This window comes from Cyprinodon tularosa, unplaced genomic scaffold (assembly GCF_016077235.1).
Source record: "Cyprinodon tularosa strain WSP-4 unplaced genomic scaffold, ASM1607723v1 ctg764, whole genome shotgun sequence".
Classification (NCBI taxonomy): domain Eukaryota; kingdom Metazoa; phylum Chordata; class Actinopteri; order Cyprinodontiformes; family Cyprinodontidae; genus Cyprinodon; species Cyprinodon tularosa.
The window spans coordinates 461,493-532,199 of record NW_024039523.1 but is presented as its reverse complement, the minus strand read 5'-3'; the positions used below and the strand labels follow the sequence as shown (position 1 = coordinate 532,199).

The 70,707-nt window shown below is 43.2% G+C and overlaps 4 protein-coding genes across 4 annotated transcripts in view; 1 reads left to right on the top strand and 3 right to left on the bottom strand.

Moving 5' to 3' along the window:
• Positions 1-10,228, bottom strand: part of cfap206 (cilia and flagella associated protein 206) — a 13,007-nt gene extending 2,779 nt beyond the window's left edge. The window contains exons 1-9 of the mRNA XM_038270533.1: positions 10,098-10,228; positions 9,915-9,998; positions 8,633-8,723; positions 7,008-7,196; positions 5,728-5,895; positions 4,330-4,538; positions 1,498-1,617; positions 327-525; positions 43-183 (exon numbers count right to left, since the gene is read on the bottom strand). Of these exons, the coding sequence (XP_038126461.1) occupies positions 43-183; positions 327-525; positions 1,498-1,617; positions 4,330-4,538; positions 5,728-5,895; positions 7,008-7,196; positions 8,633-8,723; positions 9,915-9,998; positions 10,098-10,205 (1,309 nt within the window). The 5' untranslated portion in view covers positions 10,206-10,228. The remainder of the gene's footprint in view (positions 1-42; positions 184-326; positions 526-1,497; positions 1,618-4,329; positions 4,539-5,727; positions 5,896-7,007; positions 7,197-8,632; positions 8,724-9,914; positions 9,999-10,097) is intronic.
• Positions 10,229-16,396: 6,168 nt separating this feature from the next.
• Positions 16,397-51,523, bottom strand: LOC119773530. Its single transcript, XM_038270515.1, has 23 exons — positions 51,347-51,523; positions 51,063-51,149; positions 50,841-50,961; positions 50,664-50,766; positions 44,932-45,045; positions 44,746-44,862; positions 42,037-42,197; positions 39,105-39,251; positions 38,902-39,004; positions 36,175-36,300; positions 35,916-36,098; positions 35,542-35,795; positions 31,750-32,631; positions 26,830-26,926; positions 26,648-26,755; positions 25,429-26,484; positions 24,788-24,910; positions 22,345-22,473; positions 20,583-20,775; positions 20,380-20,504; positions 19,002-19,192; positions 17,558-17,691; positions 16,397-17,477 (listed from the first exon to the last, which is right to left on the bottom strand). Exons 1-23 carry the CDS (start codon positions 51,363-51,365, stop codon positions 17,245-17,247), a joined length of 4,806 nt encoding a protein of 1,601 aa, XP_038126443.1. The 5' UTR covers positions 51,366-51,523; the 3' UTR covers positions 16,397-17,244.
• A 913-nt stretch (positions 51,524-52,436) lies between these two features.
• On the top strand, positions 52,437-61,877 carry rmdn3 (regulator of microtubule dynamics 3). The gene is made up of 12 exons (XM_038270516.1): positions 52,437-52,962; positions 54,370-54,559; positions 54,725-54,865; positions 56,944-57,250; positions 57,431-57,533; positions 58,371-58,431; positions 58,504-58,579; positions 59,020-59,097; positions 59,183-59,281; positions 60,625-60,678; positions 60,758-60,832; positions 61,698-61,877. The coding sequence occupies exons 1-12, from the start codon at positions 52,761-52,763 to the stop codon at positions 61,761-61,763; spliced, it is 1,452 nt and encodes a 483-aa protein (XP_038126444.1). The 5' UTR covers positions 52,437-52,760; the 3' UTR covers positions 61,764-61,877.
• Positions 61,878-62,131: 254 nt separating this feature from the next.
• On the bottom strand, positions 62,132-70,437 carry rad51 (RAD51 recombinase). Its single transcript, XM_038270517.1, has 10 exons — positions 70,294-70,437; positions 69,972-70,078; positions 68,720-68,857; positions 66,683-66,800; positions 66,515-66,606; positions 66,260-66,354; positions 66,070-66,183; positions 62,839-62,968; positions 62,557-62,678; positions 62,132-62,477 (listed from the first exon to the last, which is right to left on the bottom strand). Exons 2-10 carry the CDS (start codon positions 70,059-70,061, stop codon positions 62,354-62,356), a joined length of 1,023 nt encoding a protein of 340 aa, XP_038126445.1. The 5' UTR covers positions 70,062-70,078; positions 70,294-70,437; the 3' UTR covers positions 62,132-62,353.
• Positions 70,438-70,707: the final 270 nt, after the last annotated feature.

The following is a 70,707-nucleotide window of genomic DNA, read 5'->3' as shown; positions in this document are numbered from 1 at the left end:
TTAAAGGGATAAATATCTCAGGTGTTTCAGGGGAGCCACTACCTGGGAGTAGGAGACCATCTCTCTTCACAAGCATGTAAGCACAGAATCCATTATACTGGAGCGGCAGCCCAGTGAAGCTGTCAGCTGTGTGAGGGAGGAGCCATTCCTGTGACTTCAGTAGGTCCGGATCAATCTGTTCATCTGGAGGGGAAATCAAACAACAGAATCCTGAACCATCAAATCATCTCAGTCCAGGTTCCTTTTCATAGCCTGTAGAGGACGCTTGATGAGTAAGCTTCATCAGGAACCTGCAGAGCTGTGTGTGTGGGTGACATCAGCCATACCCGAGGATGCTGCTATCCTCTGGTTATCTGTCTTCACTTCTGCTGCTTCCAGCAGGCTCTCCAGACATGCTTCTGAAAACATCTTAGCCTGAGAGACCAGGAAGGGCTTCAGACTGACTGCGATCTTATTCAGATTGTTCAGCAGTTGGGCCTCATCCTGAAGCTCCAACCACAGTTTTGATACAGATTTGAACAAAGGCTGAAAGAAAATAAAGTTGAAAATGAAATAGAAAAATTAACTTTAGAAACAGTTTCAACAGTAGAATGGAAGGTATATAATTTATAATAAGAGAAAGGAAAGATCCCTTATGGCCCATTCCATAGGGATGTTTGTCCTCTGCCTTTAAGCCTTTAGAGCACTGATCCAGTATCATTTGGTACTGGGCTGCACAAAAAGAATAAATAACTTCTATTTTATCTATTTTCCGAGTCCAAATGGTGTTTCATTTTGATTGTTACGTCTATCTTTACGTGATGTGATACCTTTCGCTGTAACTCCATCATCTCGTTGCAGCTAGAGCTGCACTGCTATTGTTAGTAGTTAGCAGGCTGTCTCCATGCACTTTGTATTAGTGGTCTTATTTTTAAGGCATGTTTAACATTTCCATAGAAACCAGAGAAAACTACAGCTACAGACCGGCCTTAAAAATATCTCACATAAAACCGGTCCATTGTGCAAAAAAGGTCAGGGGCCACTGACTGAAAGAGAAGCGTAGTACAGGCCTAAATCCAAAGCATTATCGCGATACGATGTTAAATTGATTTGCTTGGATTAAGATACGATGATATCCAGAATCACAAAGTTCAACTCAAGTCACAAGTCTGTGATCCATATATTATCAGCCCATCCAACACAATTATTTATATTCATAGCAACTCAAGAGAAAACTTCTCAAGTATAATTTGACAAGTTTATTTCCGAGCTCTAAAAGACATTTAAAGCAGAAAGATGTATTATAAAAATAACAATAATAATTACAATAATTAACCTGTTATGCGGTGCCAAAATAAAGCCGTATATCAAAGGTGAAGATGCGGATCAGAGTTTCATTTTGTATGAATGTTTTTGGGTTGATAATCATATAATTTATTACAGAGTACAGTGCACTAAACACAGAGAGAAGAGGCTGGCAGAGACATGAACTATACAGCCTGGTCAGCCAGAACTTACAAAAACAGTTGAACATGGCAGCGGCTCATTGTCCTGCACAAGTTCTTTCAGCTGCTTTAACAAAGAAGAAAGCTTTGCCTGATGACTCTCCATATTACTGACACATATGGCCGCATCAGCCTGGCAATAAAAAGAAAACACATTCTTATTTAGAAACAATACATTTTACTGTAGAACAATTAACAGTTTTTAGGTCATGTAGTCAGTATTTATTTCTAGTATAACTAATGGAAATTTCTTCTGTTAAGCAGCATAACAGGCTTAATTTAGAAGGCAATTGTTCAGTTGAAGACGTTTCTGTTGGCTTGTGACAGAACAATCTGTGGTTTGAGGGCTGCTGTAATTAAGGAGCATGGAGGTCTATCCCCCTAAGCATTTTACAAGTTAGATGCAAATCATATAGCCATCCCTCATTTCTCTGGATTGTTGGAATATTTTTTTGTGCATGGGCTATGCCTTTCAATAGGTATGCCATCCAATAGGCTGTGCCTTTATTGGAAGGCATAGCCATTTGGAAGGCACATCCAATATGAAGGCACAGCGCATTGGAAGGGACAGCCCATCGAAAGGGACAGCCCATCAGAAGGGACAGCCCATTGGAAGGGGAAGCCCATCGGAAGGGACAGCGCATCGGAAGGGGAAGCCCATTGGAAGGGACAGCGCATCGGAAGGGGAAGCCCATCGGAAGGGACAGCCCATCGGAAGGGACAGCCCATCGGAAGGAACAGCGCATCGGAAGGGACAGCCCATCGGAAGGAACAGCCCATCGGAAGGGACAGCCCATCGGAAGGAACAGCCCATCGGAAGGGACAGCCCATCGGAAGGAACAGCCCATCGGAAGGGACAGCCCATCGGAAGGAACAGCGCATCGGAAGGGACAGCCCATCGGAAGGGACAGCGCATCGGAAGGGACAGCCCATCGGAAGAACCAGCGCATCGGAAGGGACAGCCCATCGGAAGGAACAGCGCATCGGAAGGGACAGCCCATCGGAAGGGACAGCCCATCGGAAGGGGAAGCCCATCGGAAGGGACAGCGCATCGGAAGGGGAAGCCCATCGGAAGGGACAGCGCATCGGAAGGGACAGCCCATCGGAAGGGACAGCGCATAGGAAGGGACAGCCCATCGGAAGGGACAGCGCATAGGAAGGGACAGCCCATCGGAAGGGACAGCCCATTGGAAGGGGAAGCCCATCGGAAGGGACAGCCCATTGGAAGGGGAAGCCCATTGGAAGGGACAGCGCATCGGAAGGGGAAGCCCATCGGAAGGGACAGCGCATCGGAAGGGGAAGCCCATCGGAAGGGACAGCGCATCGGAAGGGACAGCGCATCGGAAGGGGAAGCCCATTGGAAGGGACAGCCCATCGGAAGGGACAGCGCATCGGAAGGGACAGTCCATCGGAAGGGGAAGCCCATCAGAAGGGACAGCGCATTGGAAGGGACAGCCCATCGAAAGCGACAACCCATCGGAAGGGACAACGTATCGGAAGGGACAGCCCATCGGAAGGGACAGCGCATCGGAAGGGGAAGCCCATTGGAAGGGACAGCGCATTGGAAGGGGAAGCCCATCGGAAGGGACAGCGCATCGGAAGGGGAAGCCCATCGGAAGGGACAGCGCATCGGAAGGGGCAGCGCATCGGAAGGGACAGCCCATCGGAAGGGACAGCGCATCGGAAGGGACAGCGCATTGGAAGGGGAAGCCCATCGGAAGGGACAGCGCATCGGAAGGGACAGCGCATCGGAAGGGACAGCGCATCGGAAGGGGCAGCGCATCGGAAGGGACAGCCCATCGGAAGGGGAAGCCCATCAGAAGGGACAGCGCATTGGAAGGGACAGCCCATCGAAAGCGACAACCCATCGGAAGGGACAACGTATCGGAAGGGACAGCCCATCGGAAGGGGAAGCCCATCAGAAGGGACAGCGCATTGGAAGGGACAGCCCATCGAAAGCGACAACCCATCGGAAGGGACAACGTATCGGAAGGGACAGCCCATCGGAAGGGACAGCCCATCGGAAGGGGAAGCCCATCGGAAGGGACAGCGCATTGGAAGGGACAGCCCATCGAAAGGGACAACCCATCGGAAGGGGCAACGTATCGAAAGGGACAGCCCATCGGAAGGGACAGCTCATCGGAAGGTAAAATGGAATTGAACAATTCAGATTAGCTAGCCGAATATACAGGTAGAGCGTAGCCGACTGGTGTAATGTACATTGGTTAAATAAATTTCTTTTGAAAAAAAATCCTGTCCGGCGTGCGGGTAACGTCATACATGCACTGCTTTGTTTTTAAAAGATATAAATATAAAAAATATAACCTTGGATGTCTGGGGTACAGTGATTGGCCTACATGTTCTGAATGCTGGCGTACCATAAAGAATAAATTATGAACAGTTTAGTTTGTGCCTTCAAGTCGTTGCCCATAGGAAGACGTTACCGTGATCTTCAGAACGGCTCCAAATGACACAAAACTCATATGGGTGAGTAGAACATGATGTAATAACATAAAATCAAGGGCTCAATGTAAAAAAAAAAAAAAAATTCCCCTTTAAGGATATCAAATGTACTTTGGCCTCTATGCCATTGACTAGTCCTGGATGGGCAGAATGGTGACATTTGTTGAGAAGGCAAATCTATCCTCATTCAGCTTAACGGGATAAAACTGAACTTTTTCCTATCCTGTCATTACAAACTCCCTCTAGTTTCTAGGTGGGCTTTCTCTATCGTATAGTTTTGTTTTTTTCACAAATGAGACTATCATTTGTCATTAACATCGTAGTTTTCGTTTTTAAATGTGAGGAAAAACATGTTCAAAAGTTATTGACCGCCTTGTCTCACCAGTAAGATCTTGAGGAAAACTTCATGCTGCCTGACATTGTAGAGAGCCTGTTTGAGTTGGGTGACATCAAGCACCCCCGGGTGGGTGTCAGGATTTGTTAACTTCTCCAGCAGAGCTGTGTACCTCCATACCAAACTCTGTGTGGTGCTCAGTTCATTTCTGATGCTTTCATCACGGATTTGAAGTCCTTCTTTAAGAACTGCTGGCACTGCAAAGACAGTTAAACCTTGAAATAAGATAAAACTACAATAGAAAACAGTTTAACTGCTCTCAGAGGTTCATCTGTGTACCATGACTCTTCTAATCTCAACTATTATGTTGTCAGAAGTAAATGGATCCCATTTATGTAATTCTATTTTCAAAAAATAAATTGGATATCACCATCAGATACGTGGATTATGTTACCCTGCAGTTGGCAAGAAATGTTCTGATCAAACAAAATAGCTAAGCTGGCAATCATGCAGAGATCCTTGCCATCCTGTCTTCGAGATGTTTAACCTTCCACTGCATTAGGAACAAGCATGCTTTGGGACAGTGTCTGTATTTCTCAAGACTGCTGAGTATTCATTAATGGGTATTATTAATGGATAAGGTCAAGAGAAGTCAGATATCTAATTTCTATTCAATTAAATTTATTTCTATAACGCCAATTCACAACACATGTCATCTCAAGGCACTTTACAGTTCACCAGATCATCATCAAGTTTTCTATCTAAGGAAAACCAGTGGATTGCATCGAATCATTGACTCTTCAGCAATCCCTCACACTAAGCATGCTTGTAGCGACAGTGGAGAGGAAAAACTCCCTTTTAACAGGAAGAATCCTCCAGCAGAACCAGGCTCAGTGTGAGCGGCCATCTGCTGAGGCCCACTGGGGTTCAAGGAGACAGAAGCAGACATAGAAAAAGAAGCATAGATACAAAAAGCAGCTGTAAAAGGCAGCCCCGTCCAGGAAACAGCCATGCAGACGAGCTCCGAGCCAGCTCCCATGTTAGAGGATGAAGAGAGCACATCCAGTTAGTCACATTTAGATGGTTAAACATAAATACGGCTCTCCGCATCATGGTCTACCATGGTGGTTGTTTTTCTTGCCACTTCTGCATAGTAAGACGCAGAATAGTGACCTTTGTCAGGAATTCATGTCAATCAGGTTGAATGCAACCTGGACGTAGCATTTAAAAAGATTGAATCTGTGTTGTTCAGACTGTCATGAAAAGATCAGATAAAGGTGGCAGATGGACTTCGGGTGACTTCAGGCTGCAGTGTGAACATAGCAAAAGTGTGGTGAACCTGCCTAACCAATGTAAATGTGCTTATGTGCACTCTGTCCTGCACCAGTTCAGTTTTGTAATCCAATAAGAACCTGATGGGATTTAAAGGGGAGCGTTTACACATACTTAATGTCTGGATGCCTAAAACCTCCTCGTCTTGCTTGCTGGCTTCAATGAAGAGTCGGATTCCCGTTACAATCATAGTGAGTTCTCTCAATTCCTGCTCCTTGTCTTTCTTCACCAGCACCAGGAAAGCTCCCAGCTCAGCCAGGGGTAAGACACTCTCCAGGGCAGCTGAAAGACAACAACAATCAGGCATCTATCATCACTGTTATCATCAGATTCCCTCAGAATAACAGCTTAACTAAAAGGTCTTTACCAAAGGTTTTTACTTTTGCTTGTGGATTTTACTGAAGGAAGCGATTGCTGTTAATCAGCGTCAGCTTTCTCAGGTTTGATTTTGGAAATAAAATATGTTGGCATTAGAGAAAGAAACTGAATAATAATTGAGCTTTATTGATCTCATATTGGAGAAATTCACTATGCATTTAACCCTTCCCTTTGGCGAGCAGTGGGCTGCTATTGAGGGGTAAAGGGTCTTGCTCAGGGACCCAGAGTGCAGGCTGTGGGGATCGGTGTTAGCTCGGTGTTAGCTATGTGTTAGCTCGGTGTTAACTAGGTGTTAGCTAAATGTTGGCTATGTGTTAGCTCTGTGTTAGCTATGTGTTAGCTCGGTGTTAACTAGGTGTTAGCTGGGTGTTGGCTATGTGTTAGCTCGATGTTAGCTATGCGTTAGCTCGGTGTTAACTAGGTGTTAGCTGGGTGTTAGCTATGTGTTAGCTCGATGTTATCTATGTGTTTGCACGATGTTAGCTATGTATTAGCTGGGTATTAGCTATGTGTTAGCTAGGTGTTAGCTATGTGTTAGCTGGGTGTTAGCTATGTGTTAGCTGGGTGTTAGCTCGGTGTTAGTTATGTATTAGCTGGGTGTTAGCTATGTGTTAGCTCGGTGTTAGCTATGTGTTAGCTCGGTGTTAGCTATGTGTTAGCTGTGTGTTAGCTATGTGTTAGCTGGGTGTTAGCTATGTGTTAGCTGGGTGTTAGCTATGTGTTAGCTGGGTGTTAGCTATGTATTAGCTGGGTGTTAGCTATGTGTTAGCTGGGTGTTAGCTCTGTGTTAGCTGGGTATTAGCTATGTGTTAGCTCGGTGTTTGCTGGGTGTTAGCTGGGTGTTAGCTATGTGTTAGCTCAGCAGTAGCTCACACTATGTACTGTAGAAACTACCAAACTGTTATCAAATAAAATCTATTCTACAGACTAACAGTAGAGTCTTGCTTTTTACAAACATGAGCAAGATGGTAGCATAAGGTCAAGCTGTTGCTGCATGTTAAGGGTGACATACTGACCGTTTGTTTCCAGAACACTGCCTAAATCTGTGGGCGAGCCTGTTCCAGATCGCAGCAGGATGTATGTGATGATTTGATGATACAAAGCGTGGAAATCTTCCCTGGATTTTGCTCTGATGTCTGTAATTCCTCTACTCAATCCACTTAGCTTGGAGTCCAGCAGCCGATGGATCTCAGCCAGAAATTCACCTGCAAGACAAGCAATCCTATTCAGGAGGAACTAAAAACATCAACACAGAGCTTCAACAGCCGATGAGCTTGAACATGTTTAATAAACGACTTACATTTACAAAAAGAAAGTCTGTCTTTTCTCTCTGATGTGTGCTAAACTACAAGTATAGATAAGAATATAAATGATAAAGATCCATCCATCCATTTTCCGTCACGCTTGTCCCAATTGGGGTCACGAGGGGTGCTGGTGTCTATCTCCAGCTGTCTATGGGTGAGAGGCGGGGTCCACCTTGGACAGGTTTCCAGTCCATCGCAGGGCAACACAGAGACAAACAGGACAAACAACTATTCACACACACTCACGCCTAAGGAGAATTTAGAGAAGCCAATTAACCTAACAGTCATGTTTTTGGACTGTGGGAGGAAGCTGGAGTACCCTGAGAGAACCCACGCATGCTCAGGGAGAACATACAAACTCCATGCAGGAAGACCCCAGGCACGGAATCAAACCCAGTACCTTCTTGCTCCCATGATAAAGATTGTTAGGATAATTATCACTGATGATGTGTGAGTTTATTACACCTTAACATCAGCTGCCTGTTGCTTGTTAGAACTGATGTTTTCAACAGTAGTTTATCTAATTAGGACAGTTCCTCATCCAGATATATACAGTAATAATCTTCATTCTTTCCGTGGCAAAGATGTGGGAATGGAATGAGAGCGGTGACCTTCAGCTAAGAACAAAGTGTAATATTGTGATAAGGCTGCAGCCATGGAAATCTGCATCTTTGTGTGATGCAGATTATTTGCAAACTTGTACACTGCAAAAAATCTAAATCTAGATTAAGTCATTTTTTTCTTAAAATAAGTGTATTTGTTCTTGAATTGAGGAGGTAAAAGAGACATTCTGCCAATGAAACAAGACAATTTACACTTAAAATAAGAAAACACAATTGCATTGTATTATTTCAAGTACATATTATCTTATTTTAAGAGTAAAATTACTCATTCCATTGGCAAACTTTCTCATTTACCTACTCAAATCAAGCGTGAATACACTTAATTTAAGAAATTTTTCACTTATTTCTAGATCGTTTTTGCAGTGTATGATGTAAAATGTGATGATGCGGCAGACTGAAGTTGTATAAAATGATTTTCTAACTGTGATTCACGTCCACTTCCTGAGATGTGAGCCCGGTTGGTAAGCAGCTGCCTTCTGTAACTCTAAGCAACTTCTCTGATCTGAGTAAGATTATAATTTCTATCAGAATCTGTTGTCATGTCTCCTGTTTATTTAATACATAAACATTATGAATTGTTATTTAAAGAGTTTGTCCTGAGTGATCTCTTCAGGAAAAAAACCTGGAGAGAGAAACCTTCAAGGTGTAGAGACACAGGCTAACTCAAGATCCATCAGGTAAACATTTAAGAAATAAGTCATGTTGATTACTCACATCTAGAGGTGTAGTTCATGTCAAAATAAAGTTGCATTTTGATTGTATCCAGACTTGGGCTGCAGTCCTCTGTAAGCTTATCCAGGCCGAGCTGAATGACAAAATATGGACAGAGAGAAAAGAAATGCTGAGAGATCATCATCAGACATGGCTGCTTTTAAATGATCAATGATCAAAGGGTTTCCAGACCACAAGATCCACTGTGCTCTGAAGTCCTCTGCTCTGCTTTAGACAGCTTTTTAAGTTAGTGAAGCTGTGATTTTTGTGTTATTTTTGTTTTTATGAGGGTCTAAGTATTTCTATAGTGGGCTAGGCCACTGCAAACTAAAACTGTAGTTTCTCAAGATTTTGTAGCTTATTCTGTGTTTTATATACAATAAATAAGGAAAATAGATTGCATTGAGATTTTAAGGAAATATCCAGATGTTTAATTTCTTTAATTAATAAATGACTTTTTATGACTTTAACAACACTTAATTTACACAATTCAGACAATAGAATCAATTATTGATGTAAAACAAGTGTTGGTTAAAAATCATTAAATGAGGAGCTTGTTAAATTGTAGTTGTCATCATCTGACACAGCACATAAAATGTTAAAACCCCACAGCTGAATAAAATCCTCCATGCTGTGTGTCTCTGTGGAAGTGAAACTCCAGCCTTATTCTGCCTTTAAACTTCCACAGAGCCAAGGCATCAAGGTGCTCTCCCTGCTGCAGTCTGTCTCTGCAGGACATTAAACGGCCATCTTTGCTTCACTGATTAAAACATTTTAATGTCGGGCCTTTGGCTTGTTTCTTCCATTCTGGCAAACAGCTCACATAAAAAGAGCGTTTGTAAAAAACATCCCAAAAAAGACTAAAAACACTAAATAAAGGCTAGAAATTGTCTTTAGTCTTGTGCATTCCATAAAAAGGTGAAACACATTTTCAGACAGACCGCAGAAATGACACTTGTTTAAAACAACCCGATTAATAACCGATATTAACCAGTTTGTGGTGATGGCAGCGTGTAAAATCCTCCATTGGAGATCAGTTGGTTTTTTAATTGGCTTATATAAAGTCCCCCATTAAGAGGCTTTTCTCTCTAGTTTTTCTCTCCAGATCCAATTAATAAATTAATAAATGAAAAGAAGAAAAAAGTTAATTTCAATTTGAACTATCAAAAAAAACAAACAGGCAACAGTTTTATATGTGAGAGCATAGTTAGGAATTAGAATCAAAAAGGAAAATTGTTCTGTTTGTTTAGTTAACCACAGATGGAGATGATGATAAATATCTTACCTGTTTGAGTCTCTGGATGTCATGTTGGGTCAGCCTCCTGTCCACATTGAAACAGTTTGTCGGATTCAACACCACAGATTTCACCTAAGCAGAAAAATAAGGAATAGAATCTGAAGTCCAGCTCATTTCTTCTATGAGAGAAACGTTTGGTTCCATTTTATTCTTTAGACTCTGATTACTCACCATGAAAGCCACCAGAGTTTCACTGAACGAATGTCCTCTTTTCAAACACTCCTCCAGTATCTCAGAAATGATGCTTTTAACCTCATTTTCTGCTTCAAACCGAGACATGTTTACTGTGTTTGGACCCGGCTGCTATGGTAACGGTGTGACATCATGCTGGCCACTAGAGGGGGCTATAGTTCTGTTACATTTAACGCTTTATATGGCACTCAGTGAAATAGTTTGAATAGTTTTATTGGAATCCAGGAAAAGACCTTATTACCTGTGTAATATTTAAAAAATATGGATATTTTGATGGCAGATATTAATGTCAGTGTAATAATAAGAAACACCAACTTGGCCGAATATTTTAAGAAACATAACAAAAGTGCTTCTAGAAGAAATTCATGAAAAACACACAGAGTGAAAGAAACACATTGTTTTTGGTCCAACATAACTTTAGAGGCATTAATGCTGATACTGGTACTTACAGTTTTTAGCTTATAAACCTAAATATAATTGTTAACTAAGCTTATTAACCGTTTAACTTTCAATGAGATTTTTACCTTTTTTTCTTGACTTGTTTACTTTTTTATTCTAACTTAATTTCCAGTAGGTAATATATTATTCAAGGGCTCATCAAATGCCAAAATAAGATGTACAGCGATGTATCTTTGCTGAATGACTGGATATAGATCTTGTGTAGACCTCACTGGGGGACGGGGGAGGGGGGGGGGGGGGGACTCCATTTGTTAGGGGGATGCAAGAGATCAAACACAGTAACTTGCTCTATAAAGGGTGGTTTTACAAATCACTCCAAAATGTCACTGCGCAAAAGTTACGGTTCTTTCCAAAGAACAAAAAACATGACCAGTAAAAATGTAGTCACCATGTGAATCCATACCTTTGATTTTTATTTAATCTACCATCCATCTGATAGTGAGTTTGGTGATTTTCTATTCTAATTATTTAACAGCTTAACACTTGTTATTAACAGACACACAATAAAAAAGCTGAGGCCTCTCTTCCTTTGTAGAACATTATAATCATTAAGAGCATTTTAAAACATATTTGGATAGAAACAGAGGCATAGACAGAACATTTTTATCAGGGTGTCCAGGCAATAACCAATGTAGACTGAGGGGTGGCCCAAAGCAGATAGAAACCAGAACCTTAGGGTTAATCTACACTATTGCAAAAGGAAAATTAATGAGCAAAAACATCCACATTTTCTAAATAAAGACAAGCTTTACTTTCCTACAGTCTTTGCTAACTAATAGATGCATGTATTTAAACATCTGTAATTTCTAGATAAAAGGTATGGTGGATAAAACTCAGTTTTGAGTTCCTGGGTGTTGTTAGGTTTATTCTTTATAAATCATGTGCATTCTTACTCTCTTAGCCAGAGTAGAAGGCCTTCCTTCACATGGTGGATGTCACTGTGTGTTCGGAGGTCATCTAATCAGGACAGCCTTTGTGTCTTTAAAAATTCACAGGATATGGGCACATCTTGGAGCCGGACTGATAAAGGAGAGCTATGCGTAATCCTGGGGTAAAGAGGCAAAATGCATGAAGGTCAGGGCATGGATGGCGTTTCAGTTTCTGAAACGGACAGCTGAGCATCCACCTGATGCAAAACATGGATTCATGAGGTATAAGAAGGAGAAGATGACCTTGTTCGAGGCTCAATCTTTGCCGGATGCTTGCTGATGTTCTTTGAGCCCACAGCTGTGCAAGATCCAAGCAATTTCTCTGTCCTGTAACGACCTGACCTGGAATAAATGCTTTTACTTTTTACTCCTGTTTTATAGTAGTTTTTTTAATGGTTTTACCCAGTTTGAGTTAAGAGTAGTAAATAACTTGCTCCCAGGAAAAGAACCGGAAGGGAAGCTCCGAGGCGCAGCCGCCTTCAGGGGGACCTACCTTCCTTATTTAACAGTGTAGATCTTTTCCATTTTCATTACTCACCTACTTGTGTCTAACTTGATATTTACAAGCACTAAAATCTACATAAATTATTTCATGTTTTTATTAAAATTATTTATCTATGATTTTACTGAAGACTCCTATGACTTGCAGAGACATCGTTTTCTCTTTACCCCATATAACACAAAATGTAGTTCTGAAAAGATCATGAATTCTGTATATATATCAGATTTGATAATAGTTTCATGATGTGTATAAATAACCACAAAAAAATGTAAATGTTTTGAATATTACACTTCACAGTATTAGTGCTCCCACCATCTGTATTGGGGGGGGGGGGGGGGGGGGGGGGGGGTAGGGATAGCCACAGGGGTGGCCCCCCATCTAGCTCCGCCCCTGGGTAGAAAGTGTGGTCTGTACCACTGGCTGGACTGAGGAGCATCAATTAGTTGAATTACTAATATTTAGGCTATTTGTGTTTTAACGTCAGATTCCAGTCATTTTAATTCAACACCAAACAATGATCACTATTCTTTAGATATCAAATTCAAACATTAAGGAATTCTTTTTTTATCTGTTCTCAAACAGCCAAATTAAATTTTAAGTCAATAATGACACATCTCAAAGACATTTTTGAGCTGGTGTAATTATGTAGGATTCATTGTATGGTTTGAGGGTCCAAAGCAGCAACTTAGTTTACTTATTAATGGGAATAAACATGTCAGCTTAGACTTGATGAGTAAAAAAGAACAAAACCAAAATAAAAAAAAACAGAAAACTGTGGTTCAACAAAGAAGTTCCATGTTTATTTTTTTATTTTTATTCTTTTTTACTTGTGAATCCCACTCATTTAGAACAAAAGAATTTAGTCGTCTTCTCAGCATCCCCCCTGTACAGGATATTTCAATTTTTTTTTTGCAATATTCTGCAGATGAAAGGATATTCTAGAAACCTCTTTGATATGGGATTTAAATGACAGGTCCTGATCAAAAATAACACCAAGATTTTTTACTTTATTATCTGAAATCAGTTTAATGCCATCCAGATGAAGTGACTGGCTAATCAGCTTCTTTTTCAGAGACTCTGGTCCAAAGACTATAACTTCTGTTTTGTCTGCATTCAGAAGGAGAAAGTTAAGAGTCATCCAGGTTTTTATTTCTTCAAGACATGCCTGTAATCCATGTAATGGGTTAGCTTCATCTGGATTATAGACAGATATACAGGTGCTGGTCATAAAATTAGAATATCATGAAAAAATAGATTGATTTCAGTAATTCCATTTAAAAAGTGAAACTTGTATATTATATTCATACATTACATACAAACTCATATATTTCAGATGTTTATTTTGTTTAATTTTGATGATTACAAATGACAACAAATGAAAATCTCAAATTCATCATATCAGAAAATTAGAATATTACTGAAGACCAATAAAATCAAAGGATTTATAGAAATGTTGGCCAACTGAAAAGTATGAACATGAAAAGTATGAGCATGTACAGCACTCAGTATTTAGTTGGGCCTCCTTTGGCCTGTATTACTGCAGCAATGCGGCGTGGCATGGAGTCGATCAGTCTGTGGCACTGCTCAGGTGTTATGATAGCCCAGGTTGCTCTAATAGTGGCTTTTAGCTCTTCTGAATTGTTGGGTCTGGTGTATTGCATCTTCTTCTTCACAATACCCCATAGATTTTCTATGGGGTTAAGGTCAGGAGAGTTTGCTGGCCAATTAAGAACAGGGATACCATGGTCCTTCAACCAGGTACTGGTAGCTTTGGCACTGTGTGCAGGTGCCAAGTCCTGTTGGAAAATGAAATCTGCATCTCCAAAAAGTTGGTCAGCTGCAGGAAGCATGAAGTGCTCTAAAACTTCCTGGTATGTGGCTGCGTTGACCCTGGACCTCAGAAAACACAATGGACCAACACCAGCAGATGACATGGCACCCCAAACCATCACTGACTGTGGAAACTTTACACTGGACTTCAAGCAACGTGGATGAAGTGCCTCTCTTCTTTTCCTCCAGACTCTGGGACCTTGATTTCCAAAGGAAATGCAAAATTTACTTTCATCAGAGAACATGACTTTGGACCACTCACCAGCAGTCCAGTCCTGTTTCTCTTTAGCCCAGGCAAGACGCTTCTGACGCTGTCTGTGGTTCAAGAGTGGCTTGACACAAGGAATGCGACAGCAGAAACCCATGTCTTTCATACGTCTGTGTGTGGTGGTTCTTGAAGCACTCACTCCAGCTGCAGTCCACTCTTTGTGAATCTCCCCCACATTTTTGAATGGGTTTTGTTTCACAATCCTCTCCAGGGTGCGGTTATCTCTCTTGCTTGTACACTTTTTTCGACCACATCTTTTCCTTCCCTTCGCCTCTCTATTAATGTGCTTGGACACTGAGCTCTGTGAACAGCCAGCCTCTTTAGCGATGACCTTTTGTGTCTTGCCCTCCTTGTGCAAGGTGTCGATGGTCGTCTTTTGGACAACTGTCAAGTCAGCAGTCTTCCCCATGATTGTGTAGCCTATAGAACTAGACTGAAAGACCATTTAAAGGCTTTTGCAGGTGGTTTGAGTTAATTAGCTGATTAGAGTGTGGCACCAGGGGCCATCAATTTTGAACCTTTTCACAATATTCTAATTTTCTGATATGATGAATTTGAGATTTTCATTTGTTGTCATTTGTAATCATCAAAATTAAACAAAATAAACATCTGAAATATATGAGTTTGTATGTAATGTATGAATATAATATACAAGTTTCACTTTTTAAATGGAATTACTGAAATCAATCTATTTTTTCATGATATTCTAATTTTATGACCAGCACCTGTAGCTGGGTATCATCAGCATAACAGTGGAAATTAATCCCATGCTGTCTAATAATTCTACCAATTGGGAGCATGTATAAAGTAAAGAGAATTGGTCCTAGCACTGCTCCCTGTGGTACTCCACAGGTAACCTTTGAGCATGAGGAAGATCTGTTATTAACATAAACAAACTGAATTCGATCAGATTTAAACCAGTCTAGTACTGTACCTTTAATTCCAACAAAATATTCAAGTTTCTCTAAAAGAATATTATGGTCAACTGTATCAAATGCAGCACTAAGATCCAACAGGACGAGCATAGATACAAGTCCATTATCTGAGGCCATGAGAATATCAGTGACTTTCACCAGAGCTGTTTCAGTGCTATGATGAGCTCTAAAGCCAGACTGAAACTCTTCAAAAAGTTCATTATGGTGGAAGTGATCGCAAACTTGTTTGGCAACTACTTTCTCAAGAATTTTAGATAAGAAAGGAAGATTGGATATAGGTCTATAATTAACCAAGTCATCTGGGTCAAGAGACGGTTTCTTAAGCAGAGGTTTAATTACAGCAACCTTAAAAGCTTTAGGTACATATCCCTGTAACAGAGATAGATTAATCACATCTAAAATGGAGGAGGAGATCAAAGGGAATACCTCCTTAAATAACCTGGTTGGAACTGGATCTAACATACAAGTTGAAGGCTTAGATGAAGACAATAATTTTGCCAACTCTGAAAGTTCAACTGGATCAAATCATTCTAAACCTGGTTCAGAGATCCCTCACCTTCCAGAGATAAACCAATCTTAGAGTGCTAGTAATCTTATTTTTAAAGAATCCCATAAAATCAATCCTGCTAAGAGCAGGTGAAAGGAAGGTTTAACAGAGCTATGGCTCTGGGTGAGTTTGGCAACTGTAATATCTCGGATTCTTATTCTCTATTACTGAGGAGAAGTATGCTCCTCTTGCTTTATAAAGGGTCCTCTTATAAAGCAGTAAACTATTTTTCCAGACTAGGTAGGATTCCTGTAGGCCTGTGGAGCGTTCTATAAGGTTGGATCCGTTGACATCAAATGCCTTCATACAATTTAGAAGCCACAATTGTTAGACCTGGACTTGGAAATTCTGGTTCCAGTAGCTTATAGGGTACAAATAGTTAAAGCAGATGCCATTAAAGATAACATAAAAAAATTAAAGAGCAAATAAAGGGTAGTTCTTTTAGAGCAGATATCCTAAGGACATGTCTGTACTGTAAAAGAAACAGTTTATCATTGAAGTATTAGCAGGGATTTTCTTCCATCATCTCCTCAATTTATGCTTTCACCCCATTTTCATATCATTTATTGGCATTTTTCCAATTCTTTTAAATTTCACCGAAAACTTTTGTCAAAGGCTAAATATTTCTTATTTAGATACCCCCCCCGTCCCCGTCACATTTTCCTGAAAATCTAAATGTTTAGCCCAGCTCAAACATTTAACATTTTATGTAATAACACAGATAAACTTGTTTTCATAATATGAAAGTTATGCTTGTTGCTTTAAAAAGTGACAAGAACAGGACAAATATGGAAGCATCAATCAGAAGTATCAATAAAGTATTTATTAAAAAAAAAAAGACAGACATGACAGGGGTGATAAAAGCTCAGCTTGGTTCAGGTTGATGCAGGACTTCTGAGATGGTATGTGCAGCCATGAAACAGTCAACAAGTTTCCCATTTTCCTCTAAAACAGCTCACCCCCCCCTGCAGAAAGGGACTCTGGAGACAAAAGCCAAACTGGAGACAATTCACAAAACGGTAAGCACTTAAACATGCAGCAACTCATGCAACAAAATAAAACACAAACATTTATGGACGTATAAAGAAATGCAACCCTCCATTACAAAGAAAAACTTTAGCATCAAAATAATTTAACTCAAAAGACACACTCTTTGGCTTCGGATGATAAAATGACTGCACTCAGACATCTGAACCAGTAAAAACCAGCAGTAACCGTCTGTTTCTCCAGTTAACAACTGGCCTCCCAGTAGGATCTACCATCTTCATGATGAGCATCAGGAAAGCTGCCAGAAACCGTCACACATTTCAACACATTTTACAGGGAAGCTGTAAAACATCCAGAGGTACAGCTCCCCCACCAAAGTCGGCCATTTTCACCCCGTCTTACACACAAAATAATTCATTCAGCTTAAAAGATAGTTTTAATATACAAACTGTGCTGGGACTGCCTCCCAGTTACCAGACAGACAAAAGACCAGCTTCAGTTCCTCTTCCTCACCCATTTAACTCATATTCTGAACATTTAAGACAGACAACATTCAAAAACCATTCAACTCCCCCTGATGGCCCGAGGCCAACGGACACAGAAACGCTTGGAGGCTCAGAGCAGTTCATCATTTTCCATCAGCACTAAAACGTATTCAGGAAGGGCTGCTTAGAAACACTTCCTGAAGACGATCTGCGGTCCGTGCTCGTCGTACTCGGCCTGGCTGATCCAAGCAGAGCTGAAAGTGGACAGATTGGCCAGAACCGCCCCTCCGCTCCACACCAGGAAGTCTCTGTCTTTGGGGCTGGTGACGTGAACGGCCGCCCTCATGTCCTGTGGCAGCAGGTTCTTCACCTCGGCCTGGAGCCTCTCAGGCAGGCCTGGCAGCAGAGTGTTCCCACCTGCAGTCACATTTATCCCATTAAATGGTGGAGAGAGACTGCAGAGGATACAGGGTTCATTTTGCTGTGACAATGGATACCTGAAAGAACGATGTTTGCCAGGAAGGAGCGGCGCAGGTCGATGTCTGACCTGAGGACGGACTTGAAGACGCTCTCATGCATTCCATAATGATCCCGTCCAATCAGCTCCGGTTTAAACAGGATCTCAGGAGCCCTGCGAGGAAACCAGATCAATCACCAGATTGTTCTTTAGGGAAATCTTTACGCCCTAAAGAGGGGCCGGACAGGTTCAAGTCAGGCAGCCCACCGGGCCTCCGTCAGCGAGGCCGCCGGGGGCTGGGCCTCCGTCAGAGGGGCCGCGGGGCCTGGGTCAGCGAGGCCACCTAACTGTTTCCTTTAAATATTTTAACATTTTAGTAGCATATTCACTCAGTTTAGGTCTGGTTGCCATGGAGTTATAAGGCAATTATGGAGGCTCTCTCTGTATTTTTTTTTTTTATATCAAACCCTGTGAATGTAAATCTACTTTGGCCCCTGAGCAGCAGTGCTCATGGGATAAATGATCAGAAATAAAGCAGAAATGACCAAAGTAGGAAGAAGAATGTTTTGTTCTTTGCTTCTTTGGGGTAATGAAGACTCCAGACCTCCTGCACAAAGCAAAGCCTACAGACCCGTCTTGCTCCTTTTCTGACTCCTCAGAGCTTGAGGAGAGCATGCATGGTATTAATATTATTGTTATATTCATAGGAGCAAAACATGCAGAGATGAAAGCTTAATTTAATATGACATATTAAAAAAAAAAACATCAGCATCCAGCATATTTGCAGTTTCTGCCCAAATATTTTCTTTTTGTTGTGATTTCTCTAACAGGGATAACTAGGATCATATTAATTGGTTTTTATGAACCATGTTTGTTCTCCTCTTCCAAACTCAGCATCTCTTCATCCAGGCCTGAGATCAGAAATCTTTTGATGGTGATGAAGTACCGATTGTTTGCATCCAATCATCAATTAAACGGTCCCAGAGCATAATTCTTCTATATTCCCAATTAATAATTGTAGTTACCCATCTGTCGTTATATTTTTATTTGACAAACCAGATCTTTGATGTTCCTTTTCCTGTTTGTTGTGATTGCAGTTGTGGATCTTGACCTGTCTGGAGCAAAGCTAAAAATAGCTTGCCTCCGTATTTTGACGGCAAAGACGTAGATGGACGGTGACTCCGCATGACATACGTGAGCGGGGCTGAGCGCTGACAGAGGATGTGGAATCTGGGCTCTGAACGGATCCAAACAGAGCTGAGTTTTAACAATGGGCTTCATGCAAGAAGCTTTTGTACAAATAGATTTGTTCTTAAATCTTTTTACGAGTGATTTAGGAGAAAAGGACACTTCATATTTTTCTAGTATCAGATTTGATTAGATTTACCTTTTTAATCCTAGATTTTTTGTGTTTTCTTAGTGAGACCCGCCGAGTTTCTGCGGACATTCTGACTCAGAGGTGTTGATGATGAGGGGATCGTTACCTGAACCTTTCTGTGCCGAGGGTGATGATCTGGCCATCTGGTAAGGTGTAAAGCATTTCTCTGCAGGATGACCTCTCTGGGTTCATGTCGGCTTCATAGTCTAATGCAACACAGCAGCATCTCTCCTTCATCTCCCTTACAATCTCCTCCTCTGCAGTCGTTCGCATGGAGACGCCCTGTTCCTGCAGGAGCTTGAAGAAGAAGCCAGAACGAAGTAAAAAAAAAGAAAATGATAAATTCAAATGATAAATTTAAACAAGCGTCAACTAATGTTTATACTCAGTAAGTTTTTTAGTCAGTAGTTTACATCGCAATCTACTGATGGACCAAAAATCTCTTTTCTTTACCAGACATTTTACACAGTTCTAAGCACTTCTACCAAAGTACCAGAGGATTGTTTTTTTCCAAGACTCTACATGATGACTGAATATTAAATGGTTCTTTGAGCACACAGGGAGTTAAATAAGAGCAACATGAGCTCTCTGCATCCTCTAACATTCCAATGCTTTCAATCACAGAGGAGATCCTAAAGGAGCTGCAGTAATTCATTCTCTACCATCTTGTTTTAGGTTCCTGTCACACCGTCCTGATTTATCCAGCATCTGGCTGACGTCCAAGAATCTCCTAAAACGCTGCCATACGCTGAACTTACTACGAATTTTTTCTATTTTGGGCATATACATAGAGTATTCAATGAAAGAGGCACAAGCCAGTATCCTGAGGGGGGCAGCGATGCTCCCGGAGACGCCCGGCCAGAAGAAAAAGATTTCTATGATTGTGGTATTAACCTAGTTGCTGTTTGCTGACACCAAAAACTTTATTTTTCTTAATTTTTTTTGGCAGGCAGTAGATTCAGCGTCATGTCTGCTAGGAAGTGTGTTGGTGGTGGGCGTGAACGCAGGGAGGATCCATCACCCTCCCCTTCTGGCTCACCCTATGATGGAGATGAAGTCTGGAGGAGAACTGATGGTTTCCTCCTGTGAACCCCCTTTATACCAAAACACTGCCAATACGCCATTATACAGCAGCTGGAAGTTAGAAACACGTTCAAGATAGATATATATATATCTATATCTATATCTATTCTGGATAAGTTACGCAGAAGTTAATCAGAGGTTTAGGATAAGCTGGAGTTTTCAGCGTGTGCCAGCCTGCTTCCGCCAACTCATAAGTTATACAAAACGTATCCATAACTTATCAAACGCATGTCAGGCATATGCTGGTCTAAACCGTCACAGTGTTACAGGGGCTTTACCTGCAGTGGGATGTCAGGTTTACATGTTATCTATCCATCAGCTTTAAACCTAACAATCAAATTTCCTTCAACTGAAAAAGAAAAAATCTGATTATCTGAGGATGAAGACCAGGTGTTGCAAACCTTTTTCAGCTGTGCTGTAACATCGCAGCCAGCCAAAGGGAAGCGCTGGATAGCGTGAGGAAGACCGTAGCCCTCAAAGACAGGCACACTGTGACTCACTCCTTCTCCAGAGTCAAACACCACACCTAGAAAAGGTCAAGTTAGAGGTCACGCTGGAAGGCCGCACAGGCTGACAGCAGAGAGCGGGTAAATGACAGCCGTACCGGTGGTTCTCCCTGCTGCGTACAGGGCCAGCACAGCCTGCATGGCTACGTAGGCAAACGGAACACCAAAGCGCTCAAACATGATCTCCACCATGCGCTGCCGGTTCTCCAGCGGGTTCATGGCTGCCTCCGTCAGCAGAACAGGGTGGTCTTCAGGATCCACACACAGCTGCTGGAAGGTGTAGTGCCAGATCTGAAAGAACAGCAGAGGTCAGCTGCTGGGACTGGGCCCCAAATGACACCAGTGTCAATTCATACAATATTACACTTTCTATCATCAAACATTTAAACTGATCTTTATTTAGCAACAAGACAGAAGGCTGTACCCTGTGAAAAAGCATAACAGGCACAAAAATATCCCACCCACTGGATGGTCCCTATCCTATAGCTCTGCACAGCATTCACAGCAGCAGCACAGAACAATGAAGGTGCAGAAATGATGCCTTGCAGTATTCACTAACATCTCCGACCGTTTGCTACAGAGTCCACCTGCCTGAGAACTGCCACCGTCCTCCCAGTGAACAAGTCTTCAGCTAGTCTGAAAGACACCAGGTCAGTGAGGATGAGTCCAGGGGAGATTCAAGGCCTGCTTTCCTCCACAGTCGACTCCAGCAGCCTAAAGCCCCATTTCCACCACCCTATTAAGCCGTGCTGAGATCGGTCCGAGCAAGGTAACCAAGGTAACTGCTGAGAGTAAATGGCACTAACACCTGAACCACTCTAAACTGGTACTGGTTCATCAGTAGGGTTCAGCGTGGTTCAGTTCTGGCTCGGTTCTCTGATAGCAAAGAGCGCATGAGCAGACTGCATCATCTCCTTACAGTCAGCCTCCATAATCAGGAAACTTCAGACATTCATAACAATCCCAGCTCCTCTACAGTGTCACACGATTTCCAGTGATGATGCTGCTTAGCAATGTGATGAACCTCAACTTCTGTTGTTTCCTGCGTCTGTAAGCCCTGATTAGGCTATTGTTTTTTTCTAATCAGCACTTCCCAAAAACCTACACAAAAGGCTGCCTTCTTCTCTCGACTCTCCACAAACTTCCTGAATGTTACGGCCGCAGCTATGTAGGTTTGCTCGTTTCCCCTTCAGAGATCAGTAGTAGAGTAGATCGCCACTAGGAGGCTAAGAACCGTGCTAGCGTGGTGTGTAAACAATCTGAAGCAACTGAGCTCAGCACGGATCAGTTTTAGGAGGGCTTATGAGGAGGGATCAGCACAACAGGATTGGCCCCTCCAACATCATCCTCAGTACTGGTGTCCCACAGTTCTGGGCCCAGTCTTGTTCACCACACAGAGCACAATGGTACTGCTCTACTAACTAGGTCAACAGTCTCCATCAGTGCCATCAGTGTTCTCTGGCCTTCTGTCCATTTCAAACCAACTGATTAGTTTTCATTGTTTAGGTTCAGTTCCTGATCTCCTGTGAGCATCCAGCTTCTTAGACCAACCATAGTGCTGCTTGGAAAGACCTGGTCTGAGTTAAAATGCAGTAGCATGACCATTAACAGGCTCTTCAACTGGGAAATAAAAATCCTTCCAATGTGGTGGAAAGCAAAGTGGACTAAAGTCCTTTACAGTGATGTGAAAACTGGCTGCAGGCTTTCAGAGCAGCTGTTGCTGCCAAAGGAAGGACAGCTGATCAGTAGGTTCAGGCTCAATAGCATTTTATTTTGTACCTTCAAATAAAATCTTAATTGGAAGACCTTTTAGTAGCAGACAAAGAAAATTTTCCCAGCAGTGTTTCCATGGCACCTTACCTTTTCCATATCATCCCAGTTAGAAATGATCCCATTCCGTATGGGATGCCTCAGAGTCAGAACCCCCCGCATGTGTTGAGCATCATGGCCGATGTAGATCTCCCTCTCCAGGGTCCCATTCATTATTTCCTGGAAATAAAAAAAAAAAAATAAAAATACTAATAGCAAAGCCAGATTTCCTTTAAAGTCTGAGTAGATTTAGTCCATTGTCCAATTCTGCAATGTAACTCCTCCAGCAGGAGGCGCTCCTCCATCAGACAGAACATGCAGCGACAGTGGAGAGGAAAACCTCCAGCAGAACCAGGCTCAGTGTGAACGGCCATCTGCTGAGGCCGACTGGGGTTCAAGGAGACAGAAGCAAACATAGACTGCTCTTTTCCCTATCCATAACTGTTTTTATGTTCCTGTATTTTCATCTTTTTTATTTCTTTTGTATTTTTTTTTAAGTGACCTTGAGTGTCAAGTAAGGCCCTGTTAAATAAAATGTATTATTATTATTATTATTATAGAAAAAAGAACACAGAAGCACTGATCTATAAATAGTTTCTATATTAGAAAAGCTAATGGTAAACTAGCTCCACAGGCAGCAGAGTCTTTGAAACGGTTAAACAGACGAGCTCAATCCGGTTTTAACATCAAAGGATGAAAGGCAGAACATCCAGTTAGTCGCAGTAAAATCTGAGCCCATATGTAGGAGAGAAACAGGACTACACACTGAAAGACAGGCTGATCTCCAACATCTATAACCAAAGGTGTCAATGGCAGCAGCAGCGTAGCTGATATTTCTCTCCAGGATGGGAGAGGATTTAATGGATCGCAGATGTATATCAAAATCTGGACGGATTTTTACACCAGGAAGCACAGCATTATCATCAAATAAACAAGATGGTGACCCAAACCCCTATTACATAGTTTGGGCTAAAATGAGCTGAACAAGGACTTGTTAACATGGAAGTCTCAGACATCAAAAATTGGTCCAATATCAGCCAAACAAAGCAAAAAACAGCAGGACATATCAGCCTGTATCTAAAGTAGGGCTGAAACGATTCATTGTGAATAGAATCTGGAGAATAGAGACTGTAAAATGGCCTCTAACTGACAGAGCCACACAAAAATTAGGTGTCAAGTAACAAATACTTTGTTACTTTATTCCATTTCAAATGTTGGCCATCTATACTTTCTGGAATAATTATTTTTTAAACAACTTTTTAATTCTACTCCTTACATTTCAAAATGTTTTTATTTTATTTATTTTTTCCAGCTTTTATTGTCATTCCACTGTCAAGTACAGAGCATTGAAATTCATTCTTTGCATGTAACCCATCCCCTTGGGGAGCAGTGGGCTGCCATTGTGTGGCACCCAGAGAGCAGTGTGGGGTTAAGGGTCTTGCTCAGAGAGCCCGAGTGGCAGTCTGTGGGAGTGGAGCTCAAACTCAGAAACTCTGGATTCCAAGCTCTATGCCCCAACCACTAGACTGCCCTCCCCCTAAAACAAAATGGACTCAGTTTTTATTTTGAAATACCAACAGAAAAATTTAAATAATTAGTTTCATCCAGACAATTAATTTCTTTGTGGTTGGACTCAGTGCTGCCCCAACTTGTTGCTCACCACAAACCAAAATAAATTGTTTTTCAAGATGATGCAAAGTTAAATCTGAGACTGTCGCCATTAGTTCGAAAACTAAGAAAATGAATTCTAAGGAAGTTATCATCCAGAGTTGTAGAAAAACGTTCCTTTAATAGGATAGTGCAGCAGTTACCATTTTTTCCTGCATTACTTTGACTTTTATACTTCAAGTGGTTTTTAAAAATGGTACTTTTACTTGAGTAAATTGCTAAATTCGATACCAACTTCAACTAAAGTGTTTTAAACAGAAGGATTTATAATTCTACTGAGAAATAAACTTTAATACTTTTGACACCTCTGCACTTGGTAATAAAAATGTATAAAAATGTTGCATTCTTCTGTCAAAAGCCTCAATTGGAAACATTTTAATTCCTTTAAAAAAGGAAGCTTTGACTATGCCGTTATTAATCGATTAATTTAAAAAAATAATCAATTTGAAAAATAACTTAGTTGCAGCCCTAATCTAAAGTCTCTAATTTAGGCAAACTGAAAGGAACTCTTCACATTAAAGTTAATGTAATCCGTTGGTTAGTTATAAAATGAGTCTGACCTGTTGACTGATTTTCTTTGTTTTAAATGTGAAGCTTTGTTATTCAGATAGACGTCAAAGTGTGTGAAATTATTGCCAATTTGACATCAGATCGGCAACCATCAATACTCACAGCTGTTACTGGTGTAAAAACCATCCCTACTGGCTAGTGCAATGGAAAATACAGCATTTATTAAGACTAGATTTTAAATATAGAACACCTGAAAGGGAAAAAAAACAACAACTCCTAAATGTAACCAAAGAGAGAGAAAGCAGAGAGGTCTGACCTCATATTTTGGCACTCCAGTTATTGTTGGGAACTTGATGTTTGGCTGGTCTTGATCTGAAAATCCTGCCTTCATCAAACCAGATCCTACATCCAGGATGACGGGGATCTTGAAATCAGCGATCTACGGCATAAAAAGAAAAAAGAAATGCTGGATACCAGAAAATATCAGTTTTCTGTAAAGAGGTAATTTCAAACTAAGGTTCCAAAGAATGTTTAATGTCGGCAATATTCACAGCCACATCCAAAATGAGAGAAATGCTGATTTTATGTCCCTGCAGGACGTAAACCAACAGTGAAGGAAGCAACGATGCCCAATGAACCAGGAGCTGATTGGTCAACAAACTGGCCAGAATCTAAAGGAGAACCTGTGGGGTTCTGTAAGAAGACTGGACCCAACAAGGCCAATGGTCTGCGATCAAAGCAACCATCACCTCAGCAGCCCCCCCCCCATGAAGGCAGTCATTTAGAGAGTGCAGATATAACTGGACACACCTCCAGAAGGCAAACATTTCTCTCTAAATGTCAGCCTCCATGTCATGTTTGTAAAAAGACCGATATTCTGTAATCAAACCAAATCGTTTTTCCCCTTCCTAAGACTCCATTACTGACCAGAAACCATAAAAGCGTAAAGGTGAGTACCTCTGTAAAGCTCTCCGCCCATAGCTGGGTCCTCTGCTCCCCACGGTCCGAGATCCGAACCCCGTCAGAAACCAATTCTTCGGGTCCTCCAGGGTCGAACTCCAGGCGCTGACTGGGACCCGTTTGGAGCTCTGGTTGGAGGTCTGGCTTCATTTGCTGCTTATCTGTGAGGAGGGACCCAGTGGAGGAGTCCTCCTCACCGCCAGCCCTTCCAGAAAGGTTCCCGCAGACTGACAGGTTATTATTGTTATTATTAATGTGTTCCGTTATATTTGGGTTGCAAACGTTCTTCCCGTCATCCAAAGTCACCCCCTCCACTAAAACGCCAAGAGCCACAGGCTCCAGTTCCTCCTCAGGGGTTGGAGGAGGTCCGTCTACAGGAAGGGAGGCTGGTTCTGGCCCAGCGGGTCTCCCTCCTGGATCAAACCCCCCCTCCTGCAGCATCAGCTCAGAGGTTAACAGGCTTTCTGAGCCGACCACTGGAGGAACCACTGGAGATTCACTACTAGAAGCTTTAGTGTCACATAAGAGCAGATTCCTACCAGAGCCACCAACATGACGACCATGACACTGCAATGACTCCTCTTCATCATCATCATCCACCACAGGACCCAGTGACTCATTGCTCCCAGTCTCTGACAGCTCGGTGGGTTCTCCATCGTCTCCGCTCTCTGTCTCAGAGAACCTCCCAGACGCTCCGGTCTCGTTCCTCCACTCAGAGCTTTCCTCCAAACTCTTCTCAAGCTTCTCCACTTCTCTTTTTTCCCTCTCCAGCTCCAAGCGGAAACCTTCCCTCTCTGGGTTTGGGGCTGATGGCTTCTGTGAAGTGAACCACCTCAGATCCTGGAGGTTCAGGTTCTCCTCTCTGCTCGGCGGACCCAGGACAGGAACGTTCCTCGGCTCTTCCTGCAGCTCCAGCCCGCCTTCAGTGGTTTCTGCTTCAGTGCTGAAATCCTCTTCCTCGTATCTCGTAGACTCTGAGGATACACCCTCGCTGAGCGGGTCGGATCCTCCGAACATGGGGCCGTCCTCAGAGCTACCAGCATCAAAGGAGGGCTGTGGAAAATGCAGCATTAGTAAATGATTCAGGAAAAACTTTAACATATCAGCACCATGGTCAGTTCCCAGATTAAACTGAACCAGAGCTTTATTCAGGCTACAGACTTCCTATCATTGGATATTTGAGAGATTCATGTATTCTGATTTATCTCCTAAATACCTCCTCCAGCTGCTTCTCACTGTGCCAAAGATGCCAGAGATCTTTTTCATCTCCTGCTCTGAGCAGAGCATCCAGCACAGCTTCTTGAGCCAAAACGTTCTCCTCCTCCTGCAAAATGGGAGACATGCTACCATCATCCGGCTGCCTGGAGGAGAAGATGAACCCAGCAGCTGATCGTTTACCTCCAGGATCCCATCAGCCTTGGTTAATATTCTCTCCACCTCTCTGAGGTTTTCCTGCTCCTTCAGTTCCCAGTCCATCGAGGACATATCAGTCATACTGAGAAGAGAAAAATGTTGGTCCCAGAGACACTTAAACTGTTTTTTTAACTTGATGAGACTCTTTATCTCCATTGGATCTGGTTCCAAGTAGGCAGGGATCCAGTGATGTGCAGGAGATTTTCTGAGCATTCTTAGAAACACGGATCTATATATTTCAGCTTCTACTCCAAAGCTCTGGGAGAGAATGAAGCAAGTCAGCCGAAGCTCATTTCCTATAGGAAACAAAGTTCCCTGCTAACAGGAGCAGATATTTCTACGGAAGTGAATTGCATTCAAAGAAAAATAAAATAAAACTCTGACAGCTCATCGTAATTACGATATCAGTATCTTGTAATTATGTGAGACGATCTCATAATTACGAGATCTTATTTATACATTCGGTTATGATTACTTGAGTCAGTAATTTAGCATCTCTCAGAAAACTGTTCTTAAGGATCACTTCTTAAAAATATCTGCATCTGTTCCACTGATCAGTTCTCTGCACCCAGGTCTGCTCCCGTTTTTCACCTCATCAATAAAGCACCCAGCTATAACCCTGTGGTTAGCATGCAGCCATATGACCATATGCCAAAATCCATCAACAGCTCCATTAATACAGGATGGTTTTAGTTTGTCATGTGTATCGACATGCTGCGTGAGATTGGGAGCTGGTCGTTTTAAACGATGCTGAAGTCTCAGCTGTACTGCTTGAGGATCTAGGATTTTGAGACGGTACCGGTGGACAGTTGTTTGGGACGCCGCCAAGCCAGATGGAACGAATTCCAGATTTATTGATTTATAGCCATAAATCACCCCATGCTGGTTTAATTGCTCCTGCAGGAACCGTGTGACTTCCAGTGAGTCAGAGTAGAGTGTTCTTTTTCACCTGAACCATTCTAAGGACTTACTGCGCAGTGCTGACAAACTAAAACTAATTCCATCTACATTGAAGAAACTCAGCATTTCCCAGTGTCGCAAACCTAAAAAGGAAATAAAAGCATAATAATCCGACAGTGAACTCATTGAGGATTCATGTAGCGTAGCTCAGCAATGACCGTCCTTTCTGATCTCCTAAACATCACATCTCAAATTATGACATCGTATCTCATAATTTATAGAGATAATTATGAGATAAGTGGTCAGATTTCTTTGGTGAATGCAATATGATTCTGTAAATTTCTGTACCATGAATAATAAAAAAAATGATCATCCTTTTCCTCTTTTCCTGTCCACTAAAGCAGATAAATTCTCCCAAGACCAATTATTTTAAGGAATTTATAGGTCAGTTTGTTTGTAAAACTGAACACTTTAAACCTGAGAATATCAAAGCTTCACATTTATGAGCAATCTATTTAAAGAGGCCCAGTCACACACCCTATCTACGAGAAGACCAGACCTTCATGTACAAATGAGGCATTATATACGGTGGCTGAGAAGTGCAAAACACATTTACAATTCAAAAACACATTAACAAATAAAAAACAAAATAACATTTGAAGAAACAAAATTATATTTTATGAAACAATTTATTTTTGAAAAAGAAAGTTTAAATTTTTAAAAACACATTTACATTTAAGGAAACAAATTCACATTTTAAATAAGTTAGATTTTAGGTGAGAGAAAGTTTCATTTTAGAGAAAAAAAATACATTATAGGGAAACAAATTTACATCTAAAAAAAATTGACCGTTCGGAAACACTTGTACAAGTGCAAAGACAAAACTGCAAGTGGCAAAACACATTTACATAGCCAAAAACAAATTAACAAAAGACGGCTACACGGAAAGGGAATGTCCCAGTGGCCGGATGTGACGTCACGATTACCCTGACTTGTAGTACAAACAGCTCAATCTGTAGTCCTCCTGCTTCACGTGAAAAGTCAGCGGCGATTTTAGATGGAAAGAATTGCACTGAAGCTGTTTTTCTTAAGTTTACGCTAACCGAACAATGTTTTCAGCCAATTTACACCATTTTGTTCTTCGTGCGGACGGTCTCTGGAACTTTTACGAGACACGGACCAGGTGGCAGGACCAAGCAGCAGGGCCGGGCGTATTACTGGCCGGAGCCACTATTATTTTGTCATGTAGTTTTTTAATTACTTTTCTTTGGTATTTAATTATTTTTTGGGTATTTTTCCTGCCGTTTTTCGGCAAATGCCTTATTTATAGTACTTCTAACTAGATTGTTTTATATAGATATATATAGGCTATATATTGTGATGTTATCGCTTAATAACCTGTATTAAAATGTATTCTTTATGGGTTTCTTTTTATTTTGATGTTATTGCTTAATAAACTGCATTAAAACTTTTATAATGTCACATTTACTTGATGGAACGGAGTACTTTATCTGCGAATAAGTGGCCTCGGCCGGTATCGGCCTCTCCGATGGCAGTCTCTGCCGGCAGCGGCCACCATCGGCCTCTCCGATGGCAAGCTCTGCCGGCAGCGGCCAGCATCGGCCTCTCCGATGGCAAGCTCTGCCGGCAGCGGCCAGCATCGGCCTCTCCGATGGCAAGCTCTGCCGGCAGCGGCCAGCATCGGCCTCTCCGATGGCAAGCTCTGCCGGCAGCGGCCAGCATCGGCCTCTCCGATGGCAAGCTCTGCCGGCAGCGGCCAGCATCGGCCTCTCCGATGGCAAGCTCTGCCGGCAGCGGCCAGCATCGGCCTCTCCGATGGCAAGCTCTGCCGGCAGCGGCCAGCATCGGCCTCTCCGATGGCAAGCTCTGCCGGCAGCGGCCAGCATCGGCCTCTCCGATGGCAAGCTCTGCCGGCAGCGGCCACCATCGGCCTCTCCGATGGCAGTCTCTGCCGGCAGCGGCCACCATCGGCCTCTCCGATGGCAAGCTCTGCCGGCAGCGGCCAGCATCGGCCTCTCCGATGGCAAGCTCTGCCGGCAGCAGCCACCATCGGCCTCTCCGATGGCAAGCTCTGCCGGCAGCGGCCAGCATCGGCCTCTCCGATGGCAAGCTCTGCCGGCAGCGGCCACCATCGGCCTCTCCGATGGCAGTCTCTGCCGGCAGCGGCCACCATCGGCCTCTCCGATGGCAGTCTCTGCCGGCAGCGGCCACCATCGGCCTCTCCGATGGCAGTCTCTGCCGGCAGCGGCCACCATCGGCCTCTCCGATGGCAAGCTCTGCCGGCAGCGGCCAGCATCGGCCTCTCCGATGGCAGTCTCTGCCGGCAGCGGCCACCATCGGCCTCTCCGATGGCAGTCTCTGCCGGCAGCGGCCACCATCGGCCTCTCCGATGGCAAGCTCTGCCGGCAGCGGGCAACAACGGCCACTCCGATGGCAGGCTCTGCCGCAGCCACTGCCACGAATTGAGCTCGGCCCTCCTGCTTGGTCCTGCCACCTTGTACCGTGTCTCGTAAAAGTTCCAGAGACCGTCCCGCACGAAGAACAAAATGGTGTAAATTGGCTGAAAACATTGTTCGGTTAGCGTAAACTTAAGAAAAACAGCTTCAGTGCAATTCTTTCCATCTAAAATCGCCGCTGACTTTTCACGTGAAGCAGGAGGACTACAGATTGAGCTGTTTGTACTACAAGTCAGGGTAATCGTGACGTCACATCCGGCCACTGGGACATTCCCTTTCCGTGTAGCCGTCTTCTGTTAATTTGTTTTTGGCTATGTAAATGTGTTTTGCCACTTGCAGTTTTGTCTTTGCACTTGTACAAGTGTTTCCGAACGGTCAATTTTTTTTAGATGTAAATTTGTTTACCTATAATGAATTTTTTTTCTCTAAAATGAAACTTTCTCTCACCTAAAATCTAACTTATTTAAAATGTGAATTTGTTTCCTTAAATGTAAATGTGTTTTTAAAAATTTAAACTTTTTTTTTCAAAAATAAATTGTTTCATAAAATATAATTTTGTTTCTTCAAATGTTATTTTGGTTTTTATTTGTTAATGTGTTTTTGAATTGCAAATGTGTTTTTAAAAATTTAAACTTTTTTTTCAAAAATACATTTGTTTCATAAAATATAATTTAGTTTTTTCAAATGTTATTTTGTTTATTTGTTAATGTAAATTTGTTTGCTAAAATGTAAATGTGTTTTTAAAAATTGTAACTTTTTTTTCAAAAATAAATTGTTTCATAAAATATAATTTTGTTTCTTCAAATGTTATTTAGTTTTTTATTTGTTAATGTGTTTTTGAATTGTAAATGTGTTTTGCACTTCTCAGCCACCGTAATTATAAGCCAAGCATTCCTGCTGATAGGGTTTGCTTGGTTCTGTACAGTGTCGCCATCTGCTGGCAGCACCAAACCATCAATTTAATACTGTTTGATCTAATCATTGGGAGCTGCCTTTATAGAAAGCTACAGCTATAGCATGTGGCGGTAGTTTTAAAGTCACCACCTGTACACTGCAAAAAAATAAAATAAAATGATGCTAAGCAAATAAACTCTTTTTAAATAAGTGTATTTTTCCCTGGTTTGTGCAGGTTGTTCAATTCCATTCAGCTTATTTCTATAGCACCAATTCAGAATCACAGCATGTCATCTCATGACACCTAACAGTTCACCAGTCAGATTGATTCTGTCCACTTCTGTCTCCTTGAACCCCAGTCGGCCTCAGCAGATGGCCGCTCACACTGAGCCTGGTTCTGCTGGAGGTTTCTTCCTGTTAAAAACTGAATTTTTCCTCTCCACTGTCGCCTAAGCATGGTTAGTGTGATGGATTGCTGAAGAGTCAATGAGTCGATGCAATCAGCTGGTTTTCCTTAGATAGAAAAATTTGAATCAATGTGACTGGATGATCTGGTGAACTGGAAAGTGCCTTAAGATGACATGATGTGAATTGGAGCTATAGAAATAAACTGAATTCAATCTCAGAACTCTACCTGTCTGCTTCTGGCTTCTCCTCATGGAGGTCGTAGGAATCCCAGAGCAGAGTAGGAACGCCGTCTGTGGCGCAGGTGGACGTCTCTCTGCCATCAGTGATTGTGCTGGACAGAATGTTGTGGATGGGGCTCAGTTCAGGATCAGCCCATCCACTGTCGGCATGTAGCACCCAGTCTATGCTCGGTGGATCTCTGGGCTCTGTGCAGCTCAGCGCCTCCATCTTGGGGGGCGGTTTCTGCTCAGCAGCAGTCATTTTAAAGCTCTGCTTCTGAGGCGTGGGCTTTGGGGTGATGGTGACTGTGTAGGAGTTTTCCAACTCGTCCACCGGCAGGCTGAGCCAGGGATTGGTGGGAGGTGAAGCCGAGCGCTTCACCTTGATCTCCAGATTCAGGGATTCTGCTTCTACTTTAGGGATGATCTGGATGCTGGAGAGGTTTGCTGCAGGCCTCGAAGCAAACTCCCTGCTGTGATGCTTTTCATCTGAAATAACGGAGACGCTCTCCTTCAGAGAGCTGGGTTGCTCTGGGGAAGTTCTCATTTCAGCAGGGTTTAGGGATTTCTCCACCTCTTCCTTTCCTCCTGGAGCCTGTAGTTGGGTCCCCCCCAAACCATGAGGCCCAGAGAACAAAGAGCTGGCAGACTGTTTCCAGTCAGCAGCTGCAGGCGGGACCACCATGGTGGGAGGATTCCAGTTCTCAGGTATCGTTTGGTTCTGCTTGGAAAAGCTCAGGTTACCATCAGACACTGAGCCACTGCTGCTTTCAGGGCTCTGATTCCCATGGCTACAACGCAACGCCTCGTACTGCCACTGGAGGGCGAGCTGGAGCTGATCCACAGACACTGGCCCAGAGGATATCAGCAGCTTCCTCAGGATCATGCACCTGGAAAATAAGAGCACAGAGAGAAGGTGGTGACGGTCCACTAGAGCAGCCTAGAGCCGTCCGAGGATCGGTTCTGAACAGTGGTGGAATAAGGTAATAAGGTACATTTACTTGATTACTGTGCTTAAGTACTTTGAGTATCTGTATATTTTTCCCCCAAATCAACGTCCAGGAAGCTGCTAGTTCCTTCTTCTTTTTGGCTCAGCTTTATAATAATCCACCGTTTCTTTTTTGTTGAAATGTATTTCCATCAATGCAGATAGCAGCCCTTAGGACTGAATCTGTTCACCACTGATTTAGAGATTTAATGACAAATTAGAGAAACTCAGAGCAGATATTAGTTTATAAATTCTATTAAACTTTGAGTGCTGCCATGTGACCAAGTTGTTCAGTAGGATGAGTTCCCAGAGCAGAGCTGCAGTTTCTCTGCTGTAATAGATTCAACCTTTAACCTCTATTCAGGGAAAGTAGGAGGAGAATCAACTCTCCTGTTTTCACTTTGTTTTTGTTTTTTAATTAAGAAATATCAAATATCTGCCCTTATTTTTTGTGTCATTACTATACTGAAGGTGGTGTAGAATCTATAGCAGGTGGTTCTATGCATTCAATTCAATTATATATGCTGCAATTCACAAAACATGTCATGTCACGGCACAGAGACGATTTCAACCAGATCATCAATACATCAGATGGTTTCTGAAAGTTACAAGATTCTTTAAAATTACTCTGAAAATTACACAGAAATGTACTGATATTAGAATATCTAATTAGTATTTTTGAATACTTAAGTATTTTCAAAAGTGAGTACTTCAATACTTTAAGTAACTTTTACTTGTAGTTGATTAATATTTGACTACTGTGGCCACTACTGATTTATGAAGTCCCAGTAACCATGGTGGAGGGTTTGAACGCAATGTCAGCCAATACCTACCAAGATGGCTGCGTCTGCAGAAGAGCCTCAGCAGCATTGCTCTATGGGCATTCCAACAAGCTGCAGTTTCCTTTGACTGGCGTGACGGAGGAGTTTAAAGTCACCACAGCCAGGGAGGTGTTGCTTTACAGAGACTCTGCTGACGGCAGGCAGTCGCCCAAGCAGAAGAAAGACTGAGCCATAGCGTTAGTTGGCTCTGTGGCAGTTGGACTAATCGGTCTAGGTAGCCACACAAAGGCACGCTAAGACCAAGCCAGAGGACAAGAGTGACGACAGATGGTACAGGGAGAGATTCGTGCAGAGGAGGAACGCCAAAGTAGGATGGTGGCAATGCGCCAGCAAGGAGCCTGGGCCAATTGGAACCATGCATCCGCCCAGAAGATCACCTGGACAGAACTATAGAAGTATGAACCTGCAAGACTTAAGTTCCTGATCCAGTCGGTCTATGATGTCCTTATAAGTCCATCTCACCTTTATACCTGTGGCCTTGCAGGAGCACCAACATGCCCACTGTGCCCGGCTCATGGTTCCCTGGAGCACATCCTGAGCCGCTGCCCTAAAGCGCTGAGAGAGGGAAGGTACATGTGGCGCCATAACCAGGTGTTGAAGGCAGTAACAGACTAACCTGACAACAGCCAGATGCATGTCTTGCTCCGCCTAGCTCCACTCACATACATCTGGGAACCCGCCATAGGAATTGCCTTTACTGAAGGCTGGGCCTTATCAAAACTCCTTGCATATGATTGGATAAGCCACTTGTCTGTCATCTTTATTGACGTGCTATTTCAACCACTCACACCGAAGCTAACCCGTGACGCTGTGAGAGGAGGAGCCATTTGGTCGATCAAGCTCTTGCCAAATCCGGTCGGGAGAAGGCCGAAAACATCATTTCCACCAACAAAAGCCTTCAAAGCCGTTCTCTGATGTTCTTTTGATGAAACAATATCAGATAGATTGGACAACACAGAAGAAATAGCAGCATCAATGCTAACGCTTGCTTCCTCAATGCGAGCCGCCATTGTTGTTGGAATCTCACGGTCGCCTCTCCACTCCAGGACACACCCACCCTGCGTCCTGACTGGCCAGACCATAAATTCGGTTGGGGAAATCACTTTCAATGAGCGGGTTCCCAGATGTATGTGAGTGGAGCTAGGCGGAGCAAGACATGCATCTGGCTGTTGTCAGGTTAGTAACAGACACCATCTGCACTGGAATCCAGGAGTCACAGCACCAGTCTCCTTTGAGGCACAATGTCTTCTTTGTCAGGGAAGGGGAGAACCTGGGAGAGCAGGTAAGGGTACATCTGGACTGCTAGCCATGGCTCTGGATCGGCAGTTGCTTGTGGAACCCTGAATGCAGTTAAAGTTCCCAGAGCACATTGCAAGGACGTCACTGAGGCCAGATCTGGTCTTAACATCTGACTTGACAAAGTAGGCTTGTCGAGTCAGATTGATTGAGGCATGCAGAGGGCCCGCTGTGAGCCAATAGAAGTGGGCTGCAGAGGCTTCCTTAGTCAGACTGTGCATCAGGAATTCAGGCTCCTTTGCATCAGAGGGTTGCTTAAGAGAAGAGCCACCAGAAACATTAGTGGTGCCGCTGAAAGAGCCCCAAGCTGGCTGTGGATCAAGAGGGGAGACGCATGGAGTAGCGCGCTGCTGGAACACAAACTGAGGCCTGATCAGCCCCAGTTTAATCACCCAGGTGAGGGTGTCTGAAGATCAAAGACCTGAAACGCCCCATGACCCTGGGTCCTTCACTGATGAGTTTCAAAATCTAAAATCTCTCTTCTTGAATTTGTTGCCCCTTTTCTTTTGTTTTAATTGGCTTACGTTGTATTATGTTTTGGTTCTGTGAAACCATCTTTTCTAATAAATTATTTTACATTCCACTTATTTTCTCTGGACACATTTTTTTATGTTACCTCCCCAGAACCCCCAGACCTTGGGTACAAACAGACAGGAACCCCATGAGAGGTTTACCTCTGAGACAGGCGTCTGCCTGCCTGCTGTACGTCACCATCTGGGATGGAAGCGGACAGACGGGACAGATGGAGCAGCTCCTCCAGGTCTGGAGGAGGATTCTTCTTTAGGAACGCAGAAAGTCTCCGTCTCCATGCAGGGATCGTCTTCAAATGGTCATTCTGTTGCTGAGTGGAAAGAGGCTCTCCTTGAAGGCCTGAAAGGAGCTCTGGCAGGAAGCTGTCCCTGAGGACCAGACTGTACCACCTGTTGGTCTAAAGAAGCAGCAGCCATGTTATGGAGAGATGATCCATGACAGAAACTTCATGATTAAACAGATTTAAACCAGATGTAAACGATGCCCAGCTTGGCCTCCTCACAGGAAGAGAACCTGCCTTGTTGTAATAGTGGTGGTATTCAGAAACCGCCCTGAGGGTTTGAAGAATGAAGTTCACGTCCGAATGAAGGTTCTCCTTCAGCCTCTCCAGATCCGGAGCCCAGCTCTCCCTGCTCTGGAACTTTACGGGTAGAATCTCCTCCAACCTGTGGATCAGATCCTCGGCACAGCCAACCAGAGCCTGCAGGGTGAGAGGAGCAACAGCTGCTTAACTAGAGCTGCTCCATAAAGCAGCAGGAGGAAGGAGAAGCCTGTACCTCAGCAGGAGCGTAGTACGATTCTTCAAACTCAGACAGCAGCACTGCTGCTCGGCCAGAATCCTTTGCAACCTCCATTTTGTAAAGCTGAAGCTTTTCTTGGAGAGGTTCAATCTGCAGGATAATCTGCAAACACATTCACCATGGTTAGTGACATCGTGTCCATCAGGGAACCAGGTTCACACCAACTTCAGGAGAAAGATCCTCATTTCAAGTATTGCAGAAAACGATCCAACCTTTGATGGAGACGATGCTGGCAGAGCTGCACAGATCAGAGCATTAAAATAAAAACTACTGCTGAACAAACGGAGGTTACATTAAATATCTTCATTCACTAAATGGCCTGATATTAAAACAAAATTTATGGATTAAATAGTTATTCTTTAATCCTGCCTGCATTTTATCAAGGATTTAGATCAGAAAACAAGGAGGAACCAAGAAGATGGAGAAACCATCTACCAGAGGAGGACCAGCAGGACATTATTGGAGGATCCAGCCCCGGAGATCAATTCAGCCCAAACCTCCTGCAGAAGGTGATCAATTATTACTGATCAATGAGGTCCGATCTCTGCAGCCAATCATGTCAGATCAACTCTGAGCCACACAGACCTGCTGCTGGGCCAAGGTAGGAATTCATTCCCTGCACAAACCAGCCAGTAATAAGCACACCTCTCTGAAATTAATGCATTTACCTTTAATTTGGTTTGGTATTTGGTTCAAATAAGATAGTATCTGCTTAAAATAATAAAATGCAATTTTTTTTTTTTATTCAAAATATTAATCATCTTGTTCCATTGGTAAAGTGTCTCACTTACTTTCTAAATTAAAAGAACAAATGCAATTATTTTAAGAAAAGAAACTTATTTAGATTTGAGTTTTTCCTTTCTTCTACATTTGACCTTATTGCCTTCACACTTTATGGATAAAAAAATAAATCCCTTCAATTTAAAGCTGTAAGATTTATGAATAATCTTAAGCAGAATTTGATCGTTTTATTTTATTTAGGATCAGTTTCATATGATCAATGCTTTCCAGTACAACCTTGTTTATTTTTATTTTTATTCTGAAAGAGGATTGCCACTTTTTCTATGATAGGAGTTCCTGAGGATGGAAAACAGTTCAAGTATTTTATTAAAATGTTTTGATTCCAAACCCGACTGTTTTCTCGGAGATGGAAAGATTTTACTTTACATTTTCCCCCAAAGCGGATGCGCTGTCAGACCGTCTTCCTGTCAGACCCAAACATTTCCATCCTATAGCAGAGTGGTCCCTCTGAAACAGACCCGTGGTCCATCCAGAACAATCCTGCCCGGTTTGTTTATCTCCATTGGCTCAATGAGAGTTTCCCCTAATTTACACGGTTTTCTGTTTGATCAGAGGTGAAATGGCTTTCAGCTGTGAAAGGCAGCCTGGGTTCATCGTACCCAGGCTTCATCGTACCTCTTAGGCATCGCAGCTCTTAGGCTTTAGAACCATCACTACAGGAAACCAACTTCATCTGATGCTGGTTGCAGTTTTTAACATTGCTGGTGGTAATCATTTTTACACCTACAAACCATACAGGTGCATTTTGCACACTTTCGGAACCGCCCTCCTCCCTCAGCAGCTCTGTCAATCACAGGAGGAAACATTTTTAGCATCTTTTATTTTTCTGCTGTTGGTGCATTTTTTCCCCTCCGAAAATAAAGGAATGATTACTTTTCATGGCTTTAGGCTCTTTCACACCGGGCCGATTTATCCACGCTGGTAAACGCTGAACTTTCTATGTATTTTATTTCTTTTGGGCGTATACATACGCGGTATTAATCTAGCTGCTGTTTACCGCCTGCCAAAAATAAAGAATAAATACAAAGCAAGAAGGTTTTTCAGCAGATTGAGCATCATGTCTGCTAGGAAGTGTGTTGGTGGTGGGCGTGAACGTAGGGAGGATCCATCACCCTCACCTTCTGGCTCACCCTATGATGGGGATGAAGTCTGGAGGAGAACTGACGGTTTCCTCCTGTGAACCCCCTTTATACCAAAACGCTGCCAATACGCCATTATACAGTAGCTGGAAGTTAGAAACACGTTCAGCGCTCGTCTGGAACACGTCAGATACCTTGATATGCTTGGAGAGAAGTTCTGGATAAGTTACGCAGAGGTTTAGGATAAGCTAGACGCCATGACTGATGAGGAACTGACACTGAACGGATGACGACCATCAGATACCTGACCTGGAACTGATGGCCCACGGATGGCATATGCTGGCATTGTCGTAAGTCGACGTGTTTCAGCGTACTCATAATTTATCCAACGTATACCACGATTTTCCCAAGATTTTTCATACATCAGGCAGACGCTGGTCTAAATCATCAAGGTGAGACAGAAGCTTCAAATAGAAGATCTAAGCTGCTCCTCATCATCAAGCTGTTTGCTTTCAGCTTCTCTGAGGTGGAGAGCAGTATCCAGGGTGTAAAGCTGTTGCTGGAGGTCAACCTTCTCAAACTGAGTCAGAATCTAAAGACGCTGTAGGAACCAGATCTGCTGGGTCCTGCTTCATGCCAGTGACGTTACGCTACATATTGGCTGAACATTGCCACATGACAAAACATTGTGGTTGCCTAGACAACGATAACATCACGCAGCATCCTTGTCCGTCATATGGGGTGGGGCCCGGAGCAGATCTGGTACCTACACCGGCCGTACCTGAAACCCAAAGCCAGCGGATGGCAGTGAAAGCAGACCCACCTGCATTGCACGGTGGCGCAGCTGGAACACCTGAAGCTGCAGGTGGGCCTGTGAAAAGGCCTGTTTCCACAGCAGCTCCACTTTCTCCACCGCCGCAGTTATTCTAAAACCCAAACAGAAAAAGAAATCAGACTCCTGCATGATAGAAACACAAACCTGCAGGAATAGAACAGCAATGCTAGAGAGAGGGCTTCCTGCAGTACCTGCTGTGGTTCTGCAGCATGTCAAAGGCCGTCTGGGTGAAGAAGGGGGTGCCCGCCATGGCTTGGTAGCACGGCTCTCTGTCAGGATGGCGAAGCTTCTCACACACGTTCTCACAATGCTTTAAAAGCTCATCCAGACCCAGATCCCTGCAGAAACATCACAGTAGCTTTACTGCTGGATTTATCCATTCTTAGTCAGGAGGAAACATTTCTCATCATTTATTATAATAAAATAGAAACATTTATAATAAATGACAATTAAAATGACATAATGACTAAAAATCTGAAGTTTCTGGATTATCTGTGTATCAGCATCTCAGACATTTTCACCCATCAGCCAATGAAAACGAATCAAGTGTTAAAGTGTGAGCTTAATGAAGGTTTCCATTCATTTACATAAAGAAGGAAATCAGGATTAATTCACCAGCCTCCACAGATAAATTCAAATAAAATCAAACTACATTATTTATTCCCATAAGGCGATTCAGTTTTAGCCTACAGTCATAAAAAGAAAACAGGACAAGAGAAAAATCAAGCATTCAGAACCACACTCACTGGCATCGATACATCTGGTTACCAGGATAAAGAAGCAAATGCTAATTTCATGATCCACTGTAATACATGGAGCAGGGTTTACTACACCCTGCCATGTCTGCTTAGCACCGTCAGCAGAACACGCATACTGACTTAGACAAACTTTTGTCATTTTGTATACTACAAAAAAAAAATAAAATAAAATAAAAAAATATATACAAAAAGTATACAAAAGGAAATTTTGTTTTCTACCGTTTTATACCCGTTTCCATTTTGTAAAGTGCAGCAGTGATCAAATGTGAACAGTGTGGGTGAAAAGAAATGGTGCAAAAAAAACCAAAAAACCTTCAAAAATGCAAATATGAATGCTCTCTATGGTGCTTCTGTAGAAGGTCGTGAGGATGGGTGGGGGGAGGTGGGCTCTCCTCATCCTCCTACTGCTGATGGATTGTTCTTTCTCAATCTCTGCTTCTTTTTCTATCTCTGCTTCTGTCTCCTTGAACCCCACTGGGCCTCAGCAGATGGCCGCTCACACTTAGCCTGGTTCTGCTGGAGGTTTCTTCCTGTTCAAAGGGAGTTTTTCCTCTCCACTGTCGCTACAAGCATGCTTAGTGTGAGGGATTGCTGAAGAGTCAATGAGTCGATGCGATCAACTGGTTTTCCTTAGATAGAAAACTTTCAATCAATCTGACTGGATGATCTGGTGAACTGGAAAGTGCCTTGAGATGACATGATGTGAATTGGTGCTATAGAAATAAACTGAATTGGATTATTCTGGATTAGAATATCATCATCATGGAAACATTAATCTACCTTCCACCCTGTGCTTCATTAGTCCATTGCTTATTTTCTCCTCCTCTCCATTCTCACAGTTCGCTCTGCAGCTGTAGAGGATATTGTTTCAGTGCAGAAATGCAGCTTTAGGTGCAAAATGAGATGTTTTTATTCCCTCTCCATGCCGATTTAAACCTGAACACTTCCAGTGTTCCTCAGATGTTTATTATTCTCAGAAGGACCCGGCTTATTGTTTCCCCACCAACTTTTTCTATCAGTAAAGCGTTTGCCTGAAGCAGCAGTTAACGGATTAATCCGTAGAAATCATTGGACAGTCCATCAGCTCTGACCAGTAAACTGAAACATTTTTTCCTTCATTAAAAAATAAATACCCACATGAGGCTGAAAGAAACAACCCTCTACCCTCGTTTGGTGGACTTTTAGGTACGCATGAGTCCTGGGATGGAGCTGCCCACCCTCAGCTGAATAGAGATCTGCTTCAGTACAAAGCTTGATCAATTCAAACCCTGAAAGGTTTGTTACGTCCTTGTTTGTGGATTAAAGACGGCCAACTCCTATCCAGCAAAATAAAACAAACTCCTGAATGAAGTGACATGTTTGGTGACAGAACACAACTGCAATGATCACATTTAAGCTAAAGGTGATGTAAGCGCTTTGCTACGTGCTGCATATAATGGTCAGTTATTCAAAGTGACCAACACTACAAACATTTAAGGCAAAGGGGGTCATTTCTATGACCAATTAATATGGGTTTTTTTTTTTTTAAGTGTTTTTTTTTTTTTTTTACACTTTAAAAACTGGCCAGTTATTTCTGGCAGAACAATGTGGGAAATCAACTTGGAATCCTCCTGATCTGAAAAATTGTTGACAACAAACAGTCAACAATTCAGGTACGTCTGTTTGCTCAAGGAAACCTTTCACTGAATTAAGTAGAAGACGATTGGGGTCTGAGACGGTAAAGCAAGGCAACAAACCTGACCAGGTCACCCAGTTTACCAAAGGAGCAGAGGGAACCAGTAGAGCTGCACTGAGCCAGTTTTCTTCTCCAGTCCAATCAGATTCCTGCTACCAGATGCCGAAACTATAACAGCTTTATTACTCTGTCAGAATACAGAGCAACAAACTTCACCCTCTGCTTTTAAACCCATCTGATTGGGGAGCAGTGGGCTGCCATTGTGTAGTTTCCAGGGAGCAGTGTGGGGTAAAGGGTTCTTTGCTCATGGACCCAGAGTGGCAGGTTGTGGGGTTTGAACTCAGATCCTCTGGATTCCAAGCTCTATGCCCTGACCATTAGGCCTCCACCTCCCAAACCACTACTGTTGAATGAATTAAGATTTCCCCGGATGCCACCAGGCTTGACAACATTGTTAAAAACAAAAGAGAAATTTAAAACTCTTCTGCTTTGTGTGTAAAATGCAGCCTGGCCTGAATTACAAGGAGCGTGTTTACAGGCTGTAAAATTAGCAACACAGGTTTTAATCCGTAGTAACAACTCGTCATGTTTTTGTTATTTTCTCAGGGAACAAGCAGTTTGTGCCAACATGTCCGTCCATTTACACGGCAAAGGAAGGAGAGCCCATGAGCCAACAGCATCTGAACCAACCTTCTGAGCTGCAGGAACTTTGCTTCGTTTGTGCTGCAGAAGTGCTGCAGCTGGTCGAAGGTGGAGGGCAGGGGCAGCCGGGACAGAGCCTGCAGAGTGGCAATGCATGAAGGCAGACGCTCCACCACGCTAAGGAACTCTTTATCAAAGGCATCGATCTCCTGCAGGGATGAACACAAGAAAGAAGTCCCAATCACAACCACAGATTTACAGAAAGCATAAAAACATTTTCTTTTTACTTCAGAGACTGAAAACTAAACTGGTTTTCAGATTCAATCCTTAATATCTAGTTTAACCTGCTGAGGATAAAGAATAACTGGGGACCAGCTGAACGGGACTGAAAGCATAAACAAAGATGTGTCCTTTCATTTGCTAATGAGGTCAGCTGATTGTTCAGACTGAACGAGCGTCACCAAGGAAACGGACACTTCCTATGACATCCAAACAATGAAAGCTGTGCATCAGATGGATGCTGATCATCTGAGGTTTAATGACTAACCTGGTTTGTTCTGTCAAGGTCTTAAATGCATGTTCAACTCATTTACTAACCAAGTGAGGACCTATTAATTTAGAGTTTGAATTGCCCCTCCCCCACCAAACAATAACCACTACATGCTGGTGGAGATTCTCAGTCATCCAGGTCACAGTCATTCCCAAAAAGTTAAACAATCCACTGGACTTGGTTTGAAGACATTTCGCTTCCCATCCAGGAAGCTTTATGTTGGAGAAACCAAACAACCGCTACACAGACGCATGGCCCAACACAGAAAACCGCCCTCCTCGGGACAGGACTGTGCATCTACACCTTAAACAAAGACAAAGGACATTCTTTGGAGGACCAGAATGTTCACATTTTGCACAAATAAGACAGGTGGTTTAAGAGGGGCGTGAAGGAAGCCATCTATGTTAAGAAAGAAAACCAAACTTTAACGGAGGGGGGGGACTCAGATTTTAGCTTTCAAAAAAACAATGCAGCAATTGAGTTGATCCGTTCCCGTAATCATCGAAACCCCATCCCCCATAGAGGGGACCAAATCACCTCGCCTATTGGGCCAGGCCAACAATTCACTCTAACGACCCCCCTTTCAGAGACATAGACAGGTATGGGGCATTGCAGGCTAACAAAGAAGCCCAACGACCCCCATTCCAAAGGGGGGGACCAGTTTTAATTTGCATGTTTTCTAAACTAAAACAAGCCTTTGTTTGGCTACTGTATAAAACCTGGATCACAACTCTATTCCTGACAGTTTGAATTGAAAAACCTTACTGGATGGAAGAGAAACGTCTCCAAACTAGGAAACAAAGTCCAGTGGATTGTTTTTAACCATTTTGGAATAATGAATACAAAAAAAAACAAACCCTGCCCTGCTCCAGGTTGGCTCCTCACCTCCACAGCTGCTCAACAGTAACAAGTTCAATGACTCATTGAAAATTAAGCAAAACTGATGAGAAGGAAGGAAGGGTTAGTCTGCCTGATCTAGTGACTGAAAAACATCTTATTATCCAAATAAAGCCAACATGACCCAGGTTTGTTATTAAATTAGCTCCTAGAGTAGTTAGCTATGGGGCACCATTTGTAAAGGTTACAAAGGTCAAAGATTAGGTGGTAAGAAAAAAAAAACAAAAAAAAAACACTTAATTCATTAATTTATCAAACCAAAGTATTTAGATTTTCTGTTAAATCCATCGTCAAGCTAGGTATTTATTTTCCAAACTAAATATTAGGTGGTTCAATAATTATTTAGCTGCAAACTAAATGGTTTAGAGCTAAATATTTATTTAACAAACTCAACAATTAGTTTGGAAAATAAATTAGCCAATTATAATATAAATACTTGGATTGTTAGCTTGTTAGTTTATCTCTAAACCATTTAGTTTGAAGCCAAATATCCATTTTCCAAACTAAATATTTAGTTTGGAACTTTGATTTTATAAATTAATCATTTTTTGTGAGGCTCAAACAGGATTACTATATATTCATTTTTAATTGGCCTGAAGTCCCACCCCCCCAGAAGAGAGCGATAAACTGCTCTTTCTGTCCCCCTTTGTTTTTGTGAGGATCTCTATTTTATCTGTTTCCTGTCCTCCTGCGCTCCTGTTATGCTTCTAGTTAGAGTGGCTCAGTTTATCCTGAGCTATCTCTATGGTTATGCTGCTATAGGCTTAGACTGCTGGAGGACATAGGGACCCCTTTTTCATCATTCTGCTTCATTCTATCTCTATTCTCTCACTCTGCAGAATCTGTTAGTTCAATCTCTAACGTTCTGCTCCCTCTGCTTTTTCTCATAGTAGCTTCATCTGGTCTGTTCCTGTTTGGCTGTGACTCCATCCTGGAGAGAAATATCAGCTGTGCTGCTGCCATCAACACCTTTGTTTCTAGATGTTGGAGCTTGACCTGTTTTCCAGACTAGTCCTGTTTCTCTGACTGTGACTAACTGGATGTGCTCTCTTCATCCTCTGACATGGGAGCTGGCTCGGAGCTCGTCTGCCTGGCTGTGCGTTTCCTGCACAGGACTGAACTGAATAGAAAACCGAATCATCCCCATTGGCTCTCAGTGAGCGTTAAACGCCACCACCTCGTCCCACACCATTTTCTATTGGATCGGTCGAAAAATCTGATTCTAAATTTTCAGCGCTTAAATCTAGTTAGTTCTCCACAGAAGAGACTTTGTGCTATTGGCTGAATCAAGACAATATAAACAACATTACCTTAATAAAGCTAACCCAACTCTTGTGGCAGTATAGAAAATATCCGCCCAGAGAGGCAGGCAGCTGGCTCCGGTCAATGTAGTTCCATAGCTCTGGGATGTCTTTCAGAAGCACATTCTGACGAGGAGATCAATGTTAGCATCAGATAAAACCAAAGGTTCACCTTGCAGGGTCTCCTGTACTTACACTGGAAGAGGTTGAGCAGGACTTGGATGGAACCAGAAGTTTCATCAGCAGCTTTGCCACATCCTTCCTTTTGGGCTGAATGATGTAAACACTGTGGACTGTTCGCTTGTGCTCCTCAAAAACAAAGCAAGTTTAATAAATCAGCATCCATCATCAATGAAAAATAGAACAGAAATGAACTCCCTGGAGCCCTGGATCACCCCAAACAGCTGCTTAACAGGAATAAAGGAGCTTCCAAGGAGCACTAAAGCATTATGATTAAACACAAAGTAGAGGAAAAACCCTCACAGCATTCATCCAGGAGGATGAGACTGATGAAAGTCTAGACCAGTGGTTCTTAACCTGCGTTTGATCGAACCCTAGGTGTTCAATGTCAGGGGTTTGGCGGCTCCTCTGCGACGGAGGTGAAAACACTTGTGTAAAGTCCTTGATGACACGCCCGCTTTCCCCCGCCACTTAGAGGACATAACATTGCTTTGCCAATCAGTGCTGCGGGGAATTTAGCGCGCGCAATAGTCAACGGCTGGTGCAATTGTAACATTTAGTGGTTTATTTCTTAATATTTTAATCCATAATTAATATGCCGAGCAAAAAAAGAAAGTGGTTGGACGAATATGTGCAACATGGATTGCCCAACTAGACATTGCATATCATGCAATGTCTAGTTGGGCAACTCTAGTATCGCACCGGCAAAACTAAAGGACCACTTCTTGAAGCTCCATGGAGATGGAGAGAAACGAGCCAGATTCCATGAAAGACCCAATTAGTTTAAAAAATAAATACATTTGGGGGGGGGGGGGGGGGGGGGGGGGGGTGAAAATTTCTACTGGGCAAAAATATTTGATGTTAATGTACAACCCAGTAAAAAAAAAAAATAAATAAATAAATAAATAAATAATAATGTCTTAAATTTGGGAAAAAAATAAAATAAAATTCTTTATCACTAAAGAAGGGTTGAGTGAATGCATTTGGGTTCGGTACCTCAAAAAAAGGTAAAGAACCACTGATCTAGACAGATCTAATAAACCAAACAGTTCAGGATTCATCTCTTCTCCCCCATAAGAGCTGGAAAGCATCGCCTTTGGCTCACACTCTAGCGAGGGGAGGGACGACCCCCCCCACAGCACAACAGGAGAGAATTTCAATTTCGATTACTTCTGTTGCTGCTTGAGAGCAGAAAGTTGGGAGCTGGCTCAGAGCTCGTCTGCCTGGCTGTGTTTCCTGGACAGGGCTGCCTTTTAAAGCTGCTTCTTGTATTTCTGCTTCTGTCTCCTTGAACCCCAGTGGGCCTCACCAGATGGCCGCTCACACTGAGCCTGGTTCTGCTGGAGGTTTCTTCCTGTTAAAAGGGAGTTTTTCCTCTCCACTGTCGCTACAAGCATGCTTAGTGTGAGGGATTGCTGAAGAGTCAATGAGTCGATGCAATCAGCTGGTTTTCCTTAGAAAACTTTAAACCAATCTGACTGTTTGATCTGGTGAACTGTAAAGTGCCTTGAGATGACATGTGTTGTGAATTGGCGCTATAGAAATAAACTGAATAGAATTTTTTGTAGGTCTTAAGTTTAAATTTTTGTGTGGCTTCTACTGGTTTCTGGATCCACTGATGAGATTTTACAAAGAAGGTGAGATACTTTCAGTCAGAAGCTTCACATTTAATCAGAGTAATTCTACCAAGTCACTTTGATTAGATCAAACATGTGACCCCCCTCCCCAATAGGATGGATGCACTTCAGATTCACACAGACAAATCAGCAACAGGCCTTAGATATAACCCTGCTATGGCTTCATTTTGTTCTAGTCTCCATCTATTCATCTTCACATTAAATCCTTTGAATTAAACTAATTCTTTTTAAATAAACATCCTGATCAATAGAATGGTTGTATTCAAACATTCTTTTAAACATAACTGCTGGTTTGGGGGAAAAAAAGTTCAGATATAGAGGCTAAAATGCCTGAAGACAGCACATGATGAAATCATGTGAACAGAGCAGGTCCTAAAATCATTCCTCTGACTCCTGGTGAGACTGAAAACTCCAAATCATTCTCCCATCTGTATGCCAGCACCATTAACACCATCCAGCTAGTTCAGGGGCCTCTGGTGGAGCGACGGACTAAATCGTTTATCCAGGGACCTGAGGCTAGGTTAGCCTGCAGACATCAGCCTGTTATCCGCTATGCAATGGGGGCACAGGTCGCTGATCTAATGAAGCAGACAGAAAACAAACCAGCAAGGTTTAAGCCTGTGGGAAAGTGGGAGGAGTCTGGCTCCACCATCCCACCACAATGACACGCATTCATAAACTGCATGAGATTCCAATCTGCAGCACATCGTTACATAAAGTGGGGATGAAAATGTTTATAGCCCACCGCTGGCTGTCAGAGGCTACGATAAAATCACATGACGCATCATTGAACTGGGGTCAGAATAGAATGAAAAAATGTCCGCTTATTTTCAACAGGGATAAACCAGAACTTCCACAGAAGCACAATTAAAGTTTCAATCAAGCACAGTCTGCATAAAACACATGGAAGGTCCCCTTTAAAGAACATGCATGCTATCAGGAGCAGCTCTGCAGAATATTCTCAGAATGTGGATGTTGGACAGCATCTCTGCACCATATAATAAACCACATGCACTCTCAGCTATGTAAAGTCTGGCCATCATGCGAGCATTGGTTCAAATATTTTTTGCTAAATCAGATGTAAAAACTTTTGTGGGGTTTTTAATGAAAAGCATTTTAATTTCCCTTAAGCCACATGCAGGCAAACTGCATCAGCATACAGTCTCACTAGGGAGCTATCGGCAGCCATGCTTCCTCTGGCAATTACAGGTGCTGGTCATAAAATTAGAATATCATGAAAAAGTAGATTGATTTCAGTAATTCCATTTAAAAAGTGAAACTTGTATATTATATTCATACATTACATACAAACTCATATATTTCAGATGTTTATTTTGTTTAATTTTGATGATTACAAATGACAACAAATGAAAATCTCAAATTCATCATATCAGAAAATTAGAATATTGTGAAAAGGTTCAAAATTGATGGCCCCTGGTGCCACACTCTAATCAGCTAATTAACTCAAACCACCTGCAAAAGCCTTTAAATGGTCTTTCAGTCTAGTTCTATAGGCTACACAATCATGGGGAAGACTGCTGACTTGACAGTTGTCCAAAAGACGACCATCGACACCTTGCACAAGGAGGGCAAGACACAAAAGGTCATCGCTAAAGAGGCTGGCTGTTCACAGAGCTCAGTGTCCAAGCACATTAATAGAGAGGCGAAGGGAAGGAAAAGATGTGGTCGAAAAAAGTGTACAAGCAAGAGAGATAACCGCACCCTGGAGAGGATTGTGAAACAAAACCCATTCAAAAATGTGGGGGAGATTCACAAAGAGTGGACTGCAGCTGGAGTGAGTGCTTCAAGAACCACCACACACAGACGTATGAAAGACATGGGTTTCTGCTGTCGCATTCCTTGTGTCAAGCCACTCTTGAACCACAGACAGCGTCAGAAGCGTCTTGCCTGGGCTAAAGAGAAACAGGACTGGACTGCTGGTGAGTGGTCCAAAGTCATGTTCTCTGATGAAAGTAAATTTTGCATTTCCTTTGGAAATCAAGGTCCCAGATTCTGGAGGAAAAGAAGAGAGGCACTTCATCCACGTTGCTTGAAGTCCAGTGTAAAGTTTCCACAGTCAGTGATGGTTTGGGGTGCCATGTCATCTGCTGGTGTTGGTCCATTGTGTTTTCTGAGGTCCAGGGTCAACGCAGCCACATACCAGGAAGTTTTAGAGCACTTCATGCTTCCTGCAGCTGACCAACTTTTTGGAGATGCAGATTTCATTTTCCAACAGGACTTGGCACCTGCACACAGTGCCAAAGCTACCAGTACCTGGTTGAAGGACCATGGTATCCCTGTTCTTAATTGGCCAGCAAACTCTCCTGACCTTAACCCCATAGAAAATCTATGGGGTATTGTGAAGAAGAAGATGCAATACACCAGACCCAACAATTCAGAAGAGCTAAAAGCCACTATTAGAGCAACCTGGGCTATCATAACACCTGAGCAGTGCCACAGACTGATCGACTCCATGCCACGCCGCATTGCTGCAGTAATACAGGCCAAAGGAGGCCCAACTAAATACTGAGTGCTGTACATGCTCATACTTTTCATGTTCATACTTTTCAGTTGGCCAACATTTCTATAAAGCCTTTGTTTTTATTGGTCTTCAGTAATATTCTAATTTTCTGATATGATGAATTTGGGATTTTCATTTGTTGTCATTTGTAATCATCAAAATTAAACAAAATAAACATCTGAAATATATGAGTTTGTATGTAATGTATGAATATAATATACAAGTTTCACTTTTTAAATGGAATTACTGAAATCAATCTACTTTTTCATGATATTCTAATTTTATGACCAGCACCTGTACATGGAAGGATGTGCAGCCCTGCAAAGAAACGCCACCCTGCATCATTACTGACCCACCGCCAAACCGCTGCTCCGTCAGACCAGCATACCCACAGTCAATTCCTTTTATCCCTTTAGTTTTTAGGAAAAATAAACTAAACTCCGTCATTGGGTGTGTATCCCTTTAGCCATGGACAAAAAACAATAGCTTTTTGTCGTTTTTTGAAGAGTAAGGCGATCTTATGTGGATTTAACATTAGGCAACACTAGGCAGTCGGCTAGCGACCCAAGTTCCTGGGAGATCCCTTAAAACTCTGTTTACATGTATGGTTAACACAACTATTAATTATGTTTTTAATAAAAATCCTTTTGCTAAAATGCCATCAGAACACTGATTATATCAAGTGTGTCTCAGCCCCCCCTTTAGTGTCCACCATATTGGATCAGTCCATTTGCTGCACATGTTCAGAAAGGTCCAAACAGACAGCAGCAAACAATTTGAAAACAAACCATGCAAAGAGCAGTGTTGCCAACTTAGCGCTTTAGTCGCTATATTTAGCCACTTTTCAGACCCCTCTAGCACTTTGATTTCTAAAAAGCTCCTAGCGCCAAATCTAGCCACTTTTTTCTGCTACTGGAGACTTTGGAGACAACATCTAAAAGCAGCGAACTCTGCTCTCCAGAGCGAGTAGATTGGTAACCCCGCCTCCTGCTCTCCTCCATCTTGTCTGCTGTCATGATTCATGCAGCTATTATTTCATCCAAATGAAAAATGGAGAACAGAGAAGCAGATCATGGCTTGTCTACAGTGAAAAGAAGGACTGGGTTATTTACTTTGGCCTTTTTGGAAACACAGGAAGGAGCAATCAGCTAAGTGAGCTTAGTGCTTGGAAAAAATCTTTCATTCCTTTAGAGACAGCATGAAAAGTCAGCTGAGTACAAAACATAGAGAGGAAAACAAGAAGAAAAGGGACAAGAAGAGAGGGACACAACCTAGAACAGATAATGGATGTCTATTCTATTAACATTTCTCTCTGTAGAAAAGGTCTGTTTAATGTGTTTTTCACAATTTAGAGGGGCCCCTGCTTGTCTTTGCCTAGGTCCCCAGATTTCCTAAATCCGCCCCATGTTTTGCTACTTGCCAATCATTTCCACCTGCTGTCTGCTCCATTTGAACAACAGCAGGTGAAATTAATTGTCAGTCAGTGTTGCTTTCTAAGTGGACAGTTTGATGTGACTGAAGTTATACTGTGTTGTTTACATCTTCCCTTTATTTACTTTAATAGGGTCCAGACTGAAGCCAGGAAGTACCTGAAGGAGAAGCAGAGTGTCTGTGATGAGCCTGATGGTCCGAGGAGATGCCTGCCTCAGATCAGCCACCACTGACACCAAACTCTGCTTTTCCTGCTTCTTACTGCAGAGACAGAACTGTTATCACAGCTTTACTTTTCACACAGAAACCAGGCGGGTTATGAAAAACAAACATACTAGAGAAGGGAATGGAAATGGTTTATAAAATCCACCACTTCTTCTTTGCAGAGCTCCAGAAGCCTGTCCTGATCTTCCACTGGGAATATGACCAGAGGGCAGCCATGCTGATCAAACACACCTGGACAGAAACAAGCAGACATGAAGCATCCTTCCTGGAACCATCCCGTGATGGCTGCTAAAACACTGCAGAGAGGATCGTCAATCAGAGGGCATCATTACCGGGGAACCAGACAGCTCCAGATCCCAGCACATGGCCTGAGGGCAGGGGCCAAGAGGGGCCCCTCTCCTGCACCGGCTCCCGGACGCCTGCAAAGTTTAGTGGGAAGTTAGGAATGCTACTGGAAACCAGCCCGACCAGTTTATCCAGCAGCTCAGTTCTACAGGGAGCTGACAGACCGGCCCAGCGCATTCCACAGATCATCTGCAAACTGTCCGCTGAAAAAGTTGGAGGATGTGAAGCAGGTCACGGCCTGAAGGCACTAACACCTGCCTGCCAGCGGTACCTGCTTCCCGGCGGCTCATGCTGCTGCTGCGGTCCTCCGCCTGCTTCAGGAACCTGCTCTGTTTTTAGGGGCCGCTGCTGCTCAGCTGGAGCCGCTCTGTTCGCTTCTCTCCGCCATCTTCCACCCGAACGCCGCCGTCCAGCAGATCCCGCTGAGCTGCGAGATGCTGGGTCCGTTTATAAGCAGGGGGTGGAGCTAAACCCCAGAGGGGCGGGGCCAGGGGCAAAGCTGCCAATCACGCGCATGACGTCCTCTGATCCTGACTCCATTCACACTAGTGATGTTAATGAGGCGTTTGGAAGCCAAACTATTGACACTGTCTAACAGAATACTGACACCTGCTGGATATTTAAAGGCACTACAGGCAGCTGATTGGAATAAACTGAATGGATTTGATGACTAGAGCAATAATGTCATTGAAATTATTAGAGGTTATATTGTATTATTTTATATATATGTTTAAATTAAAAATATCTAATATTTTTAGATGTAGCCAATAAATAATGTAAACATATAACTTGAAAATTTAAGGGGAAATGTGAATGAGGATGCTTGTGGACTAGGATTATCAATTCAATTCAGTTTATTTCTATAGCGCCAATTTCCAACACATGTCATCCCAAGGCACTTTACAGTTCACCAGATCATCCAGTCACATTGATTCAACGTTTTCTATCCTAAAAAAAAAAAAACAGTTGATTGCATCGACTCATTGACTCTTCAGCAATCCCTCACACTAAGCATGCTTGTAGAGACAGTGGAGAGGAAAAACTCCCTTTGAACAGAAAGAAACCTCCAGCAGAACCAGGCTTGGTGTGAGCGGCCATCTGCTGAGGCCGACTGGGGTTCAAGGAGACAGAAGCAGACATAGAAAAAGAAGCATAGATACAAAAGGCAACTGTAAAAGTTGCTCTATCTGTATAATGGTCTGTTTTATGTGTTGTCTTGTCAATTCAGAGGGCCCCCTGTCTGTCTTTGCATGGGGCCCCAAATTTCCCAAATCCGCCCCTGCTTGTGCATAAACATAAAAGTCCAACAGAAATGTAAACGTTTGTGGGGTTTTATTTTGAAAAGACAACCGGAAGTGGTTCCATAGCAGCGGATGGTGAAGCTGGTGAGCAGATCCAGTGAAAACAAAGGAAGGGAGCAGATGTCCTGAAGACAGATGAACATGAATTACTACTTTAAAATGATACTATCATAAACCCAGGTAAATGTTTATCGTATAAAATGTAGAGGAAATGGTCTGTGATCGCTGGAGCAGGTCGCGCGCTGCTGTCCGGTAACAACGTAGGTGCTAAAGGGAGCAGTGGCTAAGTGAGGAGGCTGTCAGTCTACAGCCGTTAGAGCCACAGCAATGAGGGGCCGGCGGTAGGAAGAGCTCTGCTACTAAACTACCCAGCACTGCAAAGACATGATCCTTTCCCTCGGAAGGAACGGGGTGATTGGACTCGCTGTCGGAGCCGCAGCAGGCCTGGGATTGATCGCCCTCTTATTTTACAAAGAGCGTCGCAGGAGAAGAACCCAAAGGCTGGGATGGAGAGGCCAGCCTGCCGCTAAGCTGCTGGATCGGGTGGATGGAGCGGCGCTCCTCCAGGAGCCGCTGGATCCTCAGGGTAGGTTAGCCTCACACTGCCCCCTACTGGTCAGAGGATGACATGACCACAGGCATGTGCTTCTGTTGAGGCCTGGCGGCTACAACACATAGATATACAACTACAGCACATAGATATACAACTACAGCACATAGATACACAACTACAACACATACATATGCAACTACAACACATAGATCCACAGCCACAAGACATAGAAATACAACTACAACACACAGATATACAACTGCAACTACAACACACAGATATACAACTGCAACTACAACACACAGGTATACAACTGCAACTACAACACACAGATATACAACTGCAACTACAACACACAGATATACAACTGCAACTACAACACACAGGTATACAACTGCAACTACAACACACAGGTATACAACTGCAACTACAACACACAGGTATACAACTGCAACTACAACACAATACAGGATCCTCAGGGTAGGTTAGCCTCACACTGCCCCCTACTGCTAAGAGGATGACATGACCAAAGGCATGTGCTTCTGTTAAGGCCTGGCAGCTACAACACATAGATATACAACTACAACACATAGATATGCAACTACAACACATAGATATACAGCTACAACACATAGATATGCAACTACAACACATATAATATATAATTGTATATTATACAACTACAACACATAGCTGTACAACACATAGCTATTCAACTACAACACATAGATATACAACACATAGATCCACAACTACAACACATAGAAATACAACTAGAACACATAGATATACAACTCTATTCATTCAAATTCAGATCTGGGATCTAACATGTTAGGAGTGATTCATTTTTCTCATGTAATTTATAAATATTTAATTAACTGTTTTTATAAATTCAGGAGTTCTTCATGTTGTTGGCAGTAAAGCTGCTCGTTCATAGAGTAAATATATCAATTAATGAAGCTTTTTATGTGGACCTGGAAAGCAATATATTGATTTAAGTTTGTTAATTCATACTGTAGTTTTTTTTTTCTGAGGGGTTTGTCTCGCGTATTATTATTTGTTATTATTATTATTATTATTATTATTTAGACTTATTACATGCTACCTTCTTAAGGTCCCCCAGGTTTTGGACATCCTACTGTTTCTTTGTTGTAAGATCGCTCATATCTTTGTTAATCTTTTATATTGTTTAACGTATTCCAGCTTGTATATTTTATCTCCTGACAAACAAGCTTAGAAAACCACTACTTTGTTTTGTTTGTTTTTTTTTTAAGAAAAAGCATTCAGTGTTAAATTTCAGCTTTCCTCCAATCAACGGATTCTGAGGGAATAATTCCTGCATCTGCAACATGAAATTGTATTGTTTGCTTGAGGATTCAGAAAGGGAAGTGGGTCTGATATTGTCTAAAGAGGAGGAGTAACGTGAGTGTGTTTCTCCAGAGATGGAGGCCCAGCAGCAGGCCTTGGCAGCCGTGGAGGCGGTGGTTCAGGGACTCTCTCCAGAGCAGCAGCTGGAACTCAGGAACCAGCTTGACCAGGTGCTGAACTGCGTGGCGTCGCTGCGCTCAGAGGTGGCTGAGCTCAGGGGCGGGCTGCAGGACATCGCCCTACAAATCATTCAGGACGTGAAGTGAGTGGAACCAAGAAACAACTTTCTTTGTCAACAATTCTGGGAGGGTAAACGTTTTAAACCTGTTTGAGGTTTAAACAGACAATGATGTTTCCTGTTTGTGATAATCTACTGCATGTCCTGAACTGGCCTGTTTGGTTACTTTTATTTCTTTCACGTGTTTAGAAAGGGAGTGGAGGACAGTCAAAGGGTGCGTCGTCGGCGTCTTGTCAACAGGGGGCGCACTGAATCTACCAGCTCCAGTTCCATCTACTTTACTGCCAGCCAGGATGTGGCCAGCACCAACGAGGAGACCAGCGATGGAGGGTGGGTTCTCTCTGCAGCGCAGAACACTTTGCTTTGCTTCACCTAAATCTGTCCTGATTCAAACAGCTCAGAGGTCCAGTTTCAGTCCTAATCCTGTCTGTCCACCTGAGTCCAACCACAACACCAGAAGCTTCTTTGTGGGGCTGGGATTTGGTTGTTTGTAGCAGGAGCATTCCTGAAATCTTAAGCTGTTTCAGCTTAAACCTAACAGAAACAAACCAAACTGACATTTGTCAAAGATCCGATTTAAGGTTGAGGATATTTCCTGTGCGTCAGAAATCTGCATAAGAACATGGAAAGTTTCTCATGAATGTATAAAACCTGCAGCAGCTTCTTTCTTCTGTGCTCCACCATTGTTTCATCATTAATAAACTAGAATGTAAAGGAACCTGGATCCAGCTGTGACCCAGGGACATTCTCATCCATCCATCTCTACGCTCTGCTGCAGAGGATTTTGATCGCTCTTCATATTTAGCCCTGAGCAGCTTTACCTCCAGGGAATAGCACTGTTATCATCAGAGGGTAAACGTCTCTTTAAGCTCACATTCATCAAATGTTTCTTTCTCTGTTCATCCCGGCTAAACAGTTTAACTGAAAATACATTTTCCTCTTCTAAAGATTTACCTTGTATTGTTCTCTGTCATCTTTGTCCGTTTCCACAAAATGTCCCTTTTCCTAGAATGTCCTTCACCCACTTTTGTTGTTTTTTTAAACTCAGACATTCACACCAGGGTTCTGGTTTTTTGTTGCTATTAATATGTTAAAAACCTAAATAAAATAGTTTGTTTAATTTATTTTCACATCAAAACTATACACAGTGGGAAAAAATGAATACAATAATAATAATAAAAGACTAATAAAATACCAGGGGTGTATTTCATGAAGCAGGTTTACCATAAACTAAGTTTTGTAAACCTGAAAGCAGGGAAGCTCTGACTGAGGAACCCATGAGACGATGAACAGGTTCTATAGATTAGAACAAGTTTTTATTCTTCATCTTCACCAGAAGATTTCACCTAAATGGATAAATTGATCTACTACCGTTCAAGTAATAATCCTGTAATAATATCAGTGTCCCAACAGGCTATGGCAAGCCATTTTGATATGTACTTCTTTGTCTAAATGACCATTTCAAGTGAAATGTCATTCTCCACATCTAGAATAAACATTCTGGATGTCTATCAATTAATTTCAGATCTCCATATTCCTAATATTACTGGTCAGCATTTGTATTATTTTAACTATAAAAAACTGTATTTCAGATATCATAAATACATTTTCAGTCAAGCTGATGAATGTTAGAAAAGCCACTTAGAATGTGTAAACATTTCTAGATATATAAAACTTCATTTCTAGATTGAAAACTTTCCTTTTTAGAAATGCTTTCAATTGCTGATTTTTAGATTTTATAATAGGCTACGTATGCCTTCAAATGTATTGATTTTAATGATTGTCTTTTACTCTGTTTTAATGTTATGGTCTTTTGACCTTTGTTTTAATTTTCCCTTTTTGAACTGTAGCACTTTGAGATTTGAATTCAAATGTAAAGTGCGTTACACATAAAATTCATCATTATTATTCTTATTAGTATAATTTTGGTATAATTTAGGTCTAGGAGTGTGATTTTGATCAGGAAGAATCTTATTTTAGTGATCAACAAATGGAACAACAGAGAGGAGAGTGCTTTTAATAAATGTAGAAACGGCCTGCCATAGCTCATATAAACTACAGCATTAACTGGAGCAACAATCTTCTCATTCGCCATTTTTCTCTCCTTTGTAGCTGTAGTGCTGTTTCTCTGTACTTTAAACCCATTTAATTTCATTTCTTTTTAAATCTCTAGTTCCAGTGGAGTGAAATAGGCACTTCCTGTTGCCTGTTGTCATGGTGACACGTTGAATCGGTGCTCCCCTGATAATGGCTTTACATACTTGTTACGCACGTGCTAAACTGAGTGGTTCTACTTGGAGTTGATTAAACTGATTCCTAGCACCTGTTGTGAAACCGAACACTCAGAGTTCCTAACTTTAGGTCAGATCAGTTTAGATGAAACATTAAGTGTTTTTTCTGGGCTTCAGGTTCTCAACAGCCTGTGCCGAGTCCGAGTACACGGATGGTGACAGCGACAGAGACGAAGAGCAGGACTCTGATGAGGAGGAGAGAAGCTGTGCCACCGTCCTCACCCTGCGACAACAAGATTCCCAAGAGGAAGAGGAACGGGAGTCTGTGGAGGAAGAGGAGGGGGATGAAGGAAGGCTGTGGATGGAGAGCCAGGTTCCTCACGGAGAGCTGGCTCTGCTTCTGGCTCAGAGCGACATTCTTCACACTGGAGACGCCAAATTAAAAGCAGAGGGCTTCCAGCTGCTGCTGGAGAACAGAGCACAGGTGAGTTAACATCCTCAGACGCTGGGCAGGGGATTCTCCGGATTATAGGAGGGAATCTGAACCATAAATGTGACTAAGAGTCCTAAAGATCAACAGATCATTCATTTATTTTTCACATGAATTAAAGAAATACTTGGATCCATGATGATAACCAAGGTTTCCTTTATTTCTACTCTGCAGTACGGCGACAACAGAGAGTTTCTCTGGCGACTCGCTCGTGCTTACAAGGACATGTACGAGTCAGCTGAGGACAAGCAGGAGAAGTCCCGCTATGCACTAAAAGGTGGAGGCGCTCATCCTGACATTCTCATACAGCCTGAATCCGTCATCAGGTGAAATGGGAAGGAAGCAGAAGTCAAAGATTAGATTCTAGATTCTAACCCTTCCCCAGATCACCAGAGTTTAAGCAGGTAGCAGGTCTCTGCATGCTGGTGAGAAGGAGAAAGGATGCATCTCATGTAAAGGAGCTCCATCCTCCTGGAGTCTGACACCCATCGCTGCTCCAAACCCACAGTACAGAGCTGGGGTCGCTGCTTCTAAAGTAACGCAGATAAGAGATGAAGCTTCATGCAGACATCTTTATTCAGAACTTATTAAAGAATGGAGCAGCCAATCAGAGACCAGCAAATCTGCTCTGCAAAAAAAAGAAATCTAAATACGTTTTTTTCTTTTTTTAAATAAGTGTATTTTGCATTCTTGCAGCTTTAGATTGAAATGATTTTTTATTATCTATCAAGTGTGCAGGCAGTAAGGTAAAATGCAGAAGAAGAAAAACTTAAATCTAAATAAGTAAGTTCTTCTTAAAATAAGTGCTTTTTTAATTGAATTGAGGAGGTAAGTGAGACACTTTACATTTAAGACAATTTGCATTTAAAATAAGTAAACACAATTGCATTGTCTCATTTCAAGTGCATATTATCTAATTATCTTATTTTAAGAGTAGAAATACTCATTCCATTGGCAGGTCATCTTATTTACCTGCTGAAATCAAGGCTAAATCCACTTAATTTAAACTATTTCTAGATAATCTTTGCAGTGTTCCAGTGATCCTAGATGACGGCGGTGATGAGTCCATCATTCTGACGCTCCCATGTTGTTATCCTCCTCTGTGTGTCTGCAGGTCGGGAGGAAGCAGAGGCGGCCCTGAGGAACCACAGCCTGAATGCTGAGGGTCACAGATGGTACAGAAAGGACAGCAGATCTTCCCTTTTAGCACAGCTGTTTCTAATGGACGCCTGTCTTTGTGTCCTCAGGTTTGCATTGCTGACTAGACTCCGGTTAGAGAAGGAGAGCATGCACAGCAAGCTTAAGAGTGGTCACATACTGAAGGTAAGGCAGCCGGAGCGAGAGGAGTTCATGGTAGCACCCTGCTTTAGAAAGCCTGAGAGAACATTTATATGCTGGGAAAACCAAAAATAATACAGCACCTGTTTTTATCTCTACATTTAATGTTGATATTAGCTGGGTAGTTTAACACAATATATCTCTATATTGCAATTTGTGAGGATATCGTATCGTTACCCAGGTATCGTATCACAACACCCTCTCCAATACTCAGCCCTCGTTAAATGGAATATTTTAAATGTTGTCTGCTGTAAAACATTCTATTAACATAAAAAAGGACAGTATTTAGTTTATTTATCTCAGTAATACGAAGGAGTTGGTAATTTTTTATGTACCTGTGGTAAACGGACCCTTAAAGTGTAGTTTTTGACGATGCATGTGTCATTTTAGCTGAAACATTATTTTCTCTGTATAAATTCATCCAGGAGCATCTAGACCGAGCGTTGGCCCTCAGTCACAGCGACCCAGTGTGTTACTACCTACTGGGGAGATGGAGCTACGAGGTGAGACTCCTCACATGTAGATGGGAACATCCCATCAACCTGTGCAGGCTGACCTGTGTGTGTGTGTGTGTGTGTGTGTGTGCAGGTGGCTATACTGGACTGGTTGGAGAAGAAGGCGGCCGCTGCCCTCTACCGGAGCCCCCCCACAGCCACGGTGCAGGACGCCCTTCAGAACTTCCTGAAGGTGAGAAACTCTATCGCTGATATTTAGCTATAAAAGAAAAGACATTTATTTAGTGTCCTCATACCAGCGTGGGAAACAAAGGCATCGTTGTGAGGGACAAAATAAATTAGAGGAAATAATGGTTTTCTTTGCAGATGTGAAAAGTATTTATTTTAAAATATTCCAGAATTAGGGGAGAGCTGAATGAAAGACATGGTGCATTAGTGTTAGCCTAGCATAACGGGGCAGCAGGGGGAATATTTCATTGACACTTTTGCCTTCAGTCATATCAGGAGGTCCATTAGACAGGGAGCATTTTAGCAGGAGCTGGCTGGCTGTTCTCCAGCGTGCTGGGTTAACCCGGGCGTACGCTGTACGATTTTTTGCCTTTTTTGGGTCGATTCTTCAGTCGTGCGAGAATTGTCGGGTCGACTTTCAGCCTGATGGTGCATGGTGTAATGCTGGGGGTAACGAGGGGCGATCAGCCTCTAACGACCACCCCCCATCAGGAATCGGAAGGTCGGGAGAAAATCAAACATGTTTGAAATTCAGTCGGCCGTTGTAAGGTGGTCATGGGCAAATCTCTCACTGGGCAAACAGGGATTCTTCTTCTTCCTCTCAGATGTGAGCCCAGCAGCATGTCGGGGGTGCAATGAGTGAAATGGGGTTCTTTCTGTAAAATCGACAGACCGTAGTAGCCACGTTTGCTCAGCCATGTCTTTGTCCAAATACGTGGTCACCTTTTCTTTTTAGGGCTTTCAGCACAAAATTGCACAAATATCCAAGGCAGCGCGTTTCACTCTAGTGAGCTTCATATTCCTCTGCTACTGGTTTGGCTTCTGGATAGACAACTCTGAGTAGCGCCATCTAACCATGGAGCTTAGTCCCACCTGGTTTCCATCACAGGACTGGAAAAGATGGACAGAAGACATTTTACGCTGAACACCATTAATTGTTGCTTTAAACCGTTTCCTGTATCAGTAAATTGAATCCTTGCTTTAGCCTGATGGTGGTGCGGATGTGCAACAATTCCTAATATCAGAGTGGTTGGAGATTTAGGATCAGCCTTCATATAATCCAGGTTCACTCCAAAATCCCTGATAATCCCTTTCCCAGGAGACCTTAGATAGCAGATTTACTCCTCTTTAAAATCCATCCATCTTCTTCCTCTTATCCTGGGTCGGGTTGCGGGGGTAGCAGCTTCACTAGGGAGGCCCAGACCTCCCTCTCCACAGCCACTTTGGCCAGCTCCTCCAGGTGAATCCCAAGATGCTACCAGGCCAGCAGAGAAACAGCCAGACTTTAGTCGCCACTCTGGCTCTAAAGCTTTCTACTCCTCACCTTGGTGTGTTTTAAACCTGCAGGCAGAGGAGCTCAGTCCCGCTTTCTCCAGGATTAACAGACTCTACATCGCCAAGGTAACGAGAAACTGGCCGATCTCAGTAAACCTCTGCAAACGTGGATCACGTCGTAACGTAATGCTGTTTTCTGGCTCAGTGTCACAAGGAGCTGGGGAACATCTCTGAGGCCACGAACTGGACCAAGCTGGGCCTGAAGATGACCGCTACCAACGTAAGAACCATCCCCACACACTAACTGGACCTGCAGTTCTGTCTGCAGCTTCAAATACAAAACTAGGAAAATATTAGGAGGGTTTCCAAAATATCTCAGCCTTTTTAACTCTTTAGTAGACATCCCCATAGTGGGTCCTGGAGGGCCGCTGTCCTGCAGGTTTTAGAGGTTTCCTGCTCCAGAACAGCTGATTTCCATGAATAACTGATTAACAGACTGAACTGCAATCATCAGAATCAGCTGTGCTAAAGCAGAGAAACCATTAAAACCTGCAGGACAGACTGGTTTATAGAGCAAGTTAGCGTTTTTTGATCACTTGCATCCCTTTTACAAATGGAGCCCCCCCACCTCCTCTGTCCCTCAGTGAGGTCTAGAAGCACTAGATCTATATCCAGACATTCAGCAAAGCTCCATGGCTCTATATCTTATTTTGGCATTCGACCAATTAGATGAACCCTTGACCGATAAATTACCTACTGTAATATAAGTTGGAAAAAAAGTTAAGGTAAAAAGTTAAGTTACCGGTAATAAGACTAGTTACCAATTATACTTTGGTTCATAAACTAAAATATGTAAGTTCCAGTATCAGCATTAATGCCTCTAAGGTTATGGACCAAAAAAGTAGTTATTTCACTCCTAGTGTTTTTCATGAATTTCTTGCAGAAGCCATTCGGCCAATTTCTTATTACATTGACAATTCAATGTCAATATATCCATATTTTTTAATGTTCCAAAGGTAATAATGTGTTTCCTGGATTCCAATAACACTATTGGCTTGAAAAAGTATTTCACTGAGTGCCCTATGAACAGTTAGAGGTTAAATTAAACCATTAACCTGCCTTTAATTCTTCCTGTTTTTCCTCAGCTTCAGGATGAAGAGTTGGAACTGGAGGCTCAGCTCCGGCTTTTAACCGACAGACAGACGAACTGACAGACGGGGAAACGAGTCCTGATTCCAACGACCACATTCTGCTGTTTTATATTTTTGATGTGAGGTGGTGTTAACCTTGATGTGTTTATTTGGATTATAGTTATGTAACCATCAGAATATCGAGGACGTTTGTATTTTTAACTCCTGTCTGGGAAGCTAAGCTCACCTGAACGCTAGCTGTGGGTTCGAAGGAAACAGCAGAGGTGACAACTGAGCGTGCCGTTTCCAAACGTCCTTTCCTGCTGGTTTATGGCATTTTATTAGGACATTTGTTTTGTCTGGGAGCAAAAAGGGTCCTGTTATCAGTTTGTCAAACCAAAACATTAATGAAGTGAAGTTAATCTCATAAATTTAGATGACAACACAACTCAAACAATAGGTTTTAATCACAACTTAGTATTGAAGCTCATGTGGCAGAAGAGAGAAAACAGAACAGATAAAGAGGAAAACAGTTAAATAAAAGTTTACAGACGACATTCAGCAGAAATCTGACACTAAAATACCAACATTTGTTTTTCTGTCCACAATAAGAGTCTGGAAACACCCCCACCCACCCCCTATTGCAAAGTAAACCTCCAGTCCGATCCGGTTTAGTCCTTGGCGTCTCCTACGCCATCAGCGTTGATGGCAAACATGGCTTCAGCCTCCGGCAGACAGGGGGAGTCGTAGATTTTACAGATTCTGGTCTCTCCTCGGCCCTTCCTCAGGTACAGCCTGCAGAGTGAGGATGATGATGATGAAGTGAGCAGACAGGCGGAGCGCTGAAGGATCACACTCTGAGTCATCAGCTCACCTGGTGGTGGAAGCGTGGGCCAGAATGTTGCCACCAATTGGTTTCTTGGGATCTGCAGAGAACATGGCTGCCCCGTCGACCTGTGCCACCACTTGGTTGGTTATTACCACGGCAACGCCAAACTAGAGAGAGACAAGAAATGAGCTAAGAACAGGTAAGGTACGAGGGCGCCAAGGAAACTTCCTGCACAGACTGGAGCTGCTTTCCTCGCTCTGACCATGGGAGCTTGGGTTCTTCTCCCCACTGTGGGACAAAACGCCTCAGCAGAGCTGTGCTACGTACCTCGTCCGCCAACCGGAGCAGCATGCGCAGGAAGCGGCCCAAGTGTCCCTGCCTGGCTGACAGCTCCCCTCTGCCGGAGTAGTCTGTCCTGTACAGAGCCGTGGCGCTGTCCACTATTAGCAGGGCATACCTGTAGAATCGTCCCGCAGTTAGAGAACAGGAATGAAAAAGATCAAATCATCTGGTCTCCACCTGAGAAACCGCTCCTGAATTTAGGCTGATTTCCTTCAGTTAGTCTAAGACTGATTCACACCCTCCTCTGCTGCCCATCCGACCACATTCCACAAGTTTATTCCGTTTATTTCTGTAGTGATAATTCACAAAACACAATGCACTTTCCAGTTCACCAGATCATCCAGTCAGATGGATTGGAAGTTTTCTATCTAAGGAAAACCAGTTGATTGCATCGACTCATTGACTCTTCAGCAATCCCTCACACTAAGCATACTTGTAAAGGTAAATCCCTTTGTCCCACAAGGGGAAATACATCCTTGAGGAGCAGTGGGCTGCCACTGTGTGGCTCCCGGGGAGCAGTTTGAGGTTACGGGTTTTATGACATGCGGCTAAACGTGTCACTACTGGTCAGATCAGGGAGGGGACCAGAGCATATTACAGTCCATCATTGTTTTGGCAAACTACACTAATTATAGTGACCTCTAATCGGTGTAACTGGGTGTCATTAAATAACAACTTTACTGCATTTAACATTTGACTATGGTCCCTGGTGTCTCTAATGCCACGTATCTGACCATGGAGCAGCCGATCACCAGAGTGGGCTTCTCAGTGGGTGCCTCACTGAGCGAAAGCTGAGGGAAAATCTGTCAGAAACGTGGATGCTTATAATAAAGTGGACATTTATTTTTCTTCATCTGATTTACTGTGGAAATGTCTTTGCACTGAGACGTCTTTATGAATAAACAACATTTTAAAACAATGCTGATTTTGATCTGATATCTGTAGAACCATAAAGCATTAAAATGTTAAGATTTTAACATGTGTGCTTTAAAAGGAGAAACATCTGATTGATAAAAAGCCAAAGTAAACCAGGTATGTTCAGGTTTTACCTCCACCTGTTTCCAAAAGATGCAGCCCTAAAAAACCAGATCTTTTTAGTCTTAGCTAAAGGTGTAGTAGATCTTTTCTGATGCATTTTTAACCACGTGGCTTAAAGATCTCCCCACAGCCACTTGGCAAGAAGGGAAATAGAAGCTCTGGAAGAGAAACTAAAATAAACGGTCCCGCTAGTGTGAGAAATCGATGAATAACCACAACCAGTCACAAAAGACGGTCCGTTGAACACGATTGGTTTTGCTTTCTGCTTCATTTTTGATGCCTTTTGATGTACTACTTTAGTTCTGATGCTCGGCTGAAGCGTCTTTGATGCTCTAGCAAAGTGGGTCTGATGCACGTTGGGCGGAGCCACCCTATCCTTTCTTTGCCTGGAACAATGGCAGCTATATTTGCTGTGATCAGTGGGTAAAAAGTAGTTTGAATCTGTTTTGAAGTGTGAAAGTCCTCCTGAAAACATGGTCTGTGCAGTCAGTTCATCCAGATTACCATCCTGCCTTCAATTATTTCTGTCAGAGCCGCTAAGACCCCCGTACACTGGCGGTGCACTGTCACTAGAATCCCATCAACAGCAGCCTCTGGCCCGGTCGCCTCCTCGCGGTTTGCTGCAGTGGCTGGAAGGCGTTTTTATCATGTACGTAATCCAACTGCAGGCACCAGGATAATAAAAGCGAGCATGTTTTGCTGGCAGATCTCTGCAATTTAAGTTAAACTAAACTTAAGTTAATCACAGCGCTCTGCATCAGCAGTGCTGTGTCTCTCTCCCTGCCAGCTCCCAGATCAGCGACACGCTGCAGACTAGGGTTGTCACGATACTAAACTTTTCAACTCGATACCGATACTAAGGAAAATATTCGATACTCGATACCATTTTCGATACCACAAGGATAAAATTTCAACAGAAATATTTTGATTAATAATTAAAATACAACATTTTGAGGTTGTTTGCTGTGCACAGTATTTAGCAAGCTTGATAAAAAACTTACAAAATTAAAATTAAGTTTTCCTTATTTGGCTATGCTTTGACACATAACAATGACACTAGCCAAACCGGTTAAGAAACAAAAATAATTCTCAGCAGCTGCAACTGTTACAAAAAAATCTGAAACTGAAAAGTGCACAGAATTATTCAATTAAACAGTGTTCTGAAAGTGCATTTTCCTCTATTCTGCACTTTAGATGAATGACTGTTTAGGTGCGACTGGTACTCGATACTTTTGAAAATGAGTATTGTATCCGGATACAACATTTCAGTATCGATACTTTTTTGAGTATCGATACTTTTGACAACCCTACTGCAGACAGTTGCTCTAGACGCGCCGCAGACAGCTGCTCTAGACGCGCCGCAGACAGCTGCTCTAGACGCGCTGCTTCAGTTGCTCTAGACGCGCCGCAGACAGCTGCTCTAGACGCGCCGCAGACAGCTGCTCTAGACGCGCTGCTTCAGTTGCTCTAGACGCGCCGCAGACAGCTGCTCTAGACGCGCCGCAGACAGCTGCTCTAGACGCGCCGCAGACAGCTGCTCTAGACGCGCCGCAGACAGCTGCTCTAGACGCGCCGCAGACAGCTGCTCTAGACGCGCTGCAGACAGCTGCTCTAGACGCGCTGCTTCAGTTGCTCTAGACGCGCCGCAGACAGCTGCTCTAGACGCGCCGCAGACAGCTGCTGCAGACAGCTGCTGCAGACAGCTGCTCTAGACGCGCCGCAGACAGCTGCTCTAGACGCTCCGCAGACAGCTGCTCTAGACGCGCCGCAGACAGCTGCTCTAGACGCGCTGCTTCAGTTGCTCTAGACGCGCCGCAGACAGCTGCTCTAGACGCGCTGCTTCAGTTGCTCTAGACGCGCCGCAGACAGCTGCTCTAGACGCGCCGCAGACAGCTGCTGCAGACAGCTGCTGCAGACAGCTGCTCTAGACGCGCCGCAGACAGCTGCTGCAGACAGCTGCTCTAGACACGCCGCAGACAGCTGCTCTGGACGCCCGCAGACAGCATGCCCGTTCATGTGTGTTGAAGGTGTGGTTTCGAGGGGTGGTCTGAAGGGAGAGGCGTGGTTGTTTATGTTTAAAAATATAGCTTGCTGGAACCGTTTTTCCAGGATCTCCTACTGCACCTTTAAACTGTTGCCGTGTGTTTCTCTGAAATGTGATGAAAGCCAGGGACTGACCTGGACTCGGCCATCATGGCAGAGGCTTGGTAAAGCAGCTGGGTCTGATGGTCTGTATTGAAAGCACGAGCATACGCCACGTTGTCCAAGACGTCGCTGCCTATCAGCCCATACCTGACCAAAACACAAGAGGATCAGAAAAACATCCGCCTTTATGATTAAGGATGAGGAACAACAGCTGCAGACTCACCTCTCAGCTACAGCAAGCAGCCGCTCAGGTCTGAAGGTTCCCTCTGTGTCGATGTACATGGCTTTACCTTCTCCCCCTCCCTGGTCGATAGGCAGCTACAGACAGAGCAAACACTGCTTCTATAGGCACAACCTTTAAAGGAGCTTTTTATGCTCCACTGGGTTTTATTTGTGTATTTTTACATCAGAAAGGATTAGACAGAGGGGGGAGAGATCACCTCTGCACAGCTTCTCACACCGTGATGGAGGACCCTACCTGACAGGTGACGGCGAGCGTGTGGCACAGCTGCGTCTTCCCCGTCCGAAACTCCCCAAACATTTCTGTGATGGAGCCCGTCTCGATCCCGCCTGTGCAGGAACAAAGATGGCCGTGATCAAACACCTTCCTGTCTCCTCGCTGTGAGGGTCAGAAGATGGGGCGTACCCTGCAGTAACTTGTCCAGCTCCTTGGAGCCGGTGGAGATCTGGATAATTTCTGCTCTTCTCTGGTGAAACTCTGTGGCGGTGGTGAAGCCCATCGGCACCAGTTTGGCAGCTTCTGCCTGTCAGGGAAGGAATGAAGAGCATGGAAATGCTGACCTCTAGTGATGGCTCCATTAACCCCGATGCGTGGGTGCATGGGTGGAGCCCATAGAGCTAAACACTGCATCGGTGTCACGACATCATGAGACCGATCCAGGAGCTGTTTCTAAGTGACCAACTTACTAAACTCGGTTTAAAAACATAATATCTGTCATCATGATGCATCTGCTAAAAAAATGTCTCATCTTTTGCGGTTCATCGTTAAAATGATCAAGAATTTTGGAGCCTTAAAGAAACAGGAACGTTTCAGCCGCTGCGTTCTTATTTTTATTTCCTTGTTGTGTCATCCTTTTCCTCTTAGTTATCATTCAACTTATCTGAATTAAAGTTCATTTCAAATTAACTCTTAATTTATTCACTGTACTTGAAATTGTTTTAAAATTATGATTTAAAATCCACAAGCGTCCTCATTCACGTTTTTCCCTAAATGTTCTGGTTACGATATACGTTTACATTATTTATTGGGCTGCCCAGGGAACATGGACCAGATGGGACCTCCCAAACAGGAGGGTCACATGGAGGCTGGAACCTTTCTGTATTAGCTTCCATCTGAGATCCGTGGATGACCCGCTCCCCCCACCAGCGAACTTAGACAGGTGGGGCTTTAATGGAGGACCCGCTCTGCAAGAGGGGGACGCTGGCCCACATTTTAGCAGGGTGCAAAATCGCTCTGCCTCAGGGGAGATATAGGTGGCGGCATGACCAAGTGCTCCGAGTGATGGCCGACATTTTGGAGCAGGCCAGGAGAAGACCACAGCCCAAGAAGCCACCAGTACCATCAATGCAATTCATCAGGGCGGGAGAAAAACCATCATCTAATAAAAGAGCCAGGACCAACATCCTCCAGGGGGCACAGGGGTGGGAGATGACAGTCGACCTAGGGAAGAAGCTCACTTTCCCACCCATCCTCCAGACCACCCTGAGGCCTGATATTGTCATCTGGTCAGAGCAAGCTAAGAGGATCATCCTGGTGGAACTGACTGTGCCTTGGGAGGAAGGCTGTGAGGAGGCCCATGAGAGGAAGAACCTAAAATACCAGGACCGCATCATGGACTGCAAAGACAAAGGCTGGCAAGCATGGCTGTTTCCAGTGGAGGTCGGGGGCAGAGGATTCCCAGCACAGTCAGTGTGGTCTGAGCTCACTGGCAAGCAGAGGAAGGCAGCTGAGCGCAGGATTGGGGAGGCAGCAGAGAGCCTCATGCTGGTTGTGGTTGAAGAGGGAGGAGGTTGACTGGAGACCTGGAGATGATGGGCAGTGACCTAGCCACCGCTGCCGACCCGCCAGCTGGAGGCTGTAGCGAATAAGGGTCGAAACACTTTGAACTAATCCCAAGCTTATACATGTTTCAACCCAAGCTTTCAGGTTTTCAGAGTTTGCTCAACCAGAGTCCATTATTACAGGACTTCAATGTTATCATTGTGTTAAAAAGTATTGATTTCTAATCTCTCTACCTTTCTGTAAGGCAACAAACCCACATTACGTGTTTTACCTCCACCTGAAGGGCAGGAGGCAGGAAAGTAGAGGCTTACTCTTGTTTGAATATAGTGCGATTAAAAAATCAGTGCCGCTGTGATTTAAGAATTGCGATTATATAGCAAATGCAAATAAATTGCCCAGCCTTAGCTAAATATATTTTAAGAAATGCTCATACCCAGAAGCTGCTATCTGACAAAGGCCCTTCAGACCTTCCCAGTGACGTCAGGCTCCCAGTCCCTTCAGCTGGAATCACTGCCAACATGACAGGCTGGCCTGCCTGCTGTTAGTAAACCTGGAAACTTGATCTTCATTTGATGGAGAAATAAACCCCTTCCAGTTCTATTCAGTGAACGGTTTTATTTCCTGGATCAGAGTGAGAATGAAGGGATTGGCCTCTCTTACCAACACTTTGTCTGCCTTGGCCTCACTGATGCCTTTAATGTTGAGCAGCTCCTTCTTAGGGGCGTAGGCCACGGCCTCGATGGTGTGGAACCCTGCATCCTCCATCTTCTTGATGTCACTGGCACTTATCCCGCACTGCTGCTTAGGAGAAACACAGTAGGTAGGGTCACCTCTGCAGACCGACCACTAGAGGAGCCCTGCTTTAACAGGCCCTTCATTTACAGCCTGTTTATCACTGACACCTGCTTTCAATAAGGCACATTGTTGAGTGATCGATGACATCATAAAACATGATTATTAACTGCATTCAATACACAACTAATGAACGGGGGGATTTTCCATTAGGCAATACTAGGCAGTTGCCTAGGGCCCCAAGTTCCTGGGGGCCCCATAAAACTCTGTTTACATATATGGTTAATACAACTATTACTTACTGGGCGCATTAATTATGTTTTTGATAAAACTTCTTTCTCTAAAATGCCATCAGAACGCTGATAATATTAAGTGTGTCTCAGCCCCCCCTTCAGTGTCCCCCATATTTGATCAGTCCATTTGCTGCACATGTTCAGAAAGGTCCAAACAGACAGCAGCAAACCATTTGAAAACAAACGATGCAAAGAGCAGTGTTGCCAACTTAGCACATTAGTTGCTGTATCTAGCAACTTTTCAGGCCCCTCTAGCACTTTGATTTCTAAAAAGCTCCTAGCGCCAAATCTAGAGACTTTTTTCTGCTACTGGAGACTTTGGAGACAACATCTAAAAGCAGCGAACTCTGCTCTCCAGAGCGAGTAGATTGGTAACCCCGCCTCCTGCTCTCCTCTATCTTGTCTGCTGTCATGATTCAAGCAGCTATTATTTCATCCAAATGAAAAATGGAGAACAGAGAAGCAGATCATGGCTTGTCTACAGTGAAAAGAAGGACTGGGTTATTTACTTTGGCCTTTTTGGAAACACAGGAAGGAGCAATCAGCTAAGTGAGCTTAGTGCTTGGAAAAAATCTTTCATTCCTTTAGAGACAGCATGAAAAGTCAGCTGAGTACAAAACATAGAGAGGAAAACAAGAAGAAAAGGGACAAGAAGAGAGGGACACAACCTAGAACATATATTGGATGTCTATTCTATTAACATTTCTCTATCTGGAGAATGGGTCTGTTTTATGTGTTGTCTTCTCAATTCAGAGGGCCCCCTGCCTGGCTTAGGGCCCCTGCTAATGAAACTGTGTGCAGCTCAGAGAGGCGTTCAGGTTCCATACCTCCAGTCTGGAGAGAGGCTGTGGGCCGAAGTTCTCCTCCTCCTCCTCTACCACCTCCGCCTCCACTCTGGCTTCACTCCTCATCGCCATGGTTGTAGGACAGTAACCTGACCAACAGATAATGGTTAGCTTTGTAGCATAGCAGCCAGTTTAACGTCAGGCTAACGGGCTAAAACTACTGGCTTAACTGGTGTTGCACAACATAATGTGTCCCAGTGCGGTCAGTGGACAGCTGACAGAGCCACCAGGCTCCCAGAAAACGGAGTAAATCCGCCTCAGAGGAACTATTTCCCCGCTTTAGCAGCATTAGCATGAGCTTTACCTTCTAAGGCTGGCTTTGGTCCTTAAAGTGGAGCTGGTTCATCCACCTCAAACCTTCACAGCTTTTAGCTGCAGACTTTCTGCTTGATGTCGGTTGGTTTCCTCAAAGCTCCCGCGCTCAAAACACCGACTGGGACGTAGTGACGTTTCACATCCGGGCTAGTGACGTAACCCGTTTTTATTATTTTACTGAAAATATCAAGATTAGCAGACAAACTTCTGATTTGCTGCCTTGTGGTTTGTGTAATTCTTTCAATAAAAAAAAAAGTTGGCAGACAAACATGGCTGCATAGAGTGAGTTTCCTCAAGCCAGGATACATAGAAAATATAGCAATAAATATACCCAACACTTAGACTTGACTATTAACTGAAACATTCCAGTACATAAACCAAATAAATAAACAAACAGAATGAT

Coding starts and splice junctions, on each gene's coding strand:
- rad51 (XM_038270517.1), bottom strand. CDS start 70,061: ATGGCGATGAGGAGTGAAGCCAGAGTGGAGGCGGAGGTGGTAGAGGAG. Junction 66,801..68,719: donor CCAAGGCAGACAAAGTGTTG/GTAAGAGAGGCC, acceptor CTTCCCTGACAG/GCAGAAGCTGCCAAACTGGT. Junction 62,969..66,069: donor GCCATGATGGCCGAGTCCAG/GTCAGTCCCTGG, acceptor ACGATTCTACAG/GTATGCCCTGCTAATAGTGG.
- LOC119773530 (XM_038270515.1), bottom strand. Junction 26,756..26,829: donor AGGCTGATGGGATCCTGGAG/GTAAACGATCAG, acceptor CCCATTTTGCAG/GAGGAGGAGAACGTTTTGGC. Junction 26,485..26,647: donor GTGAGAAGCAGCTGGAGGAG/GTATTTAGGAGA, acceptor CATTTTCCACAG/CCCTCCTTTGATGCTGGTAG.
- rmdn3 (XM_038270516.1), top strand. CDS start 52,761: ATGATCCTTTCCCTCGGAAGGAACGGGGTGATTGGACTCGCTGTCGGA. Junction 59,098..59,182: donor TGGGGAGATGGAGCTACGAG/GTGAGACTCCTC, acceptor GTGTGTGTGCAG/GTGGCTATACTGGACTGGTT. Junction 60,833..61,697: donor TGAAGATGACCGCTACCAAC/GTAAGAACCATC, acceptor GTTTTTCCTCAG/CTTCAGGATGAAGAGTTGGA.